The sequence below is a fragment of the Oncorhynchus masou genome, chromosome 7, assembly GCF_036934945.1.
Source record: "Oncorhynchus masou masou isolate Uvic2021 chromosome 7, UVic_Omas_1.1, whole genome shotgun sequence".
Taxonomy (NCBI): domain Eukaryota; kingdom Metazoa; phylum Chordata; class Actinopteri; order Salmoniformes; family Salmonidae; genus Oncorhynchus; species Oncorhynchus masou.
Window position 1 is genome coordinate 14,781,035 of NC_088218.1, and position 69,788 is coordinate 14,850,822.

The 69,788-nt window shown below is 44.1% G+C and overlaps 2 protein-coding genes across 3 annotated transcripts; both read left to right on the top strand.

Moving 5' to 3' along the window:
• The first annotated feature begins 8,232 nt into the window (after nucleotides 1–8,232).
• LOC135543346 (sodium/potassium-transporting ATPase subunit alpha-1-like) lies at nucleotides 8,233–19,180 on the top strand. 2 transcript variants are annotated; one of them, XM_064970538.1, is made up of 22 exons: nucleotides 8,233–8,510; nucleotides 8,667–9,603; nucleotides 9,862–9,984; nucleotides 10,714–10,773; nucleotides 11,711–11,914; nucleotides 12,053–12,166; nucleotides 12,256–12,390; nucleotides 12,983–13,100; nucleotides 13,208–13,476; nucleotides 13,573–14,016; nucleotides 14,285–14,477; nucleotides 15,209–15,384; nucleotides 15,476–15,612; nucleotides 15,766–15,916; nucleotides 16,021–16,189; nucleotides 16,290–16,444; nucleotides 16,609–16,732; nucleotides 16,885–17,030; nucleotides 17,656–17,786; nucleotides 18,271–18,372; nucleotides 18,665–18,756; nucleotides 18,962–19,180. In XM_064970538.1, exons 2-22 carry the CDS (start codon nucleotides 9,592–9,594, stop codon nucleotides 18,988–18,990), a joined length of 3,084 nt encoding a protein of 1,027 aa, XP_064826610.1. In that variant the 5' UTR covers nucleotides 8,233–8,510; nucleotides 8,667–9,591; the 3' UTR covers nucleotides 18,991–19,180. The 2 variants fall into 2 exon arrangements, with proteins under 2 accessions (XP_064826610.1, XP_064826609.1); XM_064970537.1 differs by having other exon boundaries at nucleotides 8,233–9,603.
• A 12,465-nt stretch (nucleotides 19,181–31,645) lies between these two features.
• On the top strand, nucleotides 31,646–45,524 carry LOC135543347 (sodium/potassium-transporting ATPase subunit alpha-1). Its single transcript, XM_064970539.1, has 22 exons — nucleotides 31,646–31,803; nucleotides 37,129–37,245; nucleotides 37,452–37,511; nucleotides 38,431–38,634; nucleotides 38,778–38,891; nucleotides 38,988–39,122; nucleotides 39,219–39,336; nucleotides 39,624–39,892; nucleotides 40,017–40,325; nucleotides 40,780–40,914; nucleotides 41,075–41,267; nucleotides 41,453–41,628; nucleotides 41,722–41,858; nucleotides 42,065–42,215; nucleotides 42,381–42,549; nucleotides 42,633–42,787; nucleotides 42,883–43,006; nucleotides 43,892–44,037; nucleotides 44,153–44,283; nucleotides 44,377–44,478; nucleotides 44,683–44,774; nucleotides 45,271–45,524. Exons 1-22 carry the CDS (start codon nucleotides 31,792–31,794, stop codon nucleotides 45,297–45,299), a joined length of 3,078 nt encoding a protein of 1,025 aa, XP_064826611.1. The 5' UTR covers nucleotides 31,646–31,791; the 3' UTR covers nucleotides 45,300–45,524.
• The last annotated feature ends 24,264 nt before the right edge of the window (nucleotides 45,525–69,788 follow it).

Consider the following 69,788-nt stretch of genomic DNA (forward strand, 5'->3'; position numbering starts at 1 on the left):
GGTGCCCTGTGTGTGTGGACAAGAGGAACAATGATACACAATGCTCTGGGTGCTTCTTCCCTACAATAACATTTCCTGTTTAACATTCACTCGATGTCAACAGAAGTGACAACATTAGATCACTAATGCAATGTGTCAGATGTTTCCCGTGTGGTTCTGTGTTATGCAGGGAGGGAGCAGAGGCACACCTTTGCTGATTAGAAACTGTACAGTACTCTGGCTGCCTTCATCACCTCCCTCCGATTCATGTTCCTGAAAGACGAACAGGAAGACAGACTGAAAGACAGGAGTGAGTAAAGTGGACACATGGAAACACACAAGCAGCAATGTATCCCGAGATAAATGGCATAGGCAGCATGTGCATGACTGATTACGTTAAAGGTGTTATACATATAATTTCTCAGAATTTCTCCCCTACAGTTTGTGGAAGCTAGTTGAATTGCAACAGCACTAGGTTGCAATCTAAACAAATCTCCCCCTCCCCCGTAACATGGCAGAAACTTTCGGTTTTGGTCCACCAGCTTCAAACAGCTATAAAACACATATTGTTATTGAACATATATTTCACAGATGGTACAATGATTCCCTGCACTATTCCGTGCTTGTTTTCTAACATAAACAGAAATTGAGTGAACAGTGTGGAATTTTACCAACCAGGCAATGACAGTGATTTATTTCTACATTGGCCGTTTGCCCTTATTGGCCACTTGTCCCACATTGGCCACTTGCCCCAGTTTCCACTAGATAAAACATCCACAAAACCAAAACAGCTTACTTTGCCGGCCGGTGGGAGAAATCAATAGGCCAATATCACAGCCAATCACAACACTGAAGTGATACTGTGAAACACTATGATTCCAGTATTACTGCAGATATATTATGGACATTTTCTGAAATTACAATGCTAAAATAAAATGCATTTTCTGCTCACAAGCTATGTCAGGTCACCTGAGGTCAGACTAGGGTAGCTAGGTAGCTACAGCAGCTATGGATAAGGGAAATGTTCAACACAGCAAATAATGACTATGATTAAATTAATGGAGCTTACCGTCTAATTAGCAAGCTATGTTCACTATATATATATATATATATATATATATATATATATACAAAAGTATTTGGACACCCCTTCAGATGAGTGGATTCGGCTATTTCAGCCACACCCGTTGCTGACAAGCACACAGCCATGCAATCTCCATAGACAAACACTGGCAGTAAAATGGCCTTAATGAAGAGCTCAGTGACCTGCAACATGGCACCGTCATAGAGGAGGCCACCTTTCTAACAAGTCAGTTAGTCAAATTATTGCCCTGCTAAAACTACCCCGTTCATCTGTAATGTTATTGTGAGGTGGAAACAGCTCAACCACAAAGTGGTAGGCCCCACAAGCTCACAGAATTGGACCGCGAGTGCTGAAGCACGTAGCCAGTAAAATTTGTCTGTCCTTGGTTGCAACACTCATTTTGGAGTTCCAAACTGCCTCTGGAAGCAATGTCAGCACAAGAATTGTTCGTCAGGAACTTGCCTTTCTTTGATTGCCGAAAGCCATACTTTTTCAATAAACATTAATCAAATACAACCACAGAATGTTTGCTCATTGCTGTTGCTCTAAGAAGGCAATTGTTCCAATTTGTATTTGATTAACGTTTATTGGAAAAGTATGGATTTCATAAAACAAAGAAAGGCACACCACTGCAGAGGACACTTTTGTAAACGTTAAACGAGTATATTTATATAATGAATATGAGTTTGGAGGGATAAAACTATTCAATATCAAAGCATTACACCTCTCTCGTAAAGCTTCTATTATTCTGAAACTGTATCTAAATGCAAACTGGTTTTCCAGTAGGCTATGAAGAGAGGCACATCCGATGTTAAAAGAGAGGCTCTTTGCTCTTATATAGATCAAATCTATCAATTTCCGGTGGATTGACAATGGAACCCTCTTTAAATAATCCTCATGGAGGAAGCCATGTTGGCTACAATTCCAATTTTATCCTCCAAAAGAGGCAGAATATATATTACAGCAAATATATATATTTTTTAACCTTTATTTAAATAGGCAAGTCAGTTAAGAACAAATTCTTATTTACAATTACGGCCTAGGAACAGTGTGTTAACTGCCTTGTTCAGGGGCGGAACGACAGATTTTTACCGCGTCAACTCGGGGATTCGATCTAGCTACCTTTCGGTTACTGGCCCACTAGGCTACCTGCCGCACCTAATAGTAATATAATAATATGGCTAAACTCCTGATGTACTGATGGAGGATAAACCAGAGAGAATGTATATGAGTATGTATTTGAGTATCATGTTTATGAAAGACATTGTTTACAATGATGGTAAAATGATGTCATACAAGCAATTAATCAAGGTGTATGGAGATGTATGCTCAATACAAAATGATAACCAACAGCTGAGCTCTGCCACAAAATTGGAAGATGCAATTACTTAAAAGAGAAAGTAATGAATTAGTTTGTTTGCCTCCAATTAAAGATGTCTTAAAATGACCAACATAAATCATAAAATGTATCAGTTTCACTTACAGTCAAGAAGTTTGACAACCATGTAGCATAAAATTAAAGATAGTTGGGAACAGATTTTCCTAGTCTCAATACTATGGCATCGGGTTTATGAACTGATATACAAAACAACAATTGATACATCAATCCATTATTTTCAATTTAAGCTATTATACAAAAATTCATGCCTCAAAAACAATGCTCAGTTTATGGGGCATTTAACAGTCAGACCGGTGCAGACTGCCTCATGGAAACAGAATCAATAGAGCATCTCTTCTGGTACTGTCCATCGCTGGCTTGTTTTTGGAGTCCGGTTGAACCTGCAAACTGTGTTGTTGGGGGTCAATAGGAAATATCATTGTGCTCTTGGGTAAAACAAAATGTTTTGGAGATGGGGAGGTTCAAGTCACTAGTGAGACACCATGGTAGAATGGAGGGATGTATTGCAAGAGGAAATGGTAGAATGATGATTTACTGGTAAAGATGGGTTGATCTGAAGGTTGGAATCAATGACGGTTGTAAATACATACACACATGCACAGCATCAAGTTTAGGTTGGAGGTCCTCCAATCAGGAGTGAGGGTGGGGATGTTTTGTGTTTAGTTATGTATGTTTGGTGTTTTGGTTTCACACTGTGAGCGATGTGTGTGTGAACAGTGGGTGTGCTGGTCCTGTTGGTTATGCGTGCGCTCACCCGGTCATCGGGCGTGGCTTGGTCCATCCCGCCCTTGGAAAATCCCTTTTGGGCCGGGGGCGGGGGCTTCGGCCTGACGGCGTTTTGGGGAGAGTGGGGGCGAGAGCACCTTTTGACCAGAGCACCCTCTGACGGTAGCGGCTATTCATACTGTTTTTGTATTGTATTGTTGTTTTAATAAAAACATTTTTTTTAATGACGCAGTGATATATTTCTTCACAATCGGTCAAACGTTACACTTTGAATATCTCTATTTTACTAACCATGCACAATAACAAATGTGTTTTAAATCGTGTGTGAACCTAATTGAAAGATGTACCAGACATTTTTGCTACAGTTGTTTCTGAATTTAAAAGTAATCCAAGAAGTAATCGTCTAGTTTTTCATAAGCAGGTGTGTGTGTGTGAGGTTTCAGTGTTACTCAGGACTCAGTGATGATTAAAGAGAAAGACTTCTGCTGTCAGACTCCCCATGACATCCCCAGAGTGTTCCCCTGCTGTTCCATACACTCAGCAGGCCACTAAGTGCGTGTGTGTGTGACTGTGTATGTGACTGTGTGTGTGTGTGTTTGTTTGTGTGCCCTCTCTGGATTTGGACAGAGGCTCTTTGTTTGTGGTGCCAAGTCTCAGCTCAGGCGAGGAGGCTGGCACTGGCAGAGCCCTGTTGCACTCTCTCCTTTATTTAATTCTTTTGTTTTTCTACTTTCTGTACTAAACTTTTGGTCCTTCTCTCTTGCTCTTTCCTGTTTACTTCCCTTCTTTATTTTTTTCCACTTTTCGCTTCTTCCGTTCTCTTCTTTCTCACATTCTCTATTTCTTTCTCGCATTCTCGCTCTTTCTTTAACTCTCTCTTTTTTTCATTCTCCCTCTTTCTCTCATTTTCTCCACTGTTATTTCTGTCTACATCTCTTTATTCAGTCTCACTCTCTTTCTCTCACCTCTCTTCCCTAACGAATGTCTCTCTACTCTACCCACATCCTTTAATTCCCCCTCCTCTCCCTCACTTGCTTCTAATCAAGACAGTAAACTGTATCTGGATTGAACAGATGTGTATCCCTGTAGGATTAGGAATGGAAAGATTGTGAATGGCCGATGGGATGATTGCTCAGACCTCTAGGCCAGGATATGAATGCCCCTGGATAAGGTATTTCACACTGGTACGAATGCATGGTGGTTAAATCTTGTGTAATCCACAATAATTCCACATAATCAAAGAGGCTGTTTAGGGACACATACATGTGTGTGTGTACGTGTGCATGCGTTTGCGTGTGTAAGCCTCAGAGCAATATGGTTTTATTGCACTGTGATGAGCTCTTAACCCCTCTTCCTCTTTCCTTCCTTCTACAATTCTATTTCTCCTATTCCTCTCTCCCCTGCTCTCTCTGTCCTGAATCCTTCCATCCACAACTACCCCCCCATCTCCCCAACTAGTCTGGGTAGAGGACAATGTAATGTCAAAGTAGGATGGAGAAGAGCAGGACCATCCGGGGACCACTGTTCTCATCCACAGTGATGTGTGTGTGTGTAGTTATCTGCAGTTGTGTGTGTTTCCTTTCTCTCTCTCCCTCTCTCTCTTGTCAGTGAGTGTTGAAATTCCACAGGTGTTGAGGGATTATTCCAGTTTCCTTGTTGACATTCAATTGGCACAGTGGCCAATTTAGGGCAACAGCAATGAGTTCCCTCTCAAAACAAAACCTATTCACCATTGGAATATTAAACATATGAAAACAGGCCCCTGTGCTAATGCCCCAGAATCCTACACTTCCGCTTTGATTGTCAGTTTTCCAAGAACTTACCTCTTTTGCAGTTATCTGGGTAGCAACAAATGAGACGGTGAGAACGGATGGGGCTCAAGCATTTCAAATACAGGTGCCAGTTCCATTTGGTGTTTGTTTGTCCACAATCGTTATTTTAATGCAGGGAGTGGTCACCTCTAAAAAGTGTAAACACTGGTCATGTTTGCTCTAAATAAGGAGCAGTTCTCTATTTGACACACAGACACACACCGCACTCATAGACACACACAGTTTATCTCCTTATTTATCTCCTCCCTTGCCAGTTGCACCTATGGGCTGGTATGAGATGAGGTGAGCGATGCCATCAATACCTTTGTTTTGGGATCTTTGTTTCAACCCCGGAGGACAAGGGACGGTGCACTTCACTGTTCATCCATGCTGGCTGTGTTTGTCAAAGTTAGTCGAACTTTGGGTAAGCTAACTTTTGTTTGTTGGTCTGTGAATGTTTTACCGTTTGTTAAAGTATACGACAGCCATGTAAAACAATGATTTGTGTTTCAGTGACGTGTTCGGCGCAGGTTTGAAACGCGATCAACGCTGTCTGCGAGACACAGCATTGATACCATTTTGTTGGCTGTGTAGGCCTGGAGAGTTAGTGATAAGTGAATTCGTCCATAGTTGCCAATATATCTTGGCTAGTAGAAAGGGTTGGAAGCAATTTTTCAACTAACCAGGGCCTCGTTTCCCAGAGCCTTTGTAGCGTTAATATCATCGTTAGAACCTTCTTACGATGTAGCTTTAGTAGCCCAGGTGTTTCCCATAGCCTTCGTTAGTAAAGCAGCTCTGAAAAACCTTTGCACATCTCTGAGTGATCCAGACCACTCGTAGAGAAGCCAAGGTGCACCGTTAGATGCTTTTTTTTGCCATTCCGCGTCACTGTATTCATAGAGGATCTCCGCTAAACATAGAATCAACATGTTGATTCTATCTGTCTGACTGCCGATACAAAGTATCCAAAGTATTTGCAATTGTTACAAACAAGTGAAGAATAAATGAATGCTTCAAATGAAAACCGAGATGACTGCATTAAAAGATATATAGGCTGCATGGGCCCATATAGGCTATTTCAGTTATACTGAAATCTATTTCATGTTCAATCAATTAAGTTATATTTTGTGACTAGGCTACTGTCTGTAAAAAAAATGTTTTTGCCTCAATGTGTTTCATGATATGTGACAACATGTGTGCAATGACGTGCCCAATCTGTGATTTTGCGCATTATTATTAGGGAAGCATAATGAACCACCTCAATAGCCTTTTTGCAGACATAAGTGGTAATCTCTCTCTAGGAGCTGATCCGTCGTCACTATTGTGGAATAATTCTAATGTTAAGGTAAGATTTGAATGGACAAAGCTGACCCGAGAGCAGCGCTGGCTTTCTTTTGATTCTATCAGTAATGACACATGGTCTAACGATGCACTTAGTGAACGTTCGCTACGTGCTTGTTTGGGGAAACACTTCAAAAGCTCATAAATAACGATCTGGTACGATCATCGTAAAGTTACATCGCATCTGGGAAACGAGGACCTACTTTTTTCGTTCGGGAGAAAGGTGTATCTTATCAATGTCCATGTTCAGTTGCAGGTGGTTCTCCAAAAACCAGAGAAGATTCAGAAAGATAGTACAAATCTAAGTTTTGTATCGAGAAAGAAATGCCTCATGCATGTGTTTGGATCTTTGTTTTGGTCGCACTGTGTGATGCGCTGTCATCTTTTTGTACACGTGGCCATGGACGCGTCGCATAGAAATGACTAGTTCCTGTAAAGATGTTGGGAAATGCTAGATGTCTGGCAGCTATTATGGCGAGGGAACTCCTCACTTGGTGCAAAACGTGGATTCTACAAACTTTTAAAAATATTCTCTGGTTTTGGGAGAACCACGTGCAACTAAGCACAGACATTTATAAGATAGACTTTACTTCCAAATCAAGAATGAAGTATTAGCAAAACGTTACTTATTGTTAGTTTGTGTCCCTTATATTAGGTAGGTAGGATAAAAAAAAATGTTGAGTCTGGCCTAAGCAAATGAGTTGGTATTCAGGCAAAAGATTTGGTGTTGCTTTGGCAGTCGAACTAGTTGAATTTTCTTTGTTATATGTTTTGTTTGTACATTTGTCTTATTTCGTTACCACTTCCCCAGAGCCTTCCAGGGCTTGTTGTCTTTGGGGGGGGGTATTTTGGTTAGAGAGCAGTGGCAAGTCTTAAGAATTAATGTGTGTGCTTTAGCATGCTAATTATTACAAGTGTGTTATCTTTCAAATAATGTTTCATATTGAGTATGCTATCTAACAAAGAATGTTTCATATTGAGTATGCTATCTAACAAAGAATGTTTCATATTGAGTATGCTATCTAACAAAGAATGTATCATATTGAGTATGATATCTAACAAAGAATGTTTCATATTGAGTATGCTATCTAACAAAGAATGTTTCATATTGAGTATGCTATCTAACAAAGAATGTTCCATATTGAGTATGCTATCTAACAAAGAATGTTTCATATTGAGTATGCTATCTAACAAATAATGTTCCATATTGAGTATGCTATCTAACAAAGAATGTTTCATATTGAGTATGCTATCTAACAAAGAATGTTTCATCAGGTCTTACAAATATATTTAATCACAAGTGTAATATCTTACAATGATTGCGAATATACTTTATCTAAGTTTGCATGATATTCTCCTTGAAGTGTTTTACAGACTTTGTAGTATTTCTTGCCCTGCTGCTAATCCATTGTTTGTGCCCTCTATGTTAATAAACCTTGGCACTTTGGTTAACTATTGTTCATCTCAATCATTTGACAGACCTGTGCTTAACTTGTCCCGAGGACCTCCCATCGTGTATACATAAAGGTGGCGCAGTACCGTTTGCATATCTCTAAAAACACACACTCTCTTTCAGAAACTCCCTCATCTTTTCTATCTACCCATCTCTCTTTTCTATCTACCCATCTCTCTTTTCTATCTACCCATCTCTCTTTTCTATCTACCCATCTCTCTTTTCTATCTACCCATCTCTTTTCTGTCTACCCATCTCTCTTTTCTGTCTACCCATCTCTCTTTTCTATCTACCCATCTCTCTTTTCTATCTACCCATCTCTCTTTTCTATCTACCCATCTCTCTTTTCTGTCTACCCATCTCTCTTTTCTGTCTACCCATCTCTCTTTTCTATCTACCCATCTCTTTTCTGTCTACCCACCCATCTCTTTTCTGTCTACCCATCTCTCTTTTCTGTCTACCCATCTCTTTTCTATCTACCCATCTCTCTTTTCTATCTACCCATCTCTCTTTTCTGTCTACCCATCTCTCTTTTCTATCTAGCCATCTCTCTTTTCTGTCTACCCATCTCTCTTTTCTGTCTAACCATCTCTCTTTTCTGTCTAACCATCTATCATGTCATTATTTCCCCCCTCTACACTCCACAAAGCATAAAAGCTACTATGAAAGAATTCACATATCGCCGATTTAAGGGAGTATGGCTTACCAACTTTAAAGGTTTGCACTTTTTTGTAAAATTAATAAAGTCTATTTGATTATGTTGGGTTCTTAAGAAAGTATAAAAGTTTTGATGTTGCTATTATTTAAATAAACTGGTGTTACACATCTACACCCCCCCCCTCTATCTCTCTTACCGCCCGCCTCTCCCCACAGACTGATAACCACAAACAGCCAGACGTTTACTAAACAGACACCCACGGCACTCCACCTTACCTCCCGAAGTACAACCTCTCCCTGAGTGTGTCAAGGTTACGCACTCTTCCCCACGGCCTCCATCTTAACCTGTGGATTTACATGTGACAGCAAAGGTCAAGGAATGAATGTGCTGGGACGTTGTCCAGTTGGAAGGCAGATAAGATGGCCTCTGGGTCAAAGTCAGTATTGTTTGTTATAATTGCAACAACCAACACGCCACCGAACAAAGGCCAATGGCCTTGGTTTCTATACTGGCAACTTATGTTTCAAATGTGAGAATGAATGCACAAACACAGTTGTTTATGCTCGCTTCAACAGCTTTTCGTGATATTATTTAGCTTCAAAGGTGCAGGATTTCCTTCAAATCAACCAACAAGTGAGAAAGTAAGTGCAGCAGAGAGAAAGAAAATGATCTTTATTCATTCATTGTCCTCGTTCTTTTCCATTCCACTCCACACTGTTATTACTGTCAACTTCTTTTCCATTCCACTACACACTGTTATTACCGTCAACGTCAGACGGATTTTTCTTTCAGGGGCCTTGTCGTCAAAATCACCAAGCTGTATAGGTGAAGGTTGAATAAATAAATAAATGACATTTCACAGATCCCCCTCCTTCTCCCCGACCCCTCCCATCCTCAGCCCCCTCTCCACTCACCTGCCTCATTCCTCCTGTGTACCTCCCCTTGGGCAGGTAAACCAGTCGGGTATATAAATATATTCAAACCTCAGTTAGCTATCCAGGGAGCTCTGGGGTGACTCCAGACGTCGAGAAGTGAGAGAGAAGTGTAAACGTGTAACAGGTGGAGTTTCTCAGGATAAGGAGCAAGTATATTCTCTTTACAAACCACTGGGATTGAGAGTCCTAGAACAGCAGTGCAAGGATGGGGCTTGGAGTAAGTCTGGATTTCACTTTTAAATATCAGGATTTGGATTTACTTATATTCTGTTCTTTCAACTTAAAAAAAATCTGTCTTTGTTTTGCAGTTCATATTAAAAGTTTAGCCCTTGGTTCATGGCTGCTTCTTAGTTTATAAAATAAAGTTCTATATTTGATAAAGTTCTGAATGCACTCCTTATCTAAGCCCTCATTAGGAAAGAGGCACATCGATAGTTCACACTTTCTCACCATTAACGTACCTTCTGATATACAGAAGGGGAAAGATGATTATAAGCTGGCGGCGACCTCCGAGGACAATGGAAAAAAGAGTAAAAAGGAGGTGAAGAAAGCAAAGGAGAAGAAGGACATGGACGATCTGAAAAAGGAAGTTGACCTGGTGAGGAAAACTGATTATTTATTAGATCACTAATTATATTAATCTCATTTTGTTGACATGAACAATGCACATTTATCCATATACAATTAACACATCAAAGCACTGGAGTTGCCTGCAAAAATGTTAATCCGTAGTCCCAGAGATGATTTAAATAGTGTGATTATAGCATCAAAACTATCAGCATTTTCAGCAAGAAAAGACTAAGGTAAACAGTAAGCCTATTAATCTCTATGGATCAGAAAAGGTACAACACACAACCTTTCAAATGTGCATCAAGCTCTGTAGTTTCTAGACTTGCATTTGGGTACTCATACGCATTTTAATTGACTTACTATTACTCTGCAGTGAGTCTTGGGTTTCAAAACCCCAATTGCCTGCATTTAAACTTCAGAGGACCAGTAGCATATCTTTGGAAACGGCTTTTTTAAATACATGGAGCAGAATAAAAACGTGTGTGCACTGTGCAAAACTTTTTCAGGGCAGAAATGTGAACCAGACAATTCCATCCATCATAAAGAAACACATGACTTATCTTTGGTTGATATTGAAATCGATGCAGCATAACCTCATCATACCTAGGATCATTTCAAATTGTTTGAGGAATGTGTTTCATTAACTATGCATGTTCTGCATATACTTTCGCCATGGGGAAAAGTTGAGAGAACTCCCTAGTTCAACTAGCAACTGTTTCTTTCTTTCTCAATCTCTCTCTCCCTCTCTCTGATTTAGGATGACCACAAGTTGACCTTGGATGAACTTCATAAGAAATACGGCACAGACCTAGCCAGGGTGAGTGAATATGTGTGTGCCCCGGTTTTTTAAAACTGACAACCAGTTGTATCAGCTGCTCCTACGGATGATTTCTGACTGTAATTTGAAGCGCATTGAGGTCGTGGAGGTTACGGCACGAGGTCATATCGTAGGTAGAACTTCATCTGCCTTCTGAGTCACGATCACATCACTATCTACCACTGAATCTTTGAACATGAAACACATCTATGTCTTCCTAAAGTTTACAGAGAGTTTGGAGTCAAACATATATTTTCTGATTGTGTGACTCCCATTACATTATTTTCATTTTATTTTTTGAATCCTTTATTTAACCAGAGTGGTCACATTGAGATGTACATCTCTTTTACAAGTGAGCCGTGGCCAGAAAAGTGGCATACATAGTAAACACAGCATAAAAACACAACATTAGACATGACAGTGAGTGGAAGTTAAAACGCTGCATAGAACACATGGATGAGACTTTCTCCATTTGTGTGACAGCAAGTCAGATACACATGAACAATTTTTAACAAGCCATAGGTTGGTCTAATGCAGGGGACACAATATCTGCAATATCAGCTTTGTGTGGAGTACAATTAGGACAGGCCTAAACATTGTTTTGTGTGGAAAGGATAACAGTTAAACACTGTTTTGGTGATGGCGCACAGATAATGATCTGTTGATATTTGATCCAGGGATTAAGCAGAATTTCCACTACAAGGGCCACATTCACACGGGAACATTGAAAGCACTATGCAGTGATGAGGGTTGAGGTATGGGTGGGGTATCGGCGGGGAAAGATTTTCTTGCTGAGAAAAGGGGAGGGGAAAGTTTTGAGTTCCATAGGTAATCACTCTACTGCCTCTTACTCTGCCTCTTCCTGCTTTCCTCCCTCCTCCTTTCTCTTCACTCTCCCTTTCCCTCTCTCCTTCTCTCTCATCCCTCCCCCATCCAGGGTCTATCCTCAGCTCGGGCTAAGGAGATCCTCCTTCGTGATGGCCCCAACACCCTGACCCCTCCTCCCACTACCCCTGAGTGGGTGAAGTTCTGCAGGCAGCTCTTTGGTGGGTTCTCTATGCTCCTATGGATTGGTGCTATGCTCTGCTTCCTGGCCTACGGAATCCAGGCCGCCTCCGAGGATGAGCCGGCCAATGATAATGTGAGAATTATAGAATTCTGAGATCATTTGTGACTTAACAAAAACTACAATGCCTCTAGTGCCTGGAAGGGTTTTCTCACTTAACCGTAAAGTAATAGTCACATAGTCTTTCTCCCTCTTCGTTTCTGTCCCTCACAGTTGTACCTGGGTGTTGTGCTCTCTGTTGTCGTCATTGTCACTGGCTGTTTCTCCTACTACCAAGAGGCCAAGAGCTCAAAGATCATGGACTCCTTCAAGAACCTGGTCCCACAGGTTAGACTTCTGCTTGTTCAAACACCTCTGAGAAGAGCTTGATTGTATTGTCATGTCTACGGATTGTGATCCTGTCACTTGCCTTGTAGCAAGCCCTGGTTGTCCGTGACGGTGAGAAGAAGAACATCAACGCTGAAGAAGTGGTGGTTGGAGATCTGGTGGAGGTGAAAGGAGGAGATAGGATCCCAGCTGATTTGCGTATTGTCTCTGCCAGCGGCTGCAAGGTGAGTACTTTACAATCCAAGATCATGGGTCACATATGTAACCTAAGGCTTCCGCATACTTTGGTTTGGCTGGCATACCCTCTTAAAAGACCTTTGCTTGAAAAATCGACAATAGTACTGTTTGTCCATTTAGAGACGCCGTAGCCAGTATACACTTTCTCAAAATAGTCTGAATGAATCTAAGATAATTCAAGAAATATGTCATAAATGTTGATATTTTTGCTAAGGAGATCTTAGTTGCGCAATCTAAATAAGATTTTTTGGTGCAGTATTTCTCAAGTGAAAAAATGTGAATGAAAACAAATCGTCTATCGTTGAGTGACAACAAACACTTCATTGATCACTACTGTTGACCAATGACCGACGAAGGGGCATAGACGTTGGCTCCTGAACTTCGGCTGGCTTCGAGAATTTTTTTGTGTGTGTACCAACAGCCCCCCAAAAACTTGCTGGAGACCAAAACGAATAAAAGCAGCGCAAAATGTTGTCATATTATATGACAAACTGTTCTGAACTGTTTCGGATGGGAAGCATGCGGACACCTTTAGTGTCATTCAATGTTGTATTAATGCAATTCTCTTTTCCCACTCAGGTGGACAACTCCTCCCTCACTGGTGAATCTGAGCCCCAGACACGTACTCCGGATTTCTCCAATGACAACCCCCTGGAGACAAGGAACATTGCCTTCTTCTCTACCAACTGTGTTGAAGGTAAATACCTTCAGTAACTAGCCGTAGTGATTTAATAGTTCAAATAACTTGAAATGTATCACTTAGCCATTTTGTGATTCTAAACCATATTCTCCATGTTTTGTCAGGAACTGCCAGAGGTATCGTCATCAACACTGGTGACCACACTGTCATGGGTCGTATCGCTACCTTGGCCACGAGTCTGGAGGGTGGGAAGACGCCTATAGCCAAAGAGATTGAGCACTTTATCCATATCATCACCGGTGTGGCCGTCTTCCTGGGCGTGTCTTTCTTCATCCTCTCCCTCATTCTGGGATATGGCTGGCTGGAAGCTGTCATCTTCCTCATTGGAATCATCGTTGCTAATGTGCCTGAGGGTCTCCTGGCTACTGTAACTGTGAGTACTGATGAAAAGTCATGTTTAACAAAAACTTCAGTCCTAACAACAAAACTTGTTGATTATTTAACTGTCTAATATGGCTTTCTATCGTAGGTGTGCTTAACTCTGACTGCCAAGCGTATGGCCAAGAAGAACTGCCTGGTGAAGAATCTTGAAGCTGTTGAGACCCTTGGCTCCACCTCCACCATTTGCTCTGACAAGACCGGAACCCTGACTCAGAACAGAATGACCGTGGCTCACATGTGGTTCGACAACCAGATCCATGAGGCTGACACCACAGAGAATCAGAGTGGTACCTGCTTCGACAAAAGCTCTGCCACCTGGGCTTCCCTGGCTAGAGTTGCTGGCCTGTGCAACCGCGCCGTCTTCCTGGCAGAACAAAACAACGTACCTATCCTCAAGAGAGATGTGGCTGGTGATGCTTCAGAGTCTGCCCTGCTGAAGTGTATCGAGCTGTGCTGCGGGTCTGTCAAAGACATGAGAGAAAAGTACAGCAAGATCGCTGAGATTCCCTTCAACTCCACCAACAAATATCAGGTAACCACATGCACTCTTTGTGGTATCTGTGGGTTAACAACGGGTTAAACTGAGTTGTAGAAGGTGGTGTGATAGACTCAAAATCAGGATGGATGGATGGCTTTTCTCAATCAGCTTGGGAATGCCACTTTGTATCGACATCCAATAAGTTGCCAGAACTTTAGTTTTCCAGGCACTGTAGGCTACTTATTGGTCATTGCCTGCTAATTTAAATTTAAACTCTCTTCATGGTGTCATCTGATCAAAAACCAATTCATTTCGCCCCTAGCTCTCCATTCATAAGAACATCGTGGCCGGAGAGTCCAATCACCTACTGGTGATGAAGGGAGCCCCTGAGAGGATTCTGGACCGCTGCTCCACCATTTTGATCCAGGGCAAAGAACAGCCTCTGGACGACGAGTTGAAGGAAGCCTTCCAGAACGCTTACGAAGAGCTGGGAGGGCTGGGAGAGAGAGTGCTGGGTAAGAGGGCACCAATATGGGAAAATATGCATTCAAAGGTTTTGGGACTGAATGAAAAGTCTAGAACAGTGGTATTCAAACATTTTCATTGGGAACCCCATTTTTTCAACCAGAATTTCTTGTGACCCCACCCCAAATCTAATGACATAACATAGAGGCAATCTGGAGTTACTACATCTTTTATCCTCCATTTTTTGACGTATTGATAAGTACCTATTGATTCTTGAAGATTATAACTGAATAAATGCCTAATTAGTTCAACTGTCGTAAACCATCATAAGCCAAAATATAAGCTTTGTTTTACTCTAATGTTTGTAAACAAAGTAAATGTAAAACAAAACTGAATAGCCTCAAAACATGGTTAAACTATCATTTTGATATCATGGATGGCCAATCCTTGCATCCATAGCTCTGTCTATGAGGGGTATCATTTCTCCAGCCCCATCCCTCAGCTTTTTACCGAACCAGCTGTGGGGAGCCCATTTTGTTATTGTTTCAACTGCTGATTGCCGCTTTTAATTTTAACATCAACAAATAACCTTCAATTCATTACATTTTCAAAATGAAAAGAAACCAATAACAAAATTATCTTACTCAAAACCTTTTGTATATTGTCCCAACATAAACTGTACTCTTCATTTATTTCTTTGTGACTACAGTCCAGTTCGACCCTGACTGGTCTAGAACATGAAGAATTTGTTGTGGTGTGTCTGACTCTGTGTCTTTTTCAGGTTTCTGTCATTTCCAGCTCCCTGATGACCAGTTTGCTGAGGGCTTCCAGTTTGATTGTGAAGAGGTGAACTTCCCAACTGAGAATCTGTGCTTTGTTGGCCTAATGTCCATGATTGACCCTCCCCGTGCTGCTGTGCCTGACGCTGTAGGAAAGTGCAGGAGTGCTGGAATCAAGGTATGGCAATGTAATACTTGACACGACTCTTCAGTCGATCCACATAGCAGCCACTGTGATCAGACCACTCCTCTTCCCTTCCTTCCCTTAGGTTATCATGGTCACTGGTGATCATCCCATCACTGCTAAAGCCATTGCCAAGGGTGTGGGCATAATTTCTGAAGGAAACGAGACTGTTGAGGACATCGCTGCTCGTCTGAAAATCCCAGTTTCTGAGGTCAATCCAAGGTATTTGCAATTTGTTTGGGATCATTTCAGTTATGTCATCATACTGTCTACACTTAAAGAGGAGTGACAGAAACATTAATTTAGCCTTTTTGGGGCATCATCAGAACAGACCAATACAAACCCCTATATTTAGCTTATATTTGTACCCTCCAGAGATGCCAAGGCCTGTGTTGTCCACGGTGGAGAGCTGAAGGACCTGTCAGCTGAACAGTTGGATGACATTTTGGCCCATCACACTGAGATTGTGTTTGCCAGAACTTCTCCTCAGCAGAAGCTGATCATTGTGGAGGGCTGCCAGCGTCAGGTACTATTTATTGAAATAATTAATGCTCATGAGTCAGTCAGGATGATTGCATCTCACTTTTGGAGTTTCTAACATCTGTAAACACCTCTCTTACTTATCCACAGGGTGCTATTGTAGCTGTGACAGGTGATGGTGTGAATGATTCTCCTGCTCTGAAGAAGGCTGACATAGGTGTTGCTATGGGGATCTCTGGATCTGACGTCTCCAAGCAGGCTGCAGACATGATCCTCCTGGATGACAACTTTGCCTCCATCGTGACTGGTGTTGAAGAGGGTAAGAGAAGCTCTGGCAATGACCATCAATCTGCTGGGTTTTTCCATCCTTCTCTCATCACCCTGACTATTCCTTCCCCCCATCCTCTACTTCCCCTCAGGCCGTCTGATCTTTGACAACTTGAAGAAGTCCATTGCCTACACCCTGACCAGTAATATTCCAGAAATCTCACCCTTCCTCCTCTTCATCATCGCCAACATTCCACTGCCCCTAGGAACCGTCACCATCCTCTGTATCGACCTGGGAACTGATATGGTGGGTCTGTCAGATGTGGATACTCCTCCTTTGTGATCAATCTGATCATGTGTTCTGCTGCGTTATGAAGAACAATGTACATGATCATTTTAGGGTTTGTTTGGAAGGTCTTTGAACTAACATCAAAGTTACCAACGATGATCTTTTCCATTATTACCTTCAAGGTCCCAGCTATCTCCCTGGCCTATGAAGAAGCTGAGAACGACATCATGAAGCGACAGCCCAGAAACCCCAAAACTGACAAACTGGTGAATGAGAGGCTCATTAGCATAGCCTACGGTCAAATTGGTAAGGAGTAAATTTGTCCCTTCTTCTGTTTTGCCTGCCTTTACCGGGTCTTGTTGCGTTGTATGCTGGACAATCCGTTACATAGCAAATTAACAATCTGATCATTGTCTCTTCACTGACAAAAATACTCTCCTCATTGTTACTCTTCACAGGTATGATGCAGGCCACAGCCGGTTTCTTCACATACTTCGTTATCCTGGCTGAGAACGGGTTCTTGCCCATGGATTTGCTGGGTATGCGTGTGGACTGGGACAACAAGATAATGAACGACATGGAGGACAGCTACGGCCAGCAGTGGGTAAGTACACAAACACTGCTCTGCTTTTTGTTGTACTAACGGATTAGCATTGGCCTTGTTTTGATCTGATAAGTTCTCGATAAGAGCTTTTTCAATCTCTCTCCCAATTGTTTTGTTTAGTTTATTCCAGCATACATGGCAGCTGAAAGCTGAATTGCGTATATATCTGGAAATTCAAGATAACAAAGTAAATCAGTAAATCTGATACATTATCAAGAAAGTTGAGAAGTCATGGATGGGATCACGGATCAGGGTTGATGCACAGCTTGCATTTCGGATAGTCAGCAGAGGAAATATCGATTGTCTTGAGAAAGACGGAGCACCTCAGTCACAGCCAGGGATTCAGACAGACCGGTCCGTAGCCCCAGCAGTGCACCTCACTGGCCCCAACAGTCCTCTCCGTTATTTTGGGCTTCGTCAATAGCTTGCTACTATTCCTCCAGAACTACCATTCGTGAATGCCACTGCTGCCGCCAGGCAAACAGGTTCACCACACATTTGGTAACAGAGTAGTCAGTAATCTTCACTACTGTAATGTACAAATGTAAGAAACATATGTCCTCTCACTCTTCTTTTTTTGTCTCTCTACAAACTCTCTTTCTATGGTCTATGATGCATCCTTCAGACATATGAGCGCAGAAAGATTGTGGAGTTCACCTGCCACACAGCATTCTTCGCCAGTATCGTGGTTGTACAGTGGGCTGATTTGATCATCTGTAAGACCAGGAGGAACTCCATCCTTCAGCAGGGAATGAAGTGAGTTCACACATATCGATCTGTGTGGTCTTGGTCTAGGTCTGCATCCTAAGAGTTTTTTTCTGAAACTTGATCTTCACTGCTCTGGTCTTGACTTACACATCACCAGAATCAGAATCACCTTTATTCACCAAGTACATTTACACATACTCACAATTGTACTTGGTGATATGGTGCTGCTAGCAATAGACAACATTAAAGGCCCGAATACATACAGAACAATTTACACAAAGTTTATATACATTACACCCTTCCTTTGGGAGAGTGTGTCCCCACATTTCTCTCTACCATGTCCCTGACATGTTCCAACCTCTCCGGTGACCTCTTGGCCACCATCCCATTTCTGACACCAATGTAGCAAATTCAGGGGGTTTGCCAGAGGGGAGTTAATGTGCATACAGCCCTGCAAGTGACTTCTAAATCAATATCCACCCTGTTGGTATCAAATCCATGATTTTTTCCCCTTTTTCTTCTCCCATTTCAGGAACCGTATTCTGATCTTCGGACTGTTTGAGGAAACTGCCCTGGCTGTCTTCCTGTCCTACTGTCCTGGAATGGATGTCGCCCTCAGAATGTACCCCCTCAAGTGAGTAGACCCTTCTGATTCTCTTCTGTATATCAGCTTGGAACAAAGCTCAGCCGTTTTAAAAGATGAGTGGTAAAATGGATGGATGTTACAATGGGTAGAGGAGACTACTGTAGCCTCAGGAACAGTTGGGGTTGACTAGTTAGCTGAAGTGTAATGGCATTTACTGCCCAACCAAGAGAGAAAATGACATTTTACATTTAGGGGCCCTGTAAGCGCATTACCTCGCTGTTTTACGCTCAACTTAATCTCTTTATTCTTTTCTTCTCTCTTTCCTTCTCTCTTTCCTCAGGCCTTGCTGGTGGTTCTGTGCCTTACCCTACTCTCTGCTCATCTTCCTCTATGATGAGGGTAGGAGATACCTCCTGCGACGAAACCCAGGAGGTAAGTGCTCAGGGACTATGGACGAAAACAATCTGTTAAGATAGCGTCGCCAATTTTGCATTAAAGTTAATTTTTGTGTTATAACATGACAATGGCATGCAGGATTGGGAAGGACAAATTATTTAATTTGTCTCGTGGAGATTTTCAGTGACGAGATGAAATCTAACTAATTGTGTTCTTCTCTCTGAATTTTCTCTTCTTTAAGGTTGGGTGGAACAGGAGACCTACTACTGACAAAAAGAGGCTATCCCCATGATCACTCAACATCACTCTGCTGCTACATCTCAACCAACAACATTACACTACATTTCAATCTGCTACATTACCATTACATCCAATGAACACTGTGATGGTGCACTAAGCTGCATTGAGGAGTTCTTGATTGTGATAATGCAAATTGAAATAAACATCACTTCAACACTAATGCTTAAGACTGTATTCATTTTTTGTTGTTTGAATTATTTAGATTTATTGGTTTGGATTTAATGTAAGACATGTAGGCTTAAATTGTGTTGCATATATGGGAGAAATAACCTAGTATAGTTGTGTCTTATTTGTTTAAAGTAAATGTCCAGTGTTTGCATAGTTCTATGAAATATGACTTATAATGAATTACAATATGAGTGAAATAGTTTTTACTTCCAAAAAGTTGTATTGAAGTATGTTACAAAGCAGCTTTTCTGTGTTTTAATGGTGTGGGCGTACTCCAACAACAGAATGGTGTGGTCGTATACCGGTCAATTAAAATATTCAACAGCTGATTGGCCAGCTCTGCCAATATGTCAACGTCATGTCATGGTATATGAGGAAATAGCAAGCATTTTTTAAACACTGTTTGAGGTGGGGCTTTTTTTCTCTAATTTATGCTTTGGCCAGAAATATGAGTGAGTTTACAATGAGTCATCAACATTATTTGGGTGTGAGTTAATAGAATATTAACTTTTAAAAATTAGATTTTAACTTTATAGTTACTTTTAAGGTCAGATGTTTTTATCTCAATATCAAATCATTTCTGGCTAACAATTAAGTACCTTACTGTGATTGTTTTCAATTAAAATGGTAAAAAATAAACAAAAATTGCTTATTTAAGAAAAAATAGCACAGCCGAGAGCTGCCCTGTGACACGAGCCCACCAGACGAGCTAAACTACTTCTATGCTCGCTTCAAGGCAAATAACACTGAAACATGGGGGCCTCCCGGATGGCGCAGTGGTCAAAGGCGCAGCGCTAGCTGTGCCACCAGAGACTCTGGGTTCGCACCCAGGCTCTGTCGCAACAGTATCTCGGTCCTGCCTGGTGTGTTCCTTGTTCTTCATGATGCTCTCTGCACTTTTAACGGAACTCTGAGACCAATCACCTACTGGTGATGAAGGGAGCCCCTGAGAGGATTCTGGACCGCTGCTCCACCATTTTGATCCAGGGCAAAGAACAGCCTCTGGACGACGAGTTGAAGGAAGCCTTGAAAACTGCTGTTCACAAATGCTCTCCATCCAACCTCACTGAGCTCGAGCTGTTTTGCAAGGAGGAATGGGAAACAATTTCAGTCTCTCGATGTGCAAAACTGATAGAGACATACCCCAAGCGACTTACAGCTGTAATCGCAGCAAAAGGTGGCGCTACAAAGTATTAACTTAAGGGGGCTGAATAATTTTGCACGCCCAATTTTTCAGTTTTTGATTTGCTAAAAAAGTTTGAAATATCCAATAAATGTCGTTCCACTTCATGATTGTGTCCCACTTGTTGTTGATTCTTCACAAAAAAATACAGTTTTATATCTTTATGTTTGAAGCCTGAAATGTGGCAAACGTTCGCAAAGTTCAAGGGGGCCGAATACTTTCGCAAGGCACTGTACATTTTAAAAATCGGGCGCCCAATTGGTGCCCAAAAATACCGATTTCCGATTGTTATGAAAACTTGAAATCGGACCTAATTAATCAGCAATTCCGAATAATCGGTCGACCTCTAGTAACAACACATCCTCCACGCTGGGGCCCCTCAGGGGTGCGTGCTCAGTCCCCTCCTTTACTCCCTGTTCACTCATGACTGCACGGCAAGGCACGACTCCAACAACATTATTAAATTAGCTGATGACACAACAGTTGTGGGCCTGATCACCGACAATGACGAGACACCCTATAGGGAGGTCAGAGACCTGGCCGTGTGGTCCCAGGACAACAACCTCTCCCTCAACGTGATCAAGACAAAGGAGATGATTGTGGACTACAGGAAAAAGACGACAGAGCATGTCCTCATTCTCATCGACGGGGCTGCAGTGGAGCAGGTTGAGAGCTTCAAGTTCCTTAGTGTCCACATCACCAATCAACTAACATGGTCCAAGCACACCAAAACAGTTGTGAAGAGGGCACAAAAAAACTATTCCCCCTCAGGAGACTGAAAAGATTTGGCATGGGTCCTTAGATGCTCAAAAGGTTCTACCGCTGCACCATCAAGATCATCCTGACTGGTTGCATCACTGCCTGGTATGGCAACTGCTCTGCCTCCGACTGCAAGGCACTACAGAGGGTAGTGCAAACGGCCCAGTACATCACTGGGGCCAAGCTTACTGCCATCCTCCGACTGCAAGGCACTACAGAGGGTAGTGCAAACGGCCCAGTACATCACTGGGGCCAAGCTTACTGCCATCCAGGATCTCTATCCCAGGCGGTGTCAGAGGAAGGCCCTAACAATTGTCAAAGACTCCAGCCACCCTAGTCATAGACTGTTTTCTCTGCTACCGCATGGCAAGCGGTACCAGAGCACCAAGTCTAGGTCCAAGAGGCTACTAAACAGCTTCTACCCCCAAGCCATAAGACTCCTGAACATCTAGACAAATGCTACCCAGACTATTTGCAGTGCTCCCCCCTCTTTACACCACTGCTACTCTCTGTTGTCATCTATGCATAGTCACTTTAATAACTCTACCTACATGTACATACTACCTAAACTATCCAGTGCCCCCGCACATTGACTCTGTATCGGTACGACCCTGTATATAGACTCGCTATTGTTATTTTACTGCTGCTCTTTAACTGCATTTTTACTTATTTTTACCTTTATTTTACTAGGCAAGTCAGTTAAGAACAAATTCTCATTTTCAATGACGGCAGAGGAACAGTGGGTTAACTGCCTGTTCAGGGGCAGAACGACAGATTTGTACCTTGTCAGCTCAGGGGTTTGAACTTGCAACCTTTCGGTTACTAGTCCAACGCTCTAACCACTAGGCTACCCTACTAGGCTACCCTGCCGCCCCGTAAGCATTTCACTCACATTTAATTAGGCGCATGTGACTAATAACATTTCATTTGATTTGATTCTTAGCAAAGAGCAATTTCTCAACCAATAATTTTACTAGGACTGTCTGGGAGTGATCTGAGTGGTGAGGGGAAAACTGAAAACTAGCTGTTATTGGCAGAGAGGTTTGCAATCCTCTTTGTTATTGGTCTATTAACTAATTTAGCACATGGGGATGTCACCAGGCAGGCCAAAACTCCATACCACCAAAACAGGCTGACATTTCAGGCAGTCTTTTCAAACAGCTCTTAGACTTAAATGGCATTATCATAATTTTCATAAATTCACAGTATTATTCCAATCTAAAACAAAGGAATAAAACTAAGGAATATCTAGTTTTTGACTGCACTGGACCTTTTAAGCACTTGATCATTTAGGATTGCACATTTTATACTCTGTTGAAATTCTGAACACTGTTATCCTTATTGAACTGTAGGATTCCAAATTAGAACACCTAAAATAACATTCTAAAACTCCCTCCCTATGGTTATAGATAGAAAACACAAGGCTTGTGACAGATTCAGATGGATTAGTTGTTTTGTTTTGATGCTGACAACAGCAAGGTTGAGGGAGGGTATGTGAGGTAGATCTAGGTTTATGATTATATATGATTACTTGGCCAGACAAACAATAAGAGAATGGAAATATGAAAACACTTGCAAATAAACATGTGAAATCCATTGAAGTCAAGCCAAATATGGCTTCAAAACAATGAGTCATACGGAACACATGCACACAATGGTGAAAAGGTATTGGTATGCCAAAGCTATTAGTCAAGGATTCCATCTGGCCGTATTTGATTACCCTCTCTCCTCTGTTTGAACCCCTATCCTCATTTATCTTAAGGGCCTGTCTGACTGAATGGTATTCACTAAAAACTCCAAACTGGATACAGGCTTTATTATCCAGTTATGAATGAGACATGGGTTCATGTTCATTCAAAGTTTAGTGCTTTCTTAAAGGACAATTACACCCCTTTTTAACTTCATATTCATTATCTCCAGCACCATACCAGAGTCTACATACTGTATGTGAAAACGGCACACAAGAAGAAAGGTCCTATAAGGTCCTATAAAATGCTCTGTGACATCACAGTGTAGGATTAAAAGTAGTGGTTGGAAGCAAAATTATTTTCCAATCGTTTGGTTCTGAAATAATAAAATCTGTTCCGTTCAACTGTTCCGACCAGCAAAATAAAGGTCTGAACCGGTTCAAACCCCAAAAAAGTATTGGTGTACAATTTATTTTTTAAAACATTTAGCTCAACATTAAATTACTTCACCAATCAGTGTAGATAGAGCAGCTTGCTATGGAGGGGGCAAGCCATAGTTATTTACATGCAAAGTACAGACAAGTGTAGGGCACGAGATGTGACTGAAATTTTGCGGTTTGGGAGAGAGTGAGAGAGGGTGGAGGAGGAAGCTTAGCTTGAAGCATTTATACCTACAGAGGAGCAGCTTCTATGAAGGAACGTTGAATTTCTGTGAACTTCCGAGAGTTAGCTTAATGTTGGACCAGAGCTAGCTAGCTAGCCAACAAGCTTGTGTGTGCAGAGTGGAACCAGAATTCAAATAAAAACACGTGAAAGCTGATAAGGATACTATAGTTAACTAGCATTGAAAAAGTGAATCCATTCTTCTCTAATTAAAAATCTCAATCCCTAATTTCTGAATCACGCTTGTACTGTCAGTAGGCTACAATGGCCTATGCTTCGGAGGGGGAGGGGAAGGAATCCTATACACACGCCTTTCTAGGGAGTATTTCCTAGCCACCGTGCTTCTACACCTGCATTGCTTGCTGTTTGGGGTTTTAGGCTGGGTTTCTGTACAGCACTTTGAGATATCAGCTGATGTAAGAAGGACTATATAATTACATTTGATTTGACACACACGCACACACACACACACACACACACACACACACACACACACACACACACACACACACACACACACACACACACACACACACACACACACACACACACACACACACACACACACACACACACACACACAGACAAAGATTATCAGCTGGCAGGCAGACACTGGAATAAGTTTCTGAGTGACAGAGTGAGGGTGTCACGCCCTGACCTTAGTGTTCTTTGACATGGGTGATGTATGTGTTTTTGTACTGTCTAAGGGTTTTGTAGGTTTATGGGGTCGTTTACTATCTAGGTGTTTATGTATGTCTATGGTTGCCTAGATTGTTTATCGTTGTCTCTAATTGGGAACTGTGACGTAGAAGTCCGTCACTGGCCGCGGGCAGCATTTGGTTCTTTAACGCACACACATATTCATCACTCCTCCCTGCGCCATTATAAGATAAGTTAACAATGTGGGTCGACACACAAATTAACTTCTGTCTTGGTGCATGCATTTCACACTTGTCAATGTTCATATTTGAGAGATACAATAATTATTTTACTTATCAATGTTGTGGATGAGCGCATTGTTTGTTTGTTCTGTTCCTCTCTCTCCTTCTCTGTAGCTTCCGGGTATGCTGGAAAAGGACCCGAGCTAAGGGAATTGGGTTGGCTTTATAGTGCCTGTCCCAAATGGCTCATAAATGCATATGGGCATATTGAAAGATATTGTCAGTAGTGATGTAATGTTGTAAATGTTATGTTGTGATATTGTTTAAAACTGTGTTGCAATGTATATCCTTTAGTATGTTTAGTTCATGGAAAATGTAGGTTTGTATTGTTAATTGATTAATTAATTAGGGTTAATTGTTCTGAGGGGAGGGGCTAGCCCTACAAAAGGAGCCTCTCTTTCAGTCATGGAGAGGCAGTTTGGATTGAGCTGTGGATGAGGCAGCATTGTTTTTAAGCTGTCCCATAAGGTAGACGTTGATGGCAGTACTGTTGTTTTTTGTTCCGGAATCACTTGTAAATAAACACCTTTGCACAGAAGAACTTTTGCGGTTCCGCCATCTTTTTATTTTGATAGAGGTTAGGTTATCCAGTTTAGCCTTCTGGCCTACTCTACGTGACAGGAACCATATTTACGCAGCAATCTTTTTTTGGTATTTCGTGGGTTATTGTCTATGTCTATGTATAGTTGCCTGTTTCTGCACTTTTGTATGATAGCTTCATGTTCGTTTTGTTATTTTGTATAGTTTGTTTTCATGTCCGTCTTTATTAAAACTATAATGTATTCACATCACGCTGCGCTTTGGTCTCCTCACTTCGACGACATGACAGAATAACCCACCAACAAAGGACCAAGCAGCGTGGTAAAAAAGGCAGCAGCAGCGATCGCAGGACTCATGGACTTGGGAGGAAATTCTGGACGTCGGAGGACCCTGGGTACAACCAGGGGAATATCGCCGCCCCAAGGCAGAGCTGGAGGTAGCGAAAGCAGAGAGGCGCCGGTATGAGGAGGCAGCACGACAGCGCGGCTTGAAGTCCGAGAGGCAGCCCCAAAAATGTCTTGGGGGGAGGCACTTGGAGCAGTCGGCGAAGTTGAGGGGTGACTCTGAGATTGTCGAGGAGTTATTGGACAGATTGAAGGAGAGTGAACGGAGGGGAGATTATGAGACATTCGAGGAGTTGACGAAATTGGAGGAGAGTGAAGAGAGAGAGCTGTTGGTTTGGCGTAGTATGCACGGCATTCGCCCTGAGGAGCGTGTTAGCTGTCCGATGCCACCTGTGTCAGTTCCTCATGCTCAGCCTGAAACTTGTGTTAAAGTTCCGGAAGATTTGATGCCGGCTATACACACCAGGTCTCCAGTACACCTTCACAACCCGGTGTGTCTTGTTCCTGCTTCTCGCACTCATCCTGAGGTGTGTGTTCTCAGCCCGGTACCACCAGTACCGGTAACACGCACCAGGCCACCAGTGCGCCTCCAGCGTCCAGTACTCCCTGTTCCTGCTCCTAGCACTTGCCCTGAGGTGTGCGTCCCCAGCCCGGTACCACCAGTGGCGGTGTGACAGGTTAAAGGAAATATTCATAGCCTGTTATACATTAAAAGGTATTAGTAAGTTCATAGTATGTGAGGATCTTAAAACATCTAAGGTTAAAAAAAATGCATTCAGTATTAGTTGATAGAGACTGATAACATTCATATAATTGTGTTAATAGTTCAAATCCGTGTACAAAGGGTACGAATTGTGAGAGTAATGTGTAAACATATTGATTACTTTATTTTGTGGTGCCTAAAAGTGTTAATCTGTGATCTACGAAATGCTCTTAATCTATGAGCCGGAGATCGATTGCTCTGGTCTCCACCCATATTCCTGGGGAAATCGCGGTCTTTTCTCATTGAACTAAAAGTTGAATTGAGAAAACAACACCGTATCACTCTCGTGATTATTTCTCCCCTGTTTTCAGGGGCGTAACACCGGCTCCACGCACCAGTGCGCCTCCAGAGTCCAGTACTCCCTGTTCCTGCTCCTCGCACTCGCCCTGAGGTGCGTGTCCCCAGCCCGGTACCACCAGTGCCGGCACCACGCCTCGGCAGTCCTGTACGCCCTGTTCCTTCTCCCCGCACTCGCCCTCCAGGTTCCAGTACTCCCTGCTCCTGCTCCTCGCACTCGCCCTGAGGTTCGTGTCCTTGGCCCAGTACCACCAGTGCCGGCACCACGCACCAGGCCAAGAGTGCGCCTCGCCAGTCCAGAGCGTCCGGCGACAGTACCCAGTTCAGAGCGTCCGGCTACAGTACCCAGTCCAGAGCGTCCGGCTACAGTACCCAGTCCAGAGCGTCCGGCTACAGTACCCAGTCCAGAGCGTTCGGCTACAGTACCCAGTCCAGAGCGTCCGGCTACAATACCCAGTCCAGAGCATCCGGCAACAGTCTACAGACCTGAACCTCCTAGGACGGGCCACAGTCTGGAACCTACCACAACGGGTCACAGTCCGAAACCTACCACGACGGGTCGCAGTCCGGAACCTACCAGTCCGGATCCATCAGAGTCTCCCTCCAGACTTGGATCCGCCAGAGTCTCCCTCCAGACTCGGATCCGCCAGAGTCTCCCTCCAGACTCGGATCCGCCAGAGTCTCGCTCCAGACTCGGATCCGCCAGAGTCTCCCTCCAGACTCGGATCCGCCAGAGTCTCCCTCCAGACTCGGATCCGCCAGAGTCTCCCTCCAGTCCGGATCCGCCAGAGTCTCCCTCCAGTCCGGATCCACCAGAGTCTCCCTCCAGTCCTGAACTGCCAGAGCCACCAGTCAACCAGGAGCCGCCAGTCAGCCAGGAGCCGCCAGAGCCGTCAGCCAGCCAGGAGCCGCCAGAGCCGTCAGCCAGCCAGCCAGGAGCCACCAGAGCCGTCAGCCAGCCAGGAGCCGCCAGAGCCGTCAACCAGCCAGGAGCCGCCAGAGCCGTCAGCCAGCCAGGAGCCGCCAGAGCCATCAGCCAGCCAGGAGCCACCAGAGCCGCCAGCCAGCCAGGAGCCGCCAGAGCCGTCAGCCAGCCGAGAGCCGCCAGCCAGCCAGGAGCCGCCAGAGCCGTCGGCCAGCCAGGATTCACCAGAGCCGTCAGCCAGCCAGGACCCGCCAGAGCCGTCAGCCAACCAGGAGCTGCCAGAGCCGCCTGTCACGCCGGCGATGCTGGAAGCTCCCTCCTGTACAGAGCTGCCAGAGCAGCTCCTCAGTCCAGAGGTGCCTTTCCGTCCAGTGGTGCACTCTACGATGATCTTCAGTCCAGGGCCCGCTGCGAGGGTAGAGCGGGGTCCACGTCCTGCAACCGAGCCGCCGCCGTGAAAAAGGCCCACCCGGACCCTCCCCTTTTGATTAGGTTTTTGCGGCCAGAGTCCGCACCTTTGTGGGAGGGTACTGTCACGCCCTGACCTTAGTATTCTCTGTTTTCTTTATTGTTTTGGTTAGGTCAGGGTGTGACATGGGTGATGTATGTGTTTTTGGACTGTCTAGGGGTTTTGTAGGTTTATGGGGTTGTTTACTATCTAGGTGTTTATGTATGTCTATGGTTGCCTAGATTGGTTCTCAATTAGAGGCAGCTGTTTATCGTTGTCTCTAATTGGGAACCATATTTAGGCAGCCATCTTCTTTGGGTATTTCGTGGGTTATTGTCTATGTCTAGTTGCCCGTGTCTGCACTTTTGTATGATAGCGTCGCGTTCATTTTGGTATTTTGTATAGTTTGTTTAGTTTCCATCATTATTAAAACTATAATGTATTCACATCACGCTGCGCTTGGTCTCCTCACTTCGACGAACGTGACAGAGGGCTTTGCAGAGGCGCTTTGTTACATTTGTTGTAGGACTCAAAATGCCCGGAATGTAAAATAACACTATTAACTGGTTCCCATACTTTTAAAATAATGGTTCTGTTCCAGAATAGATGTTCCTCAAATGTGTTATTTGTTTTACGGTTTTCTGTTCTGTGCCCTGAACCGGTTCCAACCAATGATTAAAAGTTTAACCTGCAACAAGTTTCTAGACAGAGGGAGTGTATGTTCTTGCTCCCCACATCACGGTGAATCTCATAGTGTTTGAAAACCAACTATTCATGATGTATTCAGGTAGAACTTTTATACCAATGGATACCAAATGAAATGGCCCATGGCAGACCGTATTTAGCACTAACTGAAGTTTATTTAGTGCTTTATCCGGGTAGCCGGAAAGTTGAGCATTGCAGCAGTCTAACCTAGAAGTAACAAAAGCATGGATACATTTTTCTGCATCATTTTTGGACAGAAAGTTTCTGATTTTTGCAATGTTACGTAGATGGAAAAAAGCTGTCCTTGAAACAGTCTTGATATGTTTGTCAAAAGAGAGATCAAGGTCCAGAGTAACGCCGAGGTCCTTCACAGTTTTATTTGAGACAACTGTACAACCATCAAGATTAATTGTCAGATTCAACAGAAGATCTCTTTGTTTCTTGGGACCTAGAACAAGCATCTCTGTTTTGTCTGAGTTTAAAAGTAGAAAGTTTGCAGCCATCCACTTCCTTATGTCTGAAACACAGGCTTCTAGCGAGGGCAATTTTGGGGCTTCACCATATTTCATTGAAATGTACAGCTGTGTGTCATCCGCATAGCAGTGAAAGTTAACATTATGTTTTCGAATGACATCCCCAAGAGGTAAAATATATAGTGAAAACAATAGTGGTCCTAAAACGGAACCTTGAGGAACACCGAAATTTACAGTTGATTAGTCAGAGGACAAATCATTCACAGAGACAAACTGATATCTTTCCGACAGATAAGATCTAAACCAGGCCAGAACTTGTCCGTGTAGACCAATTTGGGTTTCCAATCTCTCCAAAGGAATGTGGTGATCAATGGTATCAAAAGCAGCACTAAGGTCTAGGAGCACGAGGACAGATGCAGAGCCTCGGTCTGATGCCATTAAAAGGTAATTTACCACCTTCACAAGTGCAGTCTCAGTGCTATGATGGGGTCTAAAACCAGACTGAGTCATTTCGTATACATTGTTTGTCTTCAGGAAGGCAGTGAGTTGCTGCGTAACAGCTTTTTCTAAAGTTTTTGAGAGGAATTGAAGATTCGATATAGGCTGATAGTTTTTTATATTTTCTGGGTCAAGGTTTGGCTTTTTCAAAAGAGGCTTTATTACTGCCACTTTTAGTGAGTTTGGTACACATTCAGTGGTTAGAGAGCCGTTTATTATGTTCAACATAGGAGGGCCAAGCACAGGAAGCAGCTCTTTCAGTAGTTTAGTTGGAATAGGGTTAGGTATGGAGCTTGAAGGTTTAGAGGCCATGATTATTTCATCATTGTGTCAAGAGATATAGTACTAAAACACTTGAGTGTCTCTCTTGATCCTAGGTCCGCAAAGTCAGATAGTCTTGTGTTCCAAAAATGTTCGAGGTGAAGTGCGGAAGAATTGAAGGAATGAATCCGAGACTCGGGCTTATGACCTGTGGAAGCCGAGGCTTCCAGCAAGGCGTCGATTTCATTGGCCTTGTTAGCCGTAATTTTAGTTCTTCAATCGAAGTCGCGAGAATGCTACTCCCCATAGTTGTTTTACCGAAGGTACCGACTGAAAAGGAACACTGCTGTTTGATGCATACAGTGAAAAGGGAGCAACTTCAACGGTGGTGTTATTTGAAAGAGAGACTTTTTTTTTGGTCTGGGTTTGTGTATGGGTCAAATGCAAAGCTGACCTTAGATCAGTCTTTAGGCATACCTGGGACAGCTTCATCCTACTCTGAGACCAACTTGTGGACTGGTAATTTCTTCCCCACTAGGGGGCATTATGCAGATAAAGAGAGAAGCACTTCCTCTCGCTCGCTCTGCGGGGACAGGAACGTGATAGTTTCCATGGTAACTAATTTACTGGATCAGGCTCACAGCTTGTATATACAATTTGAGATATTTTTAGTTTCATCTTTGAACATGCACACACACACACACACACACACTGTGCCTGAGTGTGCCGCTGTCTGTCCATCTGTCCATCAAGTCTCTCCAAATAAAATTCATGCAAACGCTTTCAAGCAGCTTCTTGAGTATAACAAGTCCTCGATGATACTGTATATCGACATGAATCATGAAGCAAAGTCTTGTGTCTAAAAATATTAAATTCAATATAATTAGCATTTCGAATAGTGTTCTTTGACTTTAGTTGACCTGTCGATGGTGGGGGAGAAGTCTGTGTCTGGGTGAATGTGTTTTCATTATGTAATGCTCATTATTAACACCATTTTAGATTGTCTTATTGTTGGGTGAATGCCAAAGGGAAAAGTTGATATTTGGGTGGACAATAAATATGTGTTGTTCTATACTATTTTATTATACCTCACACAGGTAGAATGCTACACTAATTACAGTGACCTATAGACATGTGGTTGAATCTGCCTCTGTCTGGTTCTGCAGTGAAATACCTGGTCCCGTATCCACAAAGCACCTCAGAGTAGAAGTGCTATAATATTATTCACTATGATTTAAAGGACAAACTGATCCTAGATCAGCACTCCTACTGGGGTCCAAACTGCAGGGTGAAGTTAAGACATACAACAGAACCTTGAGGCGGGGTTAATGGTTAGGATCCCTAAGTTAAAGAGTTAATAATTTGTAGATGCAATAACCTGCCATCTTCCAGGCTGCCATTATTCTTCTGACAAGGTCACATTGTCCACAAAGTGTTCATGACAGGGTCAGGAGGGAAAGTTTACATCCTACAGGGTTTAATGGCCTGGTTCGTTCAAGTTTAAACTTCCTAAAGACCAGTGATGGAGTTTACACGAAAATTATCCCTTTCCATAAATGAGGTTAAAATAAGGAATGAAGAGAGAGTGATTGAGAGAGAGAGAGAAAGAGTGTGTGTGTGTTTAAATCATGATCATTCTTAAATCTATGTGGAAATTAGTATTCTTACAGAGGATTGAGGATAGGTTAGTATCCATTATGACTATGAGTGGTGAGAGATATTGACAGAGATTTCATCCTAATATGAATAAGGCTGCACAGAATAGACCAAGTGACTTTCCTTCATAAATATTTGAAGTTACAGAGACTAAAGTCCATTGTCACGCAATGGATTCAATCTACTTTATGAAGGCCGATAATCGTAAAACATTCAATAATGGGGACTCCGCCCCTCCATTCTATGTTACCATGGCAAAAAGTGCAGACGTCACGATCGAAAGGAACACTGTATATAAGTATTGGACCTTTTAATGAGACGGGGAGCTTGGATGCGTGTCCGGTAGGAGTGACACGTGTGGATAAGGGCGCATCCAGGGGCAATAAATTTTTCAATTCGTTTTAAAGTAAATTGGGATTTGATTGTTCAATAAGTTTTTTTCCTCCACAAACTGCAAACATGGGACGTGGAGTAAGTGCGCTTTTTCTTTCCATCTTCACATTCCAGCTCCTCCATGAAATGCTAATGTAGCCTAATTTACGCAATTCTTAATTGTAGGCTACTTGTCAAAAGTGGTATGGATTTAAAATATATATATAATAGAGTCGAAGTTGTTTTCAAATTATCACATGTACGTAGTTGGCCGCATTTTTCTTTTTCAAAATGCCTGCGATGGGAGAGTGACTTCCGCATTTTGTACTCTGAACAAAAGTTGCTTTCATAACGTGTCTTGATCGAGTGTCAATTAGCGTTAAAAAATGTGTTGTTTTTAACATTGATACTGAAGATCCACAGGTTGGTTAGCTTGGATCTAGTCGCCAAGGAGAAAAGCTTGTAAGCGCTACGATGATAGAATTGGCGGTGTAAGATAAGTTTGAAGATTGATACAATGTTTATTTTCATCAAAGTAAACTGCCGCCAAGGTGGCTACAAATGTAGCGTGGTCTGTTTAAATTCGAGTTGCGGGAAGTGGAGGCAGACATGCTATCTTGTGACTTGTGTTACTTTGAGATACACGGCCATACAGAGTCTGTAGTCCACTTCTGAATATAAGTGATGGTCTTTCATGGTGACTTGTAACCCGCTTGACTGAATTTTGTTCATCAATGAGAAATATAGGTTATGTTCAGGTTAGTTGCGACTGTAGGCTGTTGCGAAAGTCTGTTCTTCATAAATTGAATAATAACCGTAGTCCACCCCATTCACAATATCAACCATGCGCCAAAGTCGTCAGTGTTTATTTTTTTTGTCATGCTCGTTGAAAGAATATCGTTTTTATGTAGATGGCCTACATTGGAATAATTCACTTTGGCTGCTTAAAAGGATAGTTCTGGATTTGAGCAGGATGCCCTTATCTACTTCCCCAGAGTTAGACGAACTCGTGGATACCATTTTTATGTCTACGTTCAGTTTGAAGGAAATTTCCAACTAGCGTTAGTGCAATGACTTGGAGTATATGGGAACACGCTAACACTAGTTAGCAATGGCTCACGAAAATACCTCGTAAGTTTCGTAATACTGGACGCAGAGACCCAACAATGGTATCCTCGAGGTCATCTGACTCTGGGGGAATATACCGAACTGTTCCTTAATAACATTTGAGCAACTGCAAAATCTCTTAAAAAAAATACATGTATTCCACATAAGGCTTAATTGTTGTATATGGATTTGGCATATGGTTGTGTATGACATTTCTTGTGTAGCCTACATTCTGCGAATGTTCAGATAGGCCTACAGTGTATCTTTGGGAAGACCTACATCAACTACAGCCCTCTCATGTATTAATGAAAGTCACTGCTTTTAAAAAACTAACAATAGTTTTATTAAATTTTATACAAATTTGTCCAAGACACATGAAATCTCTGAGTTGCTCCAATGAATTTCAATACATTAGATTTGTTGTATATTCCTCTCACTTCAAGGCATATTGTTCTAGACTTGTAGAATTAAGTTTTATTTTAAATGGGCAATCCTTAGTCAATAGGGTTTTTGTCATCAAACCTATAAATAACTACCTGCAATTTTATGGAAAATGTATCAACAATTGGGGTGATTTATATTTGATGTTTTATATATATTTTACAGCTACCTACCTGTGACTCCTGTATTTGGGTACTGTATGGCAGACTGGTGGGATATCAGGGAGGTTAATAGCATCATATAAAAGGCTCGCCACTCCCTGCTGGGCAACAGATCACACGGGCACAGTGATAAATGATGCATTCACAGCTACAGTAAGAGAGGGGTGATTAGAGAGACAGATTGGTTGTATGATGTGAATGCAGAGCAGCAAACCTCCGTGTTTTAGATTCTTTCCCTGTATGGTGGTGAACACTCTGCTCTGCCCCCACCCCTTCTGTCCTCTTCTCAGCGCTCCGGTCCAGTATAGGCACAGATGCTTGGACAGCCGGACTAATGATTTCCAGGAGACCAGAGAGAGGGGGGGAGAGTGAGGGTGGCATAGGGCTGGAGGGACCAAAGGGTTGGTTAGAGCGGTGAGGTGTATATGAGGCACCAGTTGCTGCATTGTCATCATTGTTCATAGGCTCCTGTTCAGGGGGAGCTGGCAGATTATTTTTATTTTTTTCTGAACTGATTGAATGGCAGATGGAGGAAAAAATCAGTTTTTCTGTAATGAAATGGAAAATCGAGGTATGATAGTATTCAACTGCTCACTGTCAACAAATTGAAACGCCCAAAAGTTCCTTCCCGAAATGGAATACTATGGCTATTGTTTCCATCTCTCAAAATAAACTGTGATGATCTGAAAACAAGGCCGTTTTCCTGTAACGTTATTAGGACGCATTCTTTCTTTGTTATTCCACTTCTTTTCTTGCCATCTTTCATCAAGGGGGGTGGGTCATTTGTTTTAAAGATTCCACTACTGAGTGTGATGGAAAGTGGCTTGTGGAAAATCTCCATTGTAAACAAATGAGGCCTAGAACATGTCCAAAACAAGGCCTTTTTATATGGTGAAGTAATTGGGAAATTATTTTATTTCTCTCCAGTGTTCCATCTCTGAGCTACTATCAGGTTGTGGCCTCAGCTGACCATTCTTTCCCCCCAGGGGTCCACTGTGGAACCAAGAGACCTGCTCTCTTGCGCTCTTTAAAAAGAAAAAATGCTCTCTTTCTACTGAGGATTTCACATTCTTTCCGCTCGACAGTCACTATGTATTAGGCATCCCTTTTGTCACACGCCACCCCATCTCTGTGACAGAGAACACATCTCACCCCCACTGCCCCTTTCTCTCTCCTGCTCGATCTCCCTCTCTGCTCGTTTGGCTTAGATGCCAAACGAGAGTACCACACATTATTACACCTTCTGTTTCCTCCACTGTAATTTCTATTCCAACTGCCCGAGGGTAAAAAAAAAAACACAAAAAAAACACGTTTGTCCCATAGGCCTACTCACAATCGGCATTTCGCAATAGCCATGTGCGTTCTGTTCTAACCTACATTTCAGACTAGTGCAATAAAGGAAGTTGCATCCCATTTGATTCGTATTCTGCTTTTAACTGTGGTTCTTAAGGAGAAACACAGGCATTCACCAACTTTTGTTCTGTGGGAAAACCGACTCTTCCAGTGGACGTGGTGGGAGTTTTAAATGCGTTTCTTGTGAATAAATGAACTTTTTTCTAAACTGGAGAGAAAAGGGGGAGGAGAGTAACACGTGACTCGGTCCATTCAGATATCCGAGAGGTGTGGTTATGTCGCCTGTAGCAACGGGGCAAAGTCCCAGGGCGAGGAGGAGCCAATATGCTTGAGTGAGCAGCTTTTGTATTTGGCACATGCACAGGAACAGAAGCAGGAATGGTGTTCACAGGAATTCGACCCTGGCTGTAAAATATGCACCCGCTCGACCGTCTTTTATGAACTTTTGTTGATCTGGAGGTGGTGTTGTTTTAGCGTAAAAGTGAGAGGCCCCTCGTCTCACTGAGGCTCTGTTCGGTCTCGCTGCTGTTTTTGAGGACGGTTATTCTTTCAAACTTTCTGTCCTCTTGGAAAGAGATGTCTTGCCGGCTTCACCCCCTTCTCACCCACCCTGCGTTCTTGCACTCTCTTTCACACATAGTTGTTTCTCTTTCTGTCCCAGACTAATTACACTCACTCCCATATGTAACGTTGATGAGAACAAGGATTACGTAGTTGAATATAGTACTCTGAACTATGGGAGAAATGGTATGCAGACCCAAGCCATGTTTACCACAGTGGTGTTGCTCCCACTCCCAGATCAAACCCTTGCAGTAATCCCATATAAGAATGCGGTAAACCTGGTATCTTAAGTGTTTTGTTAAGAGGGTCTGAATAAATTCCATGACTGTACAGTTTGTCCAAAATAAAGTCACTCTAAAGATATATTTCTCTGCTCCATTTTTAAAAATTCTTGTTTTTACATGGTTCTCTATGGAGGTACAAAGCCTTATTGTTCTCAGACTTGTAGTGGGACAAGTGTTGTTTTTGCATGATTGGTCTTGTGAGAGATTCCACACAATTGCTGACATCCACACTTTTTTTCCTGTTTTCAGTGCAGTACCTTCCTGTTACGTTTTGAGACAGCTGAGTAATACTTCCAAAACAGCATCCTCCCTTCATTGTGGTAATAACGGATGTGTAGACTATTGGGAAAGTAAAAGGAATATTTCTAAATAGTATTAGTGAGGGGGGGGGGGTGCATTTCCAAGAAGGGCAAGTCTGTGTTTGGGTCAAATCAAGAGAAGCATGTAGAGCTCTCTCCCCCACAGCCAAAACACTTCTGAACACCAGTAGAACCTGAATAATTTATGCTCGCTAACTGCCTTACCGACATTTATCTGGTTTCTGTGCATTATCCTGTTGCCGCAGTGTCCCAACACCCTCCCCTTTTCAGCCGTCTAGCTGCCGCATTCTTCAACAGGTCTTTGTCGTCTTCCCAAAAGTGACTGATTTGATAATGGAGAAAGGGAAGAGTGAATGAACAATGTGTTTGCAGAAGGTGAGGTGCCAGGGTTATTTTGGACTTTCACAATGAGAGGACTCCAGAGGAAGAACGTTCTGTGTGTATTCAAGACAACCGAGCCAATGGTGTGCATCTTTCCCCTCTGGAGACTTCATTTTGCCCCTATTTTGGACAAAGTATTGTGACAGGGCCTAATAGTCTGACATTCCTGGATTGCAGTGGAGTATGTTGAAATGACCCTCAGCCCCACCCCTCCCACAGCTCTCCTTATTGACGCAGTTGTGCAAAGTGACGGTCTGTGACATGATTGTTCATTAAGCATTCCTCATGAACTTCACAGATGCCATTTTCAAACATCTGAGTTTCTTCTGCTGAGTAGTGAAAGTAATTGTGCTATCTAGCACAGGTCGTAGACTCTAAAAGGTGAAAGCCTACCGGGTGATAGTTGTCTTTGTACTTGTTGCACCATACCTGTCTAGGTCACGTTTGTTTTGTAAATGATAACTGGGCTTACGTTCAGTAGAACGATGCTACATCAATAACCCACAAGTTGTTGGGTGACTTCTGGTAAGTCATTTGTAATGGAAAAGTAGCATTTTTATCCTTTATTCAAATGAGCGAGTCTCTCATTGACTCAATGAATTACCTTTCAAGAGTTGGGCCCCCAGACTTGGGTTTTATTCATACCTCGGAAACACTATGGGAAACTAAGCAGATTCTGCATCAGGGGCTTGAGTTGGGTGAAGATTTTATTTTCTCGGGCAGAGCTCTAAAGGGCCTCTTTCTACCTATTTTATTATATGTTAGTATATATTTTTTTCTTCTCTCCTAACAATCTCTTCTTGACCACCTCTGTAGGAAGGACGAGAACAGTATGAGCTGGCAGCGACCTCTGAGCAGGGAGGCAAGAAGAAGAATGCCAAGGCCATGAAGAAGGAGAGGGACATGGATGAGTTGAAAAAGGAAGTTGATCTGGTGAGTCGGCTTCTCTCACTTTCATTCTCTTTCAGGACCTGGGACGTTCATCTTTAAACCACAAGTCTTGGTCACTCGTGTGTTGATGTCACTGACTTGGTGTCAAGCTTGGCGCTGCATGTAATGTGCTGTATGTTTATCTCGATGGTGCGGAAGTGCAGTGCAATACGATTGTCAGTGACATGTTCCTAATCTCTGTCCCATAGGATGACCATAAACTGACCTTGGATGAGCTCAACCGCAAATACGGCACCGACCTTAGTAGGGTAAGTCTGGAGCTTCACTCATTTTCATTTCAGTTGGCGATTCATTCATCTCCTCTGCACTGTTTTCTGTTAACAAATTAGTTGTTTATCGACCACAGCTGGAAGGCAATTCAGCTCGGTTCTCCTCAATTCGAATAGTTTCAATTATTTAATAGAAAAATTAAGTCAAGTGATGGACTTCAAAGTTCTGCACAAGTTATGGGTTTCGGACTCTTGGGATCTCTTCCAATTATTAAACTGTGGAAGAAGGGGGTCATCATAGGCTTGGATGTGACAAATATCCAAGGCAATACGACAGCTGCATTATCCCTCTTTTACATCCATACAAATGGACTCTTGATCATGATTGGGAGATCAAGGGGAATAGTAGATTACCGCCTCCAAACCTAGCAGCGCAGCCGAGTGGTCCTTTTGAATAATTCACAAGCAGCAGGCTCATAGCACCTCAGCCCAGATTTAGGATGCGCTCAATCCCAGCAGAGGAGATGGCACTGTTTTTATTGTTTGCAGTGAGTTGCCTGGCAACTGTCAGCACCTCGACTCTCTCCAGAGCCCCATTGACTTGTTTCTCTGTTCTCTGCCTTATGTGAAATTAGAGTTATGACTTGGCCCTGCAGTGTCTGTCTGCCACTGACAGACCTCGCAGAGAGATATTATTGTGTTGACAATTTGCTTCCTCTCTCCTTATCACGTGCCGTGCGAGAGAATCTCAAGAATGGAGGGGGAAAGGGGGTACCTAGATATGCCCGACTATAGCAACATACTTGATTTAAAAAAGCAAGGGTCAATAATGGTATACCCTTAAAAGGTTGGGTGGGAGGGAAGCACCCATTTATTTTAAAATTAAGTATCATCCTACAGCATCTTAATTTGAGGTCTCGACATGTAAAGTAACACGACCAATTTTGTATTTCCTCAGGGGTTATCCAGTGCTAAGGCTGCCGAGAACCTTGCCCGTGATGGCCCAAATTCCCTGACCCCTCCTCCCACTACCCCTGAGTGGGTGAAGTTCTGCAAGCAGATGTTTGGCGGGTTCTCCATGCTGCTGTGGACTGGCGCTCTCCTCTGCTTCCTGGCCTATGGAATCCAGGCAGCCATGGAGGATGAGCCGGCCAATGATAACGTAAGATTCCAAGAAGAATGTTGATTTTATTGACATTGTGATGGAATTGAAAGCAGATGATGCTTGGGTTTTGTAGTTCTTTTGCACTGGTGTTTGTGCGGGGGAATTAATTTTAACACTTTCTGCATCTTTGTCCCACACAGTTGTACCTGGGTGTTGTACTCTCTGCTGTTGTCATTGTTACTGGCTGTTTCTCATACTACCAAGAGGCCAAGAGCTCAAAGATCATGGACTCCTTCAAGAACCTGGTCCCACAGGTACTGGCTGTTTTTGAAACACTTCTTTTGAAGGGGTTTTCTTTTCCCTTATTGTTACATTGAAAGATTAATCTTGTTGTGTCCTCTACCTTGTAGCAAGCCCTGGTTGTCCGTGACGGTGAGAAGATGAACATCAACGCTCAACAAGTGGTGGTTGGAGATCTGGTGGAGGTGAAAGGTGGGGATAGGATTCCAGCCGATTTGAGAATCATCTCCGCCAGCGGTTGCAAAGTGGGTACTTCAAAATCCCCTTGCTCCAAATACGTCACGTTCCACCCATGTCCGTGCCATTCATTATTGTATTAATCTAATTCCCTCCCCACTTAGGTGGACAACTCCTCCCTCACTGGTGAATCTGAGCCCCAGACCCGTACTCCGGACTACTCCAATGACAACCCCCTGGAGACAAGGAACATTGCCTTCTTCTCTACCAACTGTGTTGAAGGTACTTTGCTCAGATGAGAAACAAACCAAACAAATTCTGCCCAGGGACCACAGATAAAAAAAAAATTAAAAAAATAGCAATCTAGCTAAATCTGGTGCAAGGGCATGTTGTACATGGTCCCTGGCAAATAAATAAAAGCCCAGTCATGGTTTGTTATCTTTGATGAAGTCCTGTTGCTGTATAAATTATGTCCACCATTTGAGGTTGAATCAATGTCAACTGCTGTTAAACAGTAGTCAATATGATGGCATGACTGTTAAATGAAATCTGCACGTTATTTCCTGCAGGAACTGCCAGAGGTATTGTCATCAACACTGGTGACCGCACTGTTATGGGTCGTATTGCTACCCTTGCCTCTGGCCTGGAAGTCGGACGTACCCCAATCTCTATTGAAATTGAGCACTTCATCCACATCATCACCGGTGTGGCAGTCTTCCTGGGCATGTCTTTCTTCGTCCTGTCCCTCATTCTCGGATACTCATGGCTGGAAGCTGTCATCTTCCTCATCGGAATCATTGTCGCTAACGTGCCTGAGGGTCTCCTGGCCACTGTAACTGTGAGTACGGTCTTTCGGGAATGCTCCCCCCCCCCCCCAAACACTTCACATATGGCTCCAGAAACCAGTACATTGCCAATTTTGTTCGCCAGACATGTTGAGTGGCTTTTGGCTTTCTCCGTAGGTGTGTTTAACTCTGACTGCCAAGCGTATGGCCAAGAAGAACTGCCTGGTGAAGAATCTCGAAGCTGTTGAGACCTTGGGCTCCACCTCCACCATTTGCTCTGACAAGACCGGAACCCTGACTCAGAACAGAATGACCGTGGCTCACATGTGGTTCGACAACCAGATCCATGAGGCTGACACCACAGAGAACCAGAGTGGTACCTCCTTTGACAGGAGCTCTGCCACCTGGGCTGCCCTGGCTAGAGTCGCTGGCCTGTGTAACCGTGCCGTCTTCCTGGCAGAACAGAGCGGTATTCCTATCCTTAAAGTAAGTGTCTCATTTCCCCAGAGTGAATTGACAAGTATACACATGGAGCTATCGACAGGAGTTCAGCATATAAAGCTGCTGAAAAGGCTCAACATGGGTGTCTTTCACCTTATGTAATTCCTCTCGTGTTGCCTGAATGCCTCATTGCCTCAGCCAGCCCTCGCAATCCCCTGGAATATAACCTCTCCTTCCGTTAATCATCTCAGCTTGGACTAGCTGTGATTACCACACTTAATTTCACCGCTTATTTTCAGTTTCTCTGTCACTGTCTGAGCCTGGTAGAAGACAAAATCTACAAAGATTTCCTTTTCATTAAATCTGTTTAAATTGATGGAGGGCATTTTAATGTCTTAGGCCACATAAGGATATACCAGGTCCTCGGAAGTGCTAGGGTGTGAAAGAATGTGCGGCATACCACGTCCACTTCATCTGCCTACTCGTTTCCCTCTCACAGAGAGATGTGGCTGGTGACGCCTCAGAGTCTGCCCTGCTGAAGTGTATTGAGCTGTGCTGTGGGTCTGTGCAAGGCATGAGAGACCAGTACACCAAGGTTGCTGAGATCCCATTCAACTCCACCAACAAATACCAGGTAGGTCAATGGCACGGTAGCACCATGCAACATGAAATAAGGGGATATGTTTCACTGTAAGTATTTGAAAACCCTTTCCTTTAGCACAGAGATCAACATTGTTATGCCTACTCTGGTAATCTGTTTTCAAAATGGCTGCTCCTATAATTTTATCCTTTAGCTCTCAGTTCACCTGAACAAGAATGAGGGTGAGTCCAAGCATCTGCTGGTGATGAAGGGAGCCCCTGAGAGGATTCTGGACCGCTGCTCCACCATTTTGATCCAGGGCAAAGAACAGCCTCTGGATGACGAGATGAAGGACTCTTTCCAGAACGCCTACATGGAACTGGGTGGTCTGGGAGAGCGAGTGCTGGGTAATAGTCATTTATTTCAGTCATCACTAGCCAATACTACTGTATTTTTTTCCATCTGTGTTGTCAAATGATCCAATGTGAAGTGTAAAATTGCCATTTTAAATATTTTTTTAAACATTTATTTTAAAATTATTATTTTTGCTCCTTTTTTCAATTCACATTTTCACCATTTTGTATCCATCTAGGGTTCTGTCATTTCCAGCTCCCTGATGACCAGTTTGCTGAGGGCTTCCAGTTTGATTGTGAAGAGGTGAACTTCCCAACTGAGAATCTGTGCTTTGTTGGCCTAATGTCTATGATTGACCCTCCCCGTGCTGCTGTGCCTGACGCTGTGGGCAAGTGCAGGAGTGCTGGAATCAAGGTATGGCAATATAATACTAAACACAAGACTCTTCAGTCAATCCACATAACAGCCACTGTGATCAGACCACTCCTATTCCCTTCCTTCCCTTAGGTTATCATGGTCACTGGTGATCATCCCATCACTGCTAAAGCCATTGCCAAGGGTGTGGGAATCATATCTGAAGGAAACGAGACTGTTGAGGACATCGCTGCTCGTCTGAACATTCCAGTCAATGAAGTTGACCCTAGGTAATACAACAAATATTTAAGTTCTGTTATTGGAAACAACCGTTAAACTCCTGCAGTTTCTCTACATTTTTTATTTTTGAAGGCCTTCTCCCAAAGATTTCATTCAGGCTTGAATGTCAGGTCATTCTCATGAGTGCTTATAGACATTATAGAAATGTCTTCATATCAATGGGATTTTCCATAAATAAAGGGTACATTTTTCCCAGGGATGCCAAGGCCTGTGTGGTCCATGGCGGTGACCTCAAGGACCTGAGCGCTGAACAGTTGGACGACATCCTGAAATATCACACAGAGATTGTGTTTGCCAGAACCTCTCCTCAGCAGAAGCTGATTATCGTGGAGGGCTGCCAGCGCCAGGTAATATTCAGCTCAACTTAAAGACACTAGGCCTATCTCACGAGCGGTAAACAGAGTGACTGTAGCGTAGATAAATTCCTTTTAAAATTAAAAATGTGTTTACCAGTTTTCTCTCTCTAGACTTCTCTCTCCATAGACTCAAACACCTCTCCTCCTTATCCACAGGGTGCTATTGTAGCTGTGACAGGTGATGGTGTGAATGATTCTCCTGCTCTGAAGAAGGCTGACATCGGTGTTGCAATGGGTATCTCTGGATCTGACGTCTCCAAGCAGGCTGCCGACATGATCCTCCTAGATGACAACTTTGCCTCCATCGTGACTGGTGTCGAAGAAGGTAGAAGTAGCATTTCAGTGAATGTTTGGGGTTCCTTCTGTTCTGCATTATTTTCACTAACGTTATGCATGTACCTTTCCTAGGCCGTCTGATCTTTGACAACTTGAAGAAGTCCATCGCCTACACCCTGACCAGTAACATTCCAGAAATCACACCCTTCCTCTTCTTCATCATTGCCAACATTCCACTGCCCCTAGGAACCGTCACCATCCTCTGTATCGACTTGGGAACTGACATGGTAAGGAATATGTATATTTAAGTTTTTTTTTTTTCTAAATCTTTGTTTACCGTTCAGTTTTATTCTAATTGTTGAAATCGTCCTCAACTTTGCAGGTCCCCGCCATCTCCCTGGCCTACGAAGCTGCTGAGAGTGACATCATGAAGAGACAGCCCAGAAACTCCAAAACAGACAAACTGGTGAATGAAAGACTTATCAGCATAGCCTACGGTCAAATCGGTAAGACCGCTTTTCACAAAGCCTGACTTGTGCAAAACAAAGTATTTTCATTCTTAGATGAAAGATTAACATCTCATACACCTCAAACTGGATTCTAGACTCTTAAGTTGACTGGGTGGTTTTGGGATCAGCTGGAAGTGGGGTATGCGCCAGAAATAGCCTCCCTGGTGATAAGAGAAGGGGTCTCTGAGTGATTATGGGATGTCTCTGGCTCAAGAGTTTCACACTTTGGTGATGGAGCCAAAAATAGGTTTAAACCAGAGTTTCCACGTGAGCGGGACTTTCCTTAAGAGGAAACACTGATATGGACAGCATTCACATACTGCGGTTGCATCATATCATGGGTCGCGAACCTCTCCCACCAACGTGATACTCCTTGGGAATCACTGTAGGGCGGCAGGTAGCCTAGTGGTTAGTGTTGGCCCAGTAACTGAAAGGTCGCTGGTGCTCCAGGAGCACCCTACTACTGTCGCTGGTGCTCCAGGAGCACCCTACTACTGTCGCTGGTGCTCCAGGAGCACCCTACTACTATCGCTGGTGCTCCAGGAGCACCCTACTACTATCGCTGGTGCTCCAGGAGCACCCTACTACTATCGCTGGTGCTCCAGGAGCACCCTACTACTATCGCTGGTGCTCCAGGAGCACCTGGTGCTCCAGGAGCACCCCTACTATCGCTGGTGCTCCAGGAGCACCCTACTACTATCGCTGGTGCTCCAGGAGCACCCTACTACTATCCTGCACCTATCCGGTGTATGTGACAATCAAACTTAAAAAAAAAATGTTTATGGAGATTTGATGCAACATAGAAACCCAACAGACAGAATGACATGGATAGAATCTGATACAAATGCACCCATCGTATCCTGTCTCCCCATCTCTCCACAGGTATGATCCAGGCTTTGGCTGGGTTCTTCACATACTTTGTGATCCTTGCTGAGAATGGGTTCTTACCCTCTAGATTGCTAGGTATTCGTGTGGACTGGGACAACAAATTTTGCAATGACCTGGAGGATAGCTATGGCCAGCAGTGGGTGAGTATACAGACACCAATGTGCTTTTCACAAGCCTTGTTGATTGGTCTTATTTGTAGATTATTAGCTGACTGTGTTTTGACTGTTTCTCCCTCTTGCTGACTGTTTCCCACAGACTTATGAACAGAGAAAGATTGTGGAGTTCACCTGCCACACAGCATTCTTTGCCAGTATCGTGGTTGTACAGTGGGCTGATTTGATCATCTGTAAGACCAGGAGGAACTCAGTCTTCCAACAAGGAATGAGGTGGGTTCAGTGGCCACTTTGAAGAGCATCGGCTGTTAATTTTTGTTGTCAAATAAATTACTTGATTTTAAATGCTGCTTCTGTCCTCCTCAGGAACAAGATTCTCATCTTCGGCCTGTTTGAGGAGACCGCCCTGGCCGCCTTCCTGTCCTACTGTCCTGGGATGGGCATCGCCCTCAGAATGTACCCACTCAAGTAAGTAAAGACCCTTCAGTTAGGTACACTTCATCTCTTAAATTTTTTTTTTTTGTACCAAAAATACTTAACTCTAGGACGACTTCTATTAAGCTTAGCTATGTGTTGCTTAAAATGTTAAGGTCTGTTCTTGGCGCACTCTGGTCTGGAGTCATTTCAGTTCTGTTATTTTTGTTTTATGTTTTGTTTTTCTTTTCTCCTTAGACCCAGCTGGTGGTTCTGCGCCTTCCCATACTCTCTTCTCATCTTTATTTATGATGAAATCCGAAAACTGATCATCCGACGCAGCCCAGGAGGTGAGGCTAAATCCCTTTAGTTATTACTGTGGCTATCTGTAGTACTTGTTCATACAATTCTTAAAGTCAGTTTGGCTCTCAAAACCACAAGCTTTTCCCTCGTTCTCAGGAAGATGGTAAAGGCTGCATATTTAGGTAGCTTTACTATCTGGCAAACAAGTGAAGTCTGTAAATCTTTAGTGCATCTGAAAAATATGCTGCTGCTTAGTCACTGCAAGACAGTGGACACAGACACGTTTGGGAGTCTAGTCCACTCCATTGACAACTGCTGATGTAAAAAGGGCTTTATAAAATGCATTTGAGGTGAGTAAACCGGTATGCTGTCAGAGACCATGTTAAAGACGTCGGTCACTTGACTGTCTTCCCCAGTGATGGTCTGAACTACACACGGATAGTTAACATGATCATTGTTTATGTGCTACAGCCTTCCTCAGTCCACCTGTTCTACCAGAGGTAATTGTTCTCTAAATCCTGTTTTCCATCTTCTCTGTTTTAGGTTGGGTGGAGAGGGAGACGTACTACTAGAAAGCATCCCGTTTGCATCGCTCAAGTTCTTGCATGGTTGTCTTGCTGCTCGGAATTTTAAGTTCTGTAAAATGTGGATGTGTTTTTATATAGGGAATGCTTGATACTAAAACACTGAGATCGAGATGAACCAAGACATTGACATTGTGTGCCTTGTTTCTGGAACAGGACCAATTTTATACATGTTTTTAACAGTAATATAAATAAACTTTCAGTCAGCTCCCACTTTGGTGTGTATGGTTTGTGCATGTGTGCTTGCACGTTTCCTCATTGCAACTTGGAGACTTTCCAGAATAAACACAGCATCAACAGATCTTCAGGTCCTTCTTTTCCTATCCTTCCTGGAGAGTCTCTACTCTCTCTCTGTTTTAACCATAAGCACTGCTTTCAGTGTGCAGTCAACTAACACCAGCTAGTTGTTCACTGTCATTGTAGTACAGAATGTAGACTGTATTTCATGTCACCTTTTGACCCATTCACAACACACACTTTGTTATCAATCTACTGCCTGACATTAAACACTATCTACACACACTAGCAAGTCTGTGTCAGAGCAACCTTCTATCAGAAGCACAAGGCAAGACTTATCACCTGGCAGCACTTGAGTATAAAAACCCTGCTGATAACATTGTGGTTTAATATGTATATTTCATTCAAACCCACTGTATAACGCTTACAGTAGCAATGCTCTCCTGTGGGTGGGTGTTTACAAAATATATATATATATTTTTTAAATCAAATAGCTGTGGAATGCCTGATCCAATATCCACCCACTAGTGGTGAACCCCTAGTCCCACTGACGGCATGACGACGAGAAGGAGAACTCCTGATTTGTCTGAACATCCCTCCTATGTAAACACTGCAGGTAGCCTAGTGGTTAGAGCGTTGGACTAGTAACCAAAAGGTTGCAAGATCGAATCCCCGAGCTGACAAGGTAAAAATCTGTCTTTCTACTCCTGAACAAGACAGTTAACCCACTGTTCCTAGGCCGTCATTGAAAATAAGAATTTGTTCTTAACTGACTTGCCTAGTTTAAATAAGAATTAACCGCTAGTTTGAGTTGCTGCCATAGAAATTGTGGAAGGAACAACCACTTCTGCAGTATTGTCAACTAAGAACATGTAGATCTACTGCAGGCTATATCATCTATAGCTGCAACCAGGTTTATCAAAATAATAAGCTAAGCTACCTACTGTTCAGAACATTTAATTGATAACTCCCCACTCAGACTGAGCACACTACAATTGAACCTAGCTTGCTAAAGTACATTTCACATCCCGTCTGTCTGTGGAGTGGAAGACGCTTGAGACGAAAGTACACACAACATCCCATCCACAAGGAAAGAGAACTGTCACAAGCTCACAATCCCCAAACTTGGGGTGTCAGTGCACAGTCCAGTTTTGTCAGTCCCAACCGGACTTCATGTCTGGGAAAAGATGGTGGATAAATGTCTTACTCAGGCTTTGCCATTGATTTTTTTTTTCACAGTACACACCAATATGATAGCAGCTGGGTCTGCTTAGTTCATTGACTGTTTATGAACTAGAAACAATTAGGGAGTGGGATGTCTCTTCCGTCTCTGGTCAGGCTGCGTGACAACCTGTGGGTTGACAGTGCTGTGTCATCCCCATACCTCCCTTACTCTTATAGGACGGCCTATGTGGCTTCCAGTTAAAGGGATAGTTCATTCTCCAAAGCCAAAGTTTGTCATGCCTCAAATGTGGCCTATAGTCAAGCTCCATATCCCACGGCATCTGTTGTGTAAATGTCTCAGGATTCAAATGAATAGGAAAGATTGGCACCACTGAGGTGAACTATCCTTTCATGTAAAGTGAAAAAAAACTTACTTACGGAAAGAAGTTCTATCTCCCAGGGGTGCTTCTGGCAGGCCTTTAGCAGGTCTGGAAAGAGGCCAAAAATGAGAGGGGTGAGAAGAGTGAGGCTAGAAATAGGTAAAACAGACATGGCTAGAAATTCCACTTGATTTAACACTGACCTACCGAAATGTCAGCCAACTACATTCGTGCACTGAAAAACATACTGAATTATACACTTCCACACGGAACTCTGCATTCAATGAATGAGAATGACCATTCTAGATTAGCCCCATTTCAGTTCTATGGTAGTTAAGGCTCGTATGTACAGTAGGCATGGAAATAAACCGACTTCCTGCACCGTGTAGAATTTGAGGTTTCTACAGTGATTTGGCCAAATACAGCCCCATTCAAGATGATTTCCATTCATGGTGTAGGCCTTTCGAAGGGTAGAATGTTTAAACAACACTGTGAGAGAAGGAATGTGGTTTCATTCATATCTTAATCTGCAAATATCATCATGAAAAATATTAGAATGAGTACAATAGTTTAAAAATATATATTGTTAAATAGTGTAGTCTAGTGGTTACATAGTCACTGAAGGTCATAGTTGGAATCTCTGAAACTTGTCTGTCATCAATAGCATGTCGTTGGCAGTTCCTATCGCTTCCTGATTTTCATTGGAACTTCATGTGTACATTTTAAGGCACTCAGCGTTCCATAACACTCAAGGGATTCAGATTCTATAACTTCACCTCTATCGGGAACAGAGCATATGCTGCTTGATAACATCTTGTGTTTGAACACTTTTAAGGTCAGGAAAGGCCAGATAGGAGCACCTATTACATTCAAGCACCAACTTACATATCGGCTAGACAGGTCAGGTCAGATCATAAGCAATCATATGGTATCTCTTTTGGTATCGCTTTGATCCAAGCCCCAACACCTCACTATGCGGTGTGCTTAGTTTACTGCACTAAGGTGTGTGCTGTTAAAAAATGGTGTCTGTCTGGTTCTCTCTTAACGTTTCAGCTTCATTTTAATGAGTGCAGATCGGAGCAGTGGGCCATATCTCCTCCCTACAGCCCATTAACGACGCTGGCTCCACAGTAAAGACCTCTGGAGAGTGGTGGACGAAAGAGTGAAACACATTCACAAACATGATGTAGCACCCTGGGCAACCACAGAAAAGGGACCAGTGCTCATCAGAGCTCACTCAGTATTTTCTGCCTCATTTAGGCTTTAAAAAAAGCAATAGACACTCAGTCTGAGAGGGACTGCTCCTTCCTCCTCTGTGATTGGCCTACATTTCTCCTTCGACTGAACAGCCAAATGGAACTCAGTCAGTCAATGGAACTGCACATTGGTACAGTTGGAACAGTTGGCTTCGCATGAGTACTGGGCCTAATCTCTTTCTGACCCTTCTGCATCACATTCTCAATCACAGCCCTGCCTGCCTGCTCTTCCATCATCTACAGGGGTTCCGGTTCTCCAGAACCCCCCAGTCAGAGATTCCGTCGATGCCCCTGTTGAAATATGCAGCCGTAACCTGGAGTTTGCGTGTCGAGGCAGCAGGTAATAATCAATACTTGGCTATTGGAGGGGAAAGGCGGCTTTAGCCTCTCTAATCACTGAAAGACTTCTGGGCAGCAGAAAGAGGGTTAAAATAAACCTCTTCTGATATAAATATCCTTTACATGCCTCTATCTCTAGTCTGCCTGACTAATACCACCATGACTATGATAAGATTATGATACTATTATGACTACAATATGATTATGACATGATTGACTATGATATGATGGCATGATTATCATCAAATCCAATCTGATGATATGATTATTACTATGACATGATTATGATATGACTATGGCTTGACTATGATATGATTGACTATGATATGATTATGACTATGAGATGATTAGGACTATGATATGATTGATATGAAGTCAATCCAGACTACAAGTGTTACTGAAAACTGTTAGAACCCAATCCAATAACTGCACGGTCTGGCTGTCCCTCTGTAGCCTGGCCCATCTGATTATGTTCATCCAGACCCCTCAGCTGGCTCTGTTAAAGAGCTCTGTCTGGTGCTGGGCCTCGCTGTGGATAAGATAAACTGTCTACTGTCCTTATATAGCCTGCTGCCATGCTGCACAGACAGCCACCCTTATTCCATGTATAGTGAAGCAGGTTCAGTTTGCGTGATGAGTCGCCTTGCTTGGAAAATTAAGATTAGTCATAGCTCCCAAAGCTAATGCCTAGGCTTTAACTCAATGGGCTAATGCAGTCTTGAGTCAACAATCTGAAGTTCAATACCCATTTGTTTCCTGAGGCACGCTAGTAGCTTTTCTTTACGATTTTGCGGTTGCAGTGCTGCGCTAACTGTTTGTTATTGTTACAGCTGTAAGTGGTCTTCAAACAGATACTACGTGGCTGCATACAATGTACAACACAGGAGTCTGGTGGCACAATCATTGGGGAGGACCGGCTCGTGGTAATAAATGGACCAGAATCAGTGGAATGGTATCAAATACATCAAACACATGGTTTCCAGGTGTTTGACGCCATTCCATTTGCTCTGTTCTGGACATTATTATGAGCCGTTCTCCCCTCAGCAGCCTCCTGTCACGTACAAAGCTTTTTATTTGACGTGCAAGAAGCCAGCCCTCAGGTTTTTAGGTGTAAAACAACTCTGAGCCATAAGGTAACTATAGATGAAAGTGTGGTGAGACAAGAAGTGGCTGTAGCTAACAACAATGTCTGTTGCAGTCGACCTACAGACTCAGTGTCCATTGTTTTTTCTAAAAGGCTCAAATGAGGCAGAAAATGATGAGGGAGCTCTGATGAGCACTGGTCCCTGTTCTGTGGTTACCCAGGGGGCTATCTCCAAAACCTGTATGTGTACGTGTGTCTTTCAGCGGGATTGGGATAAAAGCGGAAGCCACATTTCGATTAGACCATGTGTGCAACTGACCAATAAAGAGATCTTAATCTTACAGGCAGTGTGTTTGTGGATGTGTTTCTCTCTCTTTCTCCCTCCACTCTTCAGAGCTCTCTTTACCTTGGAGACAGTGGTGCTAATGGGCTGTAGTGTGCCTACAGGGAGGAGATTGAGTTTACTGCTCTCATCTCTACACTCGTAAAAGAAAATGGAGCTGAAACCTTAAAGAGAATCTGACACAGTTTCTGTGCCAAACGAGCACCGTAGACAATCTCTCTAAGGGTGTTTTAAGTACACGGTACAAAGGGAAATTGATGGTAAATGTTATTGTGCCCAAAATAAGCTTCAAGGGCCCTGTTTGAATACTTTAAAAACTTATCCTTCGTTCCCAACTTCCTTCCTTGAAGTCATCACTAATTGGACAGGTGAAAGCAATGACTAACTAGACAGGTGAAAGTAAGGGTTCCACTACATAGCTTTCATCCATCCAGTCAGATCATATCAATCATTCATTCAAAGAAAGGGAAGGAAGGATGAATTTTAAGTAGGCCTATTCCAATGGGACATGTTTACAATATGTAAACTGGGGTGACCAAATTTCTTTCTATGGTATGCCTCACCAGAATCAACACAATCCCTGTCAGGCTCTGGACTGTCCTGCCTCGGACATAGCTTAAATCCTGCTCTGATGAAGGCTATCTCCCTGGATCAGACTGTAAGACAGAGAGACAGAATTAATCCACATCCATCCCACTGCAACACAGCAGGCGTTCCTCCCTAGAGGGACAGAACCCGTCAATGATGTAGCACAGGAACTAAGAAGTAGATGATCGCGGTCCTCCAGACCGTATTAAATAGGATGTGAAAAACGTCAGGAAGGAAAGAAATAGGCCCAGAAGAAAGAAGGGGAGATGGAAAGGAGAGGAGGATGCCAGCCCAAAAAGCTGGAGGGTCTTACATTTCCTGCAGCTGAGAGGTTTGGAGAAATTATTAAATTAACGCTAGCTTGGTTTTTCCCCCGCTGACGCTAATTACCTGGCCTGCACAGTCCATTTAAATGTCTAATTTCCTATAATGAGAGCGTCACATTTCAAATTGATTGGAAATCGTAACACAGGCAGAATAAACAAGCTTTTAGACTTTGTTCTCCATGGTTACCTCCATGGTTACCTCCATGGAGAGAAAACATCAGCTGTATCTTAAAGATCCTCTAGTAGAGTGTAGCGTCTATCTGGAGAGACACTGGTGGGAGCAATGAATAGGATCTCGGTACAAGATGTTCATCTTAACTACACAGACGTCATCCCTGCTGGCCCAAACATTTTCCAATGTGCTCGCCAAAGCTCTTGGTCAAGCAGGCCTTTCATCAAAAAAAAACTGAGCCACAGCACAGCTCTGCTTCCAAAGGTGGAAGGCGAGCTTCTGTTGGTTGTTTCCTGGCTGAATGTAGCTGTAGCCGGCTGGCAATGGCAGCGGAACCATGGCAAAGGGGAGCTGCACCAAAACAATGGAGCTCTTGTGGAGCTCGGACCAGCGGCAGTAGGGGGAACAGGGTTCACTTCTCCCGGACTGGAAGCGTTTGTCTTTCTGGAGCTGTTCATTATTGCAGTGCTGGTCTCGTTCTCCCACCAAGAGGCCTTGCATGCGAGCGGGGCTTCTCTCTGTGACTAGCAATGAGCGGAGAAAAACAACAAGGCAATCTACTGTAGTTGCTCAGCAGATTGTGCACCATTGTGGATCATCACGGACAATGTATTCACCCTGGGTGGCTATTAACAAACATGACGTGTTTCATGTAATTGATATGGTAATAGACATGCAATATGTTATTACAGCCATTATAAGCAATTTGACAAGGCTTGTGATTGTTAGCAGCACAAACCTATCAAAGGATTAGACGGTTTTGAAAGTGGGTCTTCTGTTCACATTATCATCTTTTGCTTCCTGGGTTTCTTGGAACTATCACTGTGGTTTCCTGGTAGTAACCTTCATTAGATTGTATGAGGGAAGATGGAATTAGATTTCTGGATTTTGCCAGGGGATAACAGGTCTATTGGCAAGGGACCCATCTGAAAGGTAGCAACTGATTTGATAGAAATGGGTTTCAAAGAAAAGGGGTGTAATTCTGTGTGAGATACTGCCATTATTTTTGTCAGACTTCTAAAGTCTATGAATACAAAACACACATTTCCAACGTTTTGATAAGCAGAACAATTTGGACAAGTTATCAAATGGATTTAGACAGGCCAGCTTACTAGTATTATTAGGAAAAGTTGAGAAATTGTTGTTTAACTATTGTTTTGACCATTTATAAAACGAGGGTGTCAAATTAAATACATTAGTTCTGTCACCTATCTATTCTGGGAAAGTATATAGCTCGCTAATGTTAGCTAGTAAATAGTTTAGTCAGCTAGCTACCACTGTTGACTGCATACTGCGAGCGAACGAGCTGCCGACATCCCCTTTATAGGCCTCTATCTTATGTTAAACTATGAATATAGTCACGTTTAATGTACAGCGGATTCACTTCAAATAATTCATATCATGCCGGGGTATTCTTTTCTTGACTCATTCATCATGAAGTCAGACACCTTCGAAGTCAGACACTAACATTTAACAAAGCAGAGGTGAAAATGTATGCGTTTTGGTGTGCCGGGTTGTTATTGCTGGTACGTTGGGTGCGGCAGGTATCCTCGTGGTTGGGCCAGTAACCGATAGATTGCTGGATCGAATCCCTGAGTCGACAGGGTAAAATCTGTCGTGCTGAACGATGCAGTTAACCCACTGTTCCCCGGTAGGCCGTAATTATGAATATGCATTTGTTCTTAAACTAACTTGCCTAGATAAATAAAGGTTACATTCAAAATAAAGAAATGTATATAATTGCGCGTACGCTGATTTGACCGTTCTAGGCTACACTTAATTGTCTCACTCACAGCCGCTGTTGATGGAGAAATGGCGGTTGCACCTCGCATTCGCGAGTAGGCTACTTTAAAATAAAACGCTTTAATTTCGCAACCAACTGCCATTTCCTCAAATCCATTACATTTTCGTAGTAATAGCAGTGATACCATTGTAGTGAGGGTGTTTTCGTTGTATTTACAACTCGCTGTGAGTCACCTGAATCGTCCAAGCTCCCCCACTCGCCTCGGCAGGAATCCTCTGAGGCTCGCAGCTGGGTTTACCAAGGACCGAACTCTCACCTCATTTGTATTATACAGCAGTTTTCCTGTTAGTTATGCTTTAATTATGATATATATAGCCCACTGGTGAAATTCACCATGCTGGATGACGCTGTCAGTGAGGCAACTCCACATGTATCAGTCACGGGTTTTAACGATGTTGCACTCTGCTGATTCAACACAATACATCATGTTACGCATCCCAGGTGAATGGGTTTTAACCGTGTTGTTGTAGAGGCTTTAAGTAAATCAGTGTTTTCTCAAGGGACATATTTTAGTTGATTTAGAGAAGCACCTCTGGGGCCTCTGACCTGTGTGCTACTAGGTGTTCTGAAATCGAAATCCCGATCCTCCACCAGCTGAAGGCTGGTTGTATAGGGATGCGGATACATTTCTGTGTTTGTGAAGAGGGCAGCTGAATCTCGAGGAGGAGGGTCAGCTTTTACGCTCTGTTTCTCTGCGCGTGTGTCTTCGAATGCGTGTCTTCGAATGCGTGTAGCTGTGTGTGTGTGTGTGTGCACGTGCATGTTTCCATTGCCTTAATAACCCTCCCCGAACAATAGTGCCCGTCACCAGCCATTGGTCTTGCAGGCATAAATCAGGTTGGTTTAAGAGACAGACGTGTCCTCGCTTTATGCTTCCTAGAGCCTAGAAGCAGACATGGTGTTGAATGCAGTGCTATTTTAGAGAGCGGGTCCCGCAGAGACTTTCCCTTTTGGTGTGTTTGGTAATTATCACGTCCACCATCTGTTACCATCAAGCATATGATAAGGTAGAGAGAGAGAGAGTATCTGGGCCAAAGCTGAGATTGTGGCAGTGGAACTGTTTTATGTTCTACAGAGAGCGAGTGGGGAGTGTGTGTGTGTATTTGTGAGGGGGAGGGGGGAGTGTCTGTGAGTGCGTGTGTGTGAGTGTGCGCGCGTCTGTGCTTGGGTGTTGTGAACGTGTAGGAGAGAAAGAAATATAGTTATTTTAGCCGTTTATGGCCTGCCCAGGGAGCTCACGGAGCCTCACCTTGTCTGGCTGGGTGTATAGATGAGGAATAACAGGGAAATACAAGGACACATAAAATAACAGCTCACATAAAATATCAGCTCACACACTCATGAGACAATACAATAGAATACCATAGGTCAATCTCCTCAGGCACTATAAAAAGGGATTATCAATAGCATCATCACATCCTCCACATGCTGTAGAAGCTACTATTTAGACATTTGTTTATACCAGGCCATCTGGTGTGTGTGTGTGTGTGTGTGTGTGTGTTGTTGTGTGCCCAGTGTGGTGATGGGAGGTATAGTTTTGGGCAGGGTACCTAGTTAACGGCATGCCAGCACGGCAGGAGCTGGGACTGTGTGTGGCCTATACCCAACTGGAAGACTGAATCTGTTTTAAAATTAAATGAGAAAATAAACAAAGAAATGTGCCTCCCATTTCTCATATTATGTTACTTTGTTGAGTCTGGCAGCCATTTACGAATTGAGAATGAATTTCAAATTTTGCTATTAAAGTTGTAACATGTTTAATGGTATAGTATGCAGTCATAATCCATTGGAGGCCATTTTTAGTATTTTGGACCATTGCCAGATAGAAATGCAGCATTTGCATTGATACTAAAAACATTATAATGGGCCATATACACTGTAATACTGCATTATCCATGCTGGCTTTAAGTAAAGTGCTACCAAATTGATTTCCTACCGACACACAAGGACCTCCTGTGGAGCTGAGCTCCTGTGAGCACCGCCCACATAGCAGCAGGATACAACAGAGCCACAACAGCTCTGAATACCCAGTCTCATCCACCCTAGAATCCATCCTCTACTACCATAGAGATGTGTATTCATTTCTATGTGTGCCAGAGTCATGAATAATACATGATTGGTGGATGGCGGCGTCTGACTAAAGTTAAGGACCATTGGACTAAACACCCCCCTCTTCAACTGGATCCTGGGCTTCCAGACGGGCCGCCCCAGATGGTAATGGTAGGCAACAACACGTCTGCTACGCTGATCCTCAACACTGGGGCTCCTCAAGTGTGCATGCTTAGTCCCCTCCTGTACTCCCTGTTCACCCATGACTGTGTGGCTAAACATGATTCAAACAGCATCATTAAGTTTGCTGACGACACAACAGTGGTAGGCCGACAACGATGAGACAGCCTATAGGGAGGAGATCAGAGACCTGGCAGTGTGGTGCCAGGACAACAACCTCTCCCTCAATGTGAGCAAGACAAAGGACCTGATCGTGGACTACAGGAAAAGGCGGGCCGAACAGGCCACCATTAACATCGACGGGGCTGTAGTGGAGGGGGTTGAGAGTTTCAAGTTTCTTGGTGTCCACATCACCAACCAGCTATCATGGTCCAAACACACCAAGAGTGTCGTGAAGAGGGCACGACAACACCTTTTCCCCCTCAGGAGACTGAAAGGATTTGGCATGGGTCCCCAGATCCTCAAAAAGATAATTATACAGCTGCACCATCGATAGCATCCTGACCAGTTGCATCACCGCCTGGTATGGTAACTGCTTGGTATCTGACCGTAAGGCGCTACAGATGGTAGTGCGAACGGCCCAGTATATCACTGGGGCCAAGCTCCCTGCCATCCAGGACCTATATACTAGACGGTGTCAGAGGAAAGACCAAAAGATAGTCAAAGACTCCATTCACCCAAGTCATAGACTGCTTTCTCTGCTTCCGCACGGCAAACGGTACAAGTCTAGGACCAAAAGGCTCCTTAACAGCTTCTACCCCCAAGCCATAAGACTGCTGAACAATTAACCAAATGGCCACCGGAATATTTACATTGACACCCCCCCTCCCTCCATTTGTTTTTTACACTGCTGCTCCTCGCTGTTTATTATCTATGCATAGTCACTTCATCCCTACCTACATGTACAAATTACCTCAACTAACCCGTACCCCTGCACATTGACTCGGTATTGGCACCCCCTGTATATAGCCTCGTTATTGTTATTTGGCGCATGTGAAAAATAAAGTTGGATTTGATTTGAATAAGATACTCGGTGGCACCCATGACACCAACAGAGAGGGAGAGGGACAGAGAGCGACAGAGAGACAGAGAGAGCGAGAGAGAGAGACAGAGATAGAGAGAGAACAAGATAAATATGGATTTAGAGAACAATAAGTAGGTGACCGATAATGGAAAGAGAAAAATAAAACTAATGGGGAAACATAGAAAGTAAAAAGATTGAGAAAAGTGACAAAAAGAGGGTAAAAACCAGAGAAACAGCACAGTGCATCAGCCTGCACACACAGAGGAAAAACATCATTAACATACAGCAACAAGGAAATACCAATCTGTACGGAGACTGTTATTATGGTGTGTTGCTTTGCTTTCTCCCTCTGATGAAAGCATCCGTTAAAACATTCTCTCTTTCTCCGTCTGTCTCTCTGTCTGCGGCAACACTGTCTTAAATCCTCTTGATGTCCAATGTGGAGGCACAATAAAACACCCTTAGACTCCTCACTAATGGGAATAATACAATAACTCTGGCTGATGTCTGGACTGGAAAAGCTGGGCTGACAGGGTTCTGGCACTGGTTCTGATTGGATTGTTTTGCGATAATTCTTTGTGAGTGTGTGTTTGTGTCTGTGTGTGCATGTGCGTGTGTGTATGTGTGTGTGTGTGTGCGTGTGTGTGTGCAAAGAGAGAAATGGGAAAGGAGACAGAGTGAGAAGAGGGGGTAAATCAACTTATCCAATTTTAAGATCATACATCATCAATATTACATGACTTTGTTATGAGACATTTTTAGCAGTTTGACAGAGAGATGAAGAGAGAGGGGGAAAGAGAAAGAGAGATAGACAGAGAACAGCTACATAAAGAATACTCAGGTAATCCAATCTGACAATTTCACTTTGCCAACATTTACACAGTTACGTTGCATTGTACATCTGTTCCCCCATCTCACTATTGTATGGTTATGACATCGTTGTGGCAACGTTAGAGTTTGGTTGCTGCTCGTTTCATGTAATGTGCTAGGATAGCTCCCTGCTGGCTCAGTGGCACCACTGATGGCTCTGACAGTTCGCGCTCAACCCAACACCGCTCAGCTCAGTTCAGCAAGTGTTAGGATCCATCACGTGCTGATGATGTGTGCAATACTGAAACAGATTGTTTTTTAATGGCTAATACACTTTTTTTTATTTTTCTCCAAGAATGGCTGAGTGAATATCTCTTTGCACATTCAAATTAGACAATTTAATCTCTTGAATTCATCCACTGCAGGATAGTAACTGTAGGCTATAGTTGTCTTAGCTTATTGTCCCCTGAGACGTTTCTCATTTAATAGCCATCTCATCTATCTTTTGACTGACCATCATATTCCTTTTTTGTTCAGCTTGCTGTTCTGTGACAGTCTCCAGGCTTCATTCACTGAATTTACACAGCCAGCATAATTCTGATATTTTTGCCACTAATTGGTATTTTGACCAATCACATCAGATCTTTTCCAAGCGGATCTGATTGGTCACAAGACCAGTTAGTGAAAAAAATATCAGAATTGAGCTGTCTGTCTAAACGCAGCCATGAATATCTCCATTGATATATCTTTGTGCTTGTGGTATTGGCTGCAGTACATTGGCTGCAGTACGTTGGCTGCAGTACGTTGGCTGCAGTATATTTGCTGCAGGTTGTGCTGACAGTCCGATTTCTGGGCTCTGTTTAGCATCGCTGAAATACTGTAAATTATTTTAAAACAAAATTATTTTGAATTGGGATTGGCTCTGTGGATACAAAACACTTGGTGGAACAGTGAAGTGGGAATTGTTGCATACCATTGTGCAGTATTGCATTCTTAAACCTAGATACGTCCCAAAACAGAATAGATTAGAATTTGTTTCTATCATACAGTCATAGTTGGCTCTGATTGGGTAATTACCCTGGGCTGTTTGCTGCTAGGCCAGTCCACTCACCTCTCTCCAGACCCGGCACCTCACAGAGTTTGATCCCTACCCAGTCATTCCTGACAATCCCCTTCTTTCCTCACTAAATGAAAATCCTCTCTCTCTCTCTATATATATATATATATATATAGATATAGCGGTCGGTGACGTTTATGACGAGGGAGGACAATTGTTTTTGTTCATGAGCATGGCCTTATTTCTATTACAGCATGTTGGATGACTGTCATTCATTTTCCATTCACCCAGTTCAATGTAACATTGATAGGTTTAGGCTACTACATGACACTCTAATTTCCCTGTACCCATCATGAGGTTGTTACAACCTAGCCTATGAATGAAAGTTTACAACATACGCTACCGTTCAAAAGTTTGGGGTCACTTAGAAATGTCCTTGTTTTTGAAAGAAAAAACTTTTTTTGTCCCTTAAAATAACATAAAATATATCCGAAATACTGTGTAGACATTGTTAATATTGTAAATTACTATTGTAGCTGGAAACGACTGATTTTTAATGGAATATCTACATAGGCGTACAGAGGCCCATTATCAGCAATCATCACTCCTGTGTTCCAATGGCACGTTGTGTTAGCTAATCCAAGTTTATAATTTTAAAAGGCTAATTGATCATTAGAAAACTATTTTGCAATTATGTTAGTGCAGCTGAGAAACAGATGCCTCACAAGTCCTCAACTGGCAGCTTCAATAAATAGTACCCGCAAAACACCAGTCTCAACGTCAACAGTGAAGAGGCGACTCCGGGATGCTGGCCTTCTAGACAGAGTTCCTCTGTCCAGTCTCAACGTCAACAGTGAAGAGGCGACTCCGGGATGCTGACCTTCTAGACAGAGTTCCTCTGTCCAGTCTCAACGTCAACAGTGTAGAGGCGACTCCGGGATGCTGGCCTTCTAGGCAGAGTTCCTCTGTCCAGTCTCAACGTCAACAGTGAAGAGGCGACTCCGGGATGCTGAACATCTAGGCAGAGTTCCTCTGTCCAGTCTCAACGTCAACAGTGAAGAGGCGACTCCGGGATGCTGACCATCTAGGCAGAGTTCCTCTGTCCAGGATGACTCCGGGATGCTGGCCTTCTAGGCAGAGTTCCTCTGTCCAGTCTCAACGTCAACAGTGAAGAGGCGACTCCGGGATGCTGACCATCTAGGCAGAGTTCCTCTGTCCAGTCTCAACGTCAACAGTGAAGAGGCGACTCCGGGATGCTGGCCTTCTAGGCAGAGTTCCTCTGTCCAGTCTCAACGTCAACAGTGAAGAGGCGACTCCGGGATGCTGGCCTTCTAGGCAGAGTTCCTCTGTCCAGTCTCAACGTCAACAGTGAAGAGGCGACTCCGGGATGCTGGCCTTCTAGGCAGAGTTGCGAAGAAGAAGCCATATCTCTGTCCAGTGTCTGTGTTCTTTTGCCCTTCTTAATCTTTTTATTGGCCAGTCTGAGACATGTCTTTTTCTTTGCAAGTCTGCCTAGAAGGCCAGCATCCCGGAGTCGCTTCTTCACTGTTCAACTATGGTCTTTCTCTCTCTTTGAGTCAACTACTCACAACATTTTATGCACTGCAGTGCTAGCTAGCTGTAGCTTATGCTTTCAGTAATAGATTCATTCTCTGATCCTTTGATTGGGTGGACAACATGTAAGTTCATGCTGCAAGAGCTCTGATAGGTTGGAGGATAACCTCTGGAAGTTGTCATAATTACTGTGTAAGTCTTTGGAAGGGGGTGAGGACTATGAGCCTCCTAGATTTTGTATTGAAGTCAATGTACCCAGAGGAGGACAGAAGCTAGCTATCCTCTGGCTACACCATGGTGCTACCCCACAGAGTGCTGTTGAGGCTACTGTAGACCTTCATTACAAAGCAGTGTGTTTTAATCAATTATTTGGAGACGTGAATATATTTAGTATAGTTTTTCCAATGTTTTACCATTTTTATTTTTATGAAATTCCTTCCTCCCCTGAGGAGCCTCCACTGAGGCTATACTGTATATATCTCATTCACTCTCTATCTCTCTCTCATTCACACTCTCTCTCTCTCTGGAGTAAACATGCACTGGCAGTGAGGCTTTATGTTCTAGTTCACCACAACGTGTGTGCTCTCTGATAGGCAGACAGGAATGGTCTTGTGTTCCCTTTACATTCCTACTTTACATGAAATACAACGATGCAAAGTCTGTGTTCTCAGAGTAATTTGACAAAAAGATCAGAGCGAGAAAGTGAGTCAGAAAGAGAGAAGGAAAACAGACAGAACGATGGTAATAGGAGAGGAAATGGAGAGAGGGTGTAGAACAGTGTGACAGCTTCTCTCTCTCTCTCTCCCCTTCTACTTCTTCTCCTCCTCCTCCTCCTCCTCCTCCTCCCCCCCCCAAAGGCAAACTAGATTGAAGCACAGCAGCAGCTCACGAGAGTGTATTATTGGATGATCCCAGTGTGCTGGTGTGTTATCATATAGGGCCAAGGCACCAGTAGTCTAGAATATTGGATGATCCCAGTGTGCTCGTGTGTTATCACCAGTAGTCTAGGGTGGTTAAGGGCACTGCAGTGGTTAAGGGCACTGTACTTTAGCGCCAGCTGTGCCACCAGAGACCCTGGGTTTGCGCCCAGGCTCTGTCGTAACCGTCCGCGACCGGAAGGTCCATGGGGCGACACACAGTTGGCCTAGCGTCGTCCGGGTTAGGGAGGGCTTGGTCGGTAGGGATATCCTTGTCTCATGGCGCACCAGCGACTCCTGTGGTGGGCCGGGCGCAGTACACGCTAACCAGGACGCCAGGTGCACGGTGTTTCCTCCGACACATTGGTGCGGCTGGCTTCCGGGTTGGATGCGCGCTGTGTTAAGAAGCAGTGCGGCTTGGTTGGGTTGTGTATCGGAGGACGCATGACTTTCAACCTTCGTCTCTCCCAAGCCCGTACGGGAGTTGTAGCGATGAGACAAGATAGTAGCTACTAAAACAATTGGATACCACAAAAAGGGGGTAAAAAAAAATATAAATTTTAAAAAAGCATGGTGATGAGGAAGAACATTTCAGTTGATGAAAAGAAGAAAGATGGAGATGAAACAAGGAAGCAGTCAGAGAAGAAACGAGGGAACGTAACGAAATGAGATGGAGTGGATGAGGGAGAAAAAGAAAAGAAACATCTCACCATTTCCTACTTATTCAGTTTCCATGCAAGGCGCCTTGCCCTATATAGAAATGATATAGAGCCATAACGTCTGCATTTAACACACCTATCTCCTGTATTGTATTCCTGAGATGGCACAGGTGTCCTCGCCCTGTGGATGAAAGGATCAGATAATGGACGCTGAAGGCTACAGCTGAGCCCTTCCACACAACCGTACCCACCACTGGCTCATTTCAGAAGGAATCACAAGGATGTGTGTTTGACCAAACTGGGGGTTTTCCACTGAGGTGATGATCAGTATTCACTGATTCATAATGTAAATCACCTGAATTATCTGGTGCTGTTCGCTGAGGGTAATCAATAGCTACTTCGTCCGAGAAGATTGGGCTGTGGAGGTTTATTGCCCTGTGTAAAACACACACACACACACACACACACACACACACACACACACACACACACACACACACACACACACACACACACACACACACACAATGGATTACCTTTACTTTAAAAAACAGTTGACTGGGAGATGTATGAATTGTAATATCTTTCCTGCTGAAATAAAATATTATACAAAATAAATGTAAGAAAAGAATGAACGGATTCAGAAAGGTGGGGATGGGGGGGACTCTTACGTTTCCATCCTCATTCACTTGATCAAGAAGGAAATATTTCCAGTTGCCTGTCTTGGAGGAAAATGGCTGAATGTCTTTTCTAGATCAAAGTTGTTCTTCATTTCATCATGCACCTTCATTGAACTTTGAGATATCAACAGTATACTTTTTAATTTCACAAGCTCACTCACTTGTAGGTTTCCCTCAGGTCTCTCTAAACAGAAGCAAATATTATAGCTTCCATCAATAATGGTCCCGATAGGCCTTTTATTGTCTCCTATTTCCCTAAAAACATGTTATTGTCCAACAAACAGCATATTAAATAGCCAATCAACTGAATCTTGCGGATGGTAATTTTTTCCTCACTTGAACCAACCTCTCGGGTCCCTTCCCTCCATCTACCATCCACTAACTCTCAAATAGACACGCAACTTTCAGACATTAGAGCAGTGCAACAAGGGAAGCAGCAGGGCGTTGTTATACACGGTGTGTTTTGTCGATAGAAGTCTAGCTTGGAGGGCTAGGGGTTCCCCTGAGAGTTGTTGGAAGGCATTAGGAGACAGAGAAACAGTGCAGCTGCTGCAAGTCTGGTGAAGTATGAACTCATCAACTCATCACCGCCCCTGTACTCAATTACTAATATAGCTGTAATCAAGCCTTTTACTGCTAACTCTGCTTCCACTCTCAACCCTCCATCCCCATCGCTGTCTCTGGAACATAGTCGTTAGCCAGGCGTTAACCATCCTTAATGATCCAGCAACACTGGCCCTGCAACATGTGGTGAATCTAGCTGCAGCTGATATGCAAGTAGTAGCAGTAAAGCCATGAAGTCCATCCGAGTCCAACGCAGAACTGTCCTGTTGCTAACATACTGAGCTAGCCCTAATAAAGGCCTTCATTGCAAACCCAGTGGCGCCTCTCCCATTTCCCATCCCATTGCCAAATGAACCAATCATTCATATTTGTTAATGATCCAGCAGACTTGGTATCTGATCCAGTTTGGCCAATATTCCAGTACCATGTTTTACATTCTCCAGTCTCCACCCACTGAAGGTCTTAGAATTCAGTGCCATATTTTGCCTTCTCCAGTCTCCACCCACTCAGGGCCTAGAATCTGGTGCCATGTTTTCCAGTGAGCTGAGTGGCTCCAGAGCCAAGGAGAGTGGAGCTTAAACACCGATATGTGTAGCTGAGCTAAGGCTGTTATGGACATTAAAGATTAATAATTAAATACTCAAAGTGTTCAGATACTGCAGACTCTTAGCTGAACGCTTATCAGAGAAAGGTCGAGCTGGTCCGAGCTCCATGTAAGAACCATTATATTGCACCCACAGGGAAAGAAGTGATACTTGTTCTTCTTCATTTTATTTGAGTCCTCTGTGTTGTCAATCATACTGTTTCTTGAGTTTTGAAGAGAGCTTTAAGTAGAGCGATATCTATATAGAAAGACTTTCAATATATGATCAGATTACTCTCTCCAGTGCTGCTGAATTCACCACCACCACACTCACACACAAACACACATAAACACCATACACACACCATACATATCATATTGTAGCAGTTGAGTGCCAACCATGGTACGCTGTTGACGCCACACTATGATTTCTGTCGCCCTGATGCAAGGGTCGCTGTACCCGTTAGTTCAATTAGCTTACATGTCTCTTTGCTGATCTACAACCTGTTGATAATAGATGGTGGCAAGTTGCAAAATGGCTGGCGAGGAGAGGGAGGGGATAGAGGTAGCCTTTAATATGCAGTGTAAAAAAGGACAAACTGTTCCAACTACATCAATGAGTGTTGGCCCTTACAATTGTATATGGACATAACTGAAGGTATCTTAGACCCTAGCAACCAGACATTATTCTATTTTTTGTGTAGAAAGTAGTTGAGCGAGTTCCACCTTCATATCATTGCCAGGCCTATAGCCATAGACAGGGCTGGGAAGTTGGAACTGGACCAAGGAAAGGGTTAACCATTTGTGCCTGGTGAGGGAGGAAGGGTTCTAAATGACCTTGGCAACACTAACAACAAAGCTCTGTGGAGTTTGGACCCTCTCCTCCTTCCCTCCCTCTTTTTCTCTCACTCTCTTTCTCTCCTTTTCTCCTTGGTCTCTCACGGTCTTTCTCTCACACTCTTTTTTTCTCCTTTTCTCCTTTGTCTCTCGCGGTCGCTCTCTCTCTCACTCTCTCCCTCTCTCTCCTTTTCTCCTTTGTCTCTCACAGTCTCTCTCTCTCTCTCTCTCTCTCTCTCTCTCTCTCACATTCTTCCTCCTACTCTCCCCTACAGCCTAATACCATTCATATAAATGAGCGATGTAGAACACACTTATCTTCATCCCTCCCTCCCTCCCTCCCTCCCTCGCTCCCCAGCCCCAGCCCCTCTACCTCCCACACTCTCTATCTCCTACAAATGTACATTCTCACTGAGAGTCAAACGTCTATCTCTGTGGCTTACTCTCTAGAACATTCAATCACTTGTTGCTTGTCATAGTGTTCTCTGAGCAACCTGCCCGTTCAATTTAGCTGCACCGATGTGAAACATCTCCTCTCCATCCTCCTCACTGTGTTTCTACAGTGCGGCCTGCCGGCCCCTGTGTTGGCATGCCTTTGCAGTTGACCCTGACCTTTGTCACATGGCTGTGAACAATGGGAGGGCTCTCTCAGATTCCTGGGGCCTAGTCATGTTGCATAATCCCACATCCCACGGCCCTCAGCCAGATCAGAACTCTATACATACAGTACATTCTATGAGAGATGAATACTACTGTAGGAGGTGGCTTTAGGTGATATCTAGATACATGCAGCACATTCTGTGCGAGATAGTAGTCTATGAGGGTAGGCAACAACACATCCGCCATGCGACCCTTAATATGGTGGCCCCTCAGGGTTGCATGCTTAGTCCCCTCCTGTACTCCCTGTTCACCCCAGACTGAGTGGCCACGCACGATTTCAACACCATCATTACATTTGCTGACAACACGACGGCGGTTGGCCTGATCACCGAAGACGATGAGACAGCCTATAGGGTGGAGGTCAGTGACCTGGCAGTGTGGTGCCAGGACATCAACATCTCCCTCAACGTCAGCAAGACAAAGGAGCTGATCGTGGACTACAGGAAACGGAGTGCCGAGCACACCTCTATCCACATCAACGGGTCTGTAATGGATGGGGTCGAGAGCTTCAAGTTCCTAAGGTGTCCACATCACTACGAAATCCTCTCACACCAAGACAGTCATGAAGAAGGCACAACAATGCCTCTTCCCCTTCAAGAGGCTAAAAGATGAGTTATGGCCCCTCAGATTCTCAAAAACTTCTACACTTTTACCATTGAGAGCATCTTGACTGGCTGCATCATTGCTTGGTATGGCAACTGCTTGGCATCCGACCATAAGGCGCTACAGAGGGTAGTGTGTACGGCCCAGTACATCACTGGGGCCAAGCTTCCTGCCATTCAGGACCTTTATACCAGGCGGCGTCAGAAGAAGGCCCTAAAAATGGTCAAAGATTCCAGCCACCCAAGTCACAGACTGTTCTCTCTGTTACCACACAGCAAGCGGTAACGATGCACCAAGTCTGGAACCAAAAAAACTCTAAACAGCTTCTATCCCCCAGCCACCAGACTGCTAAATAGTTAGTTAAATAGTTAATCAATAGCTTCCTGGAGTATCTGCACTGACCCTTTTTGCACTAACTCTTTTGACTCATCACATTTGCTGCTGCTACTGTTTATAATCTATCCTGTTGCCTAGCCACGTTACCCCTACCCATATGTACATATCTACTTCGATTTCCTAGTACCCCTGCACATCCAGTCGGTACTGGTTCCCTGTGTATATAGCCATGTTATGGTTACTCATTGTGTATTTATACCTTGTGTTATTATTTTTCTATTAGCTATATTTTCTTCCTCTCTGCATTGTTGGGAAGGGCCCGTAAGTAAGCATTTCACTGTTAGTCTACACCTGTTTACGAGGCATGTGACCAATACAATTTGATTTAACGATTAAGTGATATCTAGATATATACAGTACATTCTATGAGAGATTAAACGCTACTGTAGGAGGTGGCTATAGGTGATAGCTAGGGCCACTCCAAATGTGTGGGAAATGGTCTCATCATCTCTAAACTATCTCCCTCTCTCTTCCTTATTTCTCTCACCCCTCTCTTATCTCTCTCTCTCTCACACACACACACACACACAATGAAAGCTTAATTCATTTTTTGGTATGAAAAATGTGCAAATCAATGATTCATTTACCGGTATCTGGATTACATTTCCACACAGTCTGGGATAATAATTTCCCCACTCATCATAAAGCAAACTCCAATACATCAAAAGCTCCAATACCATTCACCCAAACCATAGTCCCCCTATATCACCATGGCAGGTACAGCCCATCGCTCATCGCTCAGTGTGACCATAGTGACCATAGTCCCCCTATATCACCATGGCAGGTACAGCCCATCACCATGGCTCAGTGACCATAGTCCCCCTATATCACCATGGCAGGTACAGCCCATCGCTCGGTGACCATAGTCCCCCTATATCACCATGGCAGGTACAGCCCATCGCTCAGTGACCATAGTCCCCCTATATCACCATGGCAGGTACAGCCCATCAGCTCAGTGACCATAGTCCCCCTATATCACCATGGCAGGTACAGCCCATCGCTCAGTGACCATAGTCCCCTATATCAGTGACCATAGTCCCCTATATCACCATGGCAGGTACAGCCCATCGCTCAGTGACCATAGTCCCCCTATATCACCATGGCAGGTACAGCCCATCGCTCAGTGACCATAGTCCCCCTATATCACCATGGCAGGTACAGCCCATCGCTCAGTGACCATAGTCCCCCTATATCACCATGGCAGGTACAGCCCATCGCTCAGTGACCATAGTCCCCCTATATCACCATGGCAGGTACAGCCCATCGCTCAGTGACCATAGTCCCCCTATATCACCATGGCAGGTACAGCCCATCGCTCAGTGACCATGGTCCCCCTATATCACCATGGCAGGTACAGCCCATCGCTCAGTGACCATGGTCCCCCTATATCACCATGGCAGGTACAGCCCATCGCTCAGTGACCATAGTCCCCCTATATCACCATGGCAGGTACAACCCATCGCTGACCAGTGACCAGTCCCCCAGTGACCATATCACCATGGCAGGTACAGCCCATCGCTCAGTGACCATGGTCCCCCTATATCACCATGGCAGGTACAGCCCATCGCTCAGTGACCATAGTCCCCCTATATCACCATGGCAGGTACAGCCCATCGCTCAGTGACCATAGTCCCCCTGATATCACCATGGCAGGTACAGTCGCTCAGTGACCAGCCATGGCAGGTACGCCCATCGCTCAGTGACCATGGTCCCCCTATATCACCATGGCAGGTACAGCCCATCGCTCAGTGACCATAGTCCCCCTATATCACCATGGCAGGTACAGCCCATCGCTCAGTGACCATAGTCCCCCTATATCACCATGGCAGGTACAGCCCATCGCTCAGTGACCATAGTCCCCCTATATCACCATGGCAGGTACAGCCCATCGCTCAGTGACCATGGTCCCCCTATATCACCATGGCAGGTACAGCCCATCGCTCAGTGACCATAGTCCCCCTATATCACCATGGCAGGTACAGCCCATCGCTCAGTGACCATAGTCCCCCTATATCACCATGGCAGGTACAGCCCATCGCTCAGTGACCATGGTCCCCCTATATCACCATGGCAGGTACAGCCCATCGCTCAGCCCTATATCACCATGGCAGGTACAGCCCAGTGACCATAGTCCCCCTATATCACCATGGCAGGTACAGCCCATCGCTCAGTGTGACCATAGTCCCCCTATATCACCATGGCAGGTACAGCCCATCGCTCGGTGACCATGGTCCCCCTATATCACCATGGCAGGTACAGCCCATCGCTCAGTGACCATGGTCCCCCTATATCACCATGGCAGGTACAGCCCATCGTCCCCCTATATCACCATGGCAGGTGACCATAGTCCCCCTATATCACCATGGCAGGTACAGCCCATCGCAGTGACCATAGTGACCATGGTCCCCCTATATCACCATGGCAGGGCAGGTACAGTCCCCTTATATCACCATGGCAGGTACAGCCCATCAGTGACCATGGTCCCCCATGGTATATCACCATGGCAGGTACAGTCCCCCTATATCACCCAGGTCGCTCAGTGACCATGGTCCCCCTATATCACCATGGCAGGTACAGCCCATCGCTCAGTGACCATAGTCCCCCTATATCACCATGGCAGGTACAGCCCATCGCTCAGTGACCATAGTCCCCCTATATCACCATGGCAGGTACAGCCCATCGCTCAGTGACCATCACCATGGCAGGTACAGACCATCAGTGACCCCCTATATCACCATGGCAGGTACAGCCCATCGCTCAGTGTGACCAGGTACAGTCCCAGTGACCATATATCACCATGGCAGGTACAGCCCATCGCTCGTGACCATAGTCCCCCTATATCACCATGCAGGTACAGCCCATGGTGACCATAGTCCCCCTATATCACCATGGCAGGTACAGCCCATCGCTCAGTGACCATGGTCCCCCTATATCACCATGGCAGGTACAGCCCATCGCTCAGTGACCATAGTCCCCCTATATCACCATGGCAGGTACAGCCCATCGCTCGGTGACCATGGTCCCCCTATATCACCATGGCAGGTACAGCCCATCGCTCAGTGACCATGGTCCCCCTATATCACCATGGCAGGTACAGCCCATCGCTGACCAGTGACCATAGTCCCCCTATATCACCATGGCAGGTACAGCCCATCGCTCAGTGACCATAGTCCCCCTATATCACCATGGCAGGTACAGCCCATCGCTCAGTGACCATAGTCCCCCTATATCACCATGGCAGGTACAGCCCATCGCTCAGTGACCATAGTCCCCCTATATCACCATGGCAGGTACAGCCCATCGCTCAGTGACCATGGTCCCCCTATATCACCATGGCAGGTACAGCCCATCGCTCAGTGACCATGGTCCCCCTATATCACCATGGCAGGTACAGCCCATCGCTCAGTGACCATGGTCCCCCTATATCACATGGCATGGCAGTGGTCCCCCATATCACCATGGCAGCCCATCGCCAGTGACCATAGTCCCCCTATATCACCATGGCAGGTGACCATGGTCCCCCTATATCACCATGGCAGGTACAGCCCATCGCTCAGTGACCATAGTCCCCCTATATCACCATGGCAGGTACAGCCCATCGCTCAGTGACCATAGTCCCCCTATATCACCATGGCAGGTACAGCCCATCGCTCAGTGACCATGGTCCCCCTATATCACCATGGCAGGTACAGCCCATCGCTCAGTGACCATAGTCCCCCTATATCACCATGGCAGGTGACCATAGTGACCCCCCTATATCACCATGGCAGGTACAGCCCATCGCTCAGTGACCATAGTCCCCCTATATCACCATGGCAGGTACAGCCCATCGCTCAGTGACCATGGTCCCCCATATCACCATGGCAGGTACAGCCCATCGCTCAGTGACCATGACCATAGTCCCAGTGACCATATCACCATGGCAGGTACAGCCCATCGCTCAGTGACCATAGTCCCCCTATATCACCATGGCAGGTACAGCCCATCGCTCGGTGACCATGGTCCCCCTATATCACCATGGCAGGTACAGCCCATCGCTCAGTGACCATGGTCCCCCTATATCACCATGGCAGGTACAGCCCATCGCTCAGTGACCATGGTCCCCCTATATCACCATGGCAGGTACAGCCCATCGCAGTCAGTCCCCCTATATGACCATAGTCCCCCATGGTATATCACCATGGCAGGTACAGTCCCCCTATATCCCATCG

What these genes read in the sequence shown, in the direction of transcription:
- LOC135543346 (XM_064970537.1), top strand. An exon ending in GCAGGAGTGCTGGAATCAAG is followed by an intron (nt 15,385 to 15,475) that starts GTATGGCAATGT and finishes TCCTTCCCTTAG; the next exon opens with GTTATCATGGTCACTGGTGA. An exon ending in CCTGCGACGAAACCCAGGAG is followed by an intron (nt 18,757 to 18,961) that starts GTAAGTGCTCAG and finishes CTCTTCTTTAAG; the next exon opens with GTTGGGTGGAACAGGAGACC.
- LOC135543347 (XM_064970539.1), top strand. An exon ending in ACTCCACCAACAAATACCAG is followed by an intron (nt 40,915 to 41,074) that starts GTAGGTCAATGG and finishes TTTATCCTTTAG; the next exon opens with CTCTCAGTTCACCTGAACAA. An exon ending in CTCAGAATGTACCCACTCAA is followed by an intron (nt 44,479 to 44,682) that starts GTAAGTAAAGAC and finishes TTTTCTCCTTAG; the next exon opens with ACCCAGCTGGTGGTTCTGCG.